At 32.6% G+C, this 63,890-nt stretch overlaps 1 protein-coding gene, 3 long non-coding RNA genes and 4 other non-coding genes across 25 annotated transcripts; 7 read left to right on the top strand and 1 right to left on the bottom strand.

Annotated features, from left to right (window-relative positions):
- The first annotated feature begins 7,736 nt into the window (after positions 1-7,736).
- On the top strand, positions 7,737-13,131 carry LOC139893290 (uncharacterized). 11 transcript variants are annotated; one of them, XM_071876445.1, is made up of 10 exons: positions 7,737-7,843; positions 8,156-8,395; positions 8,488-8,612; positions 9,142-9,239; positions 9,395-9,493; positions 10,088-10,179; positions 12,066-12,156; positions 12,245-12,386; positions 12,487-12,821; positions 12,901-13,131. In XM_071876445.1, exons 3-8 carry the CDS (start codon positions 8,593-8,595, stop codon positions 12,265-12,267), a joined length of 423 nt encoding a protein of 140 aa, XP_071732546.1. In that variant the 5' UTR covers positions 7,737-7,843; positions 8,156-8,395; positions 8,488-8,592; the 3' UTR covers positions 12,268-12,386; positions 12,487-12,821; positions 12,901-13,131. The 11 variants fall into 11 exon arrangements, 7 of the variants coding, with proteins under 7 accessions (XP_071732546.1, XP_071732547.1, XP_071732545.1 ...); XR_011774450.1 differs by lacking the exon at positions 8,156-8,395 and adding an exon at positions 9,802-9,948 and having other exon boundaries at positions 7,743-7,912; positions 9,431-9,493; XR_011774451.1 differs by lacking the exon at positions 8,156-8,395 and adding an exon at positions 9,802-9,948 and having other exon boundaries at positions 7,743-7,912.
- Positions 13,132-16,152: 3,021 nt separating this feature from the next.
- On the bottom strand, positions 16,153-19,493 carry LOC139893289 (uncharacterized). 7 transcript variants are annotated; one of them, XR_011774444.1, is made up of 6 exons: positions 18,682-18,845; positions 18,308-18,605; positions 18,123-18,207; positions 17,892-17,971; positions 17,049-17,522; positions 16,153-16,459 (listed from the first exon to the last, which is right to left on the bottom strand). It is a non-coding gene; the product is annotated as an uncharacterized lncRNA (long non-coding RNA). The 7 variants fall into 7 exon arrangements; XR_011774447.1 differs by adding an exon at positions 19,382-19,493 and having other exon boundaries at positions 17,049-18,207; positions 18,682-18,722; XR_011774443.1 differs by having other exon boundaries at positions 17,892-18,207.
- Positions 19,494-21,231: 1,738 nt separating this feature from the next.
- LOC139895486 (U6 spliceosomal RNA) lies at positions 21,232-21,334 on the top strand. The gene has a single exon (XR_011775926.1). It is a non-coding gene; the product is annotated as a U6 spliceosomal RNA (small nuclear RNA).
- Positions 21,335-26,739: 5,405 nt separating this feature from the next.
- LOC139895496 (U6 spliceosomal RNA) lies at positions 26,740-26,842 on the top strand. Its single transcript, XR_011775934.1, has one exon. It is a non-coding gene; the product is annotated as a U6 spliceosomal RNA (small nuclear RNA).
- Positions 26,843-31,164: 4,322 nt separating this feature from the next.
- Positions 31,165-31,267, top strand: LOC139895491 (U6 spliceosomal RNA). Its single transcript, XR_011775930.1, has one exon. It is a non-coding gene; the product is annotated as a U6 spliceosomal RNA (small nuclear RNA).
- A 761-nt stretch (positions 31,268-32,028) lies between these two features.
- Positions 32,029-32,690, top strand: LOC139893288 (uncharacterized). The gene is made up of 3 exons (XR_011774440.1): positions 32,029-32,124; positions 32,350-32,412; positions 32,618-32,690. It is a non-coding gene; the product is annotated as an uncharacterized lncRNA (long non-coding RNA).
- A 20,672-nt stretch (positions 32,691-53,362) lies between these two features.
- On the top strand, positions 53,363-53,465 carry LOC139895487 (U6 spliceosomal RNA). The gene has a single exon (XR_011775927.1). It is a non-coding gene; the product is annotated as a U6 spliceosomal RNA (small nuclear RNA).
- Positions 53,466-54,258: 793 nt separating this feature from the next.
- Positions 54,259-56,655, top strand: LOC139893287 (uncharacterized). 2 transcript variants are annotated; one of them, XR_011774439.1, is made up of 3 exons: positions 54,259-55,548; positions 55,716-55,883; positions 56,270-56,655. It is a non-coding gene; the product is annotated as an uncharacterized lncRNA (long non-coding RNA). The 2 variants fall into 2 exon arrangements; XR_011774438.1 differs by having other exon boundaries at positions 54,259-55,883.
- Positions 56,656-63,890: the final 7,235 nt, after the last annotated feature.

The following is a 63,890-nucleotide window of genomic DNA, read 5'->3' as shown; positions in this document are numbered from 1 at the left end:
ACATGCATAAAGCCACACATACAACCATACATACATAGAATAAACACCCAGTCCTACATAAACCTATTAGCAAAACATACATACATGAGTGAATATACCACACCTGCAGACAAGTAAAAAACAAGCATACATACATACCTACCTACAAATATACATACATAAAAAACAAACTCACATATAAAAACGTGTGTAACTGCATCACACCTTCATTACAAAACCTACCTGCATGCATACATACATACAAACATACAAGAACCTACGTGCATACGTACAAACCACCATGCAAGCATGCATACATCCAAAAACCAAAGATACCAAAAACATACTCATTTAATACTATTGGTAACAATACATAAAACTAATAAAAATGATAGTAATAGTAATACAAATAATAGTAATAATAATAGTTCATATAAATATTAATAGTAATAAATATTTGTAATACAAATACTAATACACTAATAATTAATAATAGTGATACAAAAAATAATAATAATAACAATAACAATACTAATAATTGTAATAGTAAGAATAATAACAGTAATAGCAGTAATAACAGTAATAACAGTAATAACAATAACAATAACAATAACAATAATAATATAACATTATTTACATGTTTTGGTAAAAATAATAACTTAAGTAAAAAGTAAAAAGTAAAATAGTAAAAAAAAAAGTAAAAAGTAAAAAGTAAAAAGTAAAAAAATAAAAAGTAAGAAAAGAATACTTACTAGTAGTAATTCTTCAAAGAGAGAAATGAGAGATTAATGTGCAAGTTTGAAATGAGAAATGTATGTGGTATTTATAGTTAAAAATGGTAGGTGAAAAAGAAAAAAAAATAATAAAAATTTCAAGAATGCCATATTTGACAAAAATGAAAAAAATGTGGAAAATGTTTTTGATAAGATTGTTTTTGAAAAAAAAAATAAAAAAAAATATTAGTCAAATTTCATGGGCTCATTATTTAATTTATAAAAAAATCTCTTTTTTTATAAGCTAAATATATATATATATATATATATATATATATATATATATATATATATATATATATATATATATATATATATATATATATAATGATTAAAATAACTTATCATTTAATTAATAATTATGTTACATATAGTTTTAAATATAATACGCATTAATATTAATATTAACTAAAGTTATTTTATATAATTAGTGTAAACTTTAGTTAACAAAAAGTGTCGACTAAAAATAAATATTTGATCAACGTCGAATTTAATTATATATTACGTATGGATTACAACCCTATAGTCAAATTAGTCAATTCAGGTATGGAAATATGAGGGTTGTTATAGTACCTACCCGTTAAAAGAAATTTCGTCCCGAAATTTAGTTGTTGCCATTAATCGGTGTTGTTCGTACATAGACGAGGATATTTACGTTTTATTTGGTTTTCACGTTCCCAGGTATGCTCGGGGCCTTGCGTGAATTCCAACGGATAGAATATTGTTCTGTTTCAAGAATTAAAATCATACATACCATAATTTCTACAAGTTCTTCTACGAAGTGCATTTTATTATTAATGCGGAGATCATTCAAAATGATGATGTTATACAAGTCATTTCAGTAAATTGGATATATAAAATGTGTTATGAATAATATCGAGCTCATTTAAACCTTGAGCGCTTATGCCACAATGTTAGGGTAGGCAAAACATAGAGTAGTTCATGAAAATTATAGTCATGAAGTTTGATAGAGATCATCATTGTTTACAACAAGAATATTGTAATGATGAATATAAGTTGAAGAATAAAGTTTTATCACTATTGAATAATATGGATAGAACGATTCGATTATAGAAAGAGTATAAACGAAGCTATCGTAAAAGAGTGAATGAGTAAATTAAATGTTCGCCTTAACTTTTGACGTAGTCATGATTGATTTCCGGAATTCAAGGGATTAAAGGAAATCTTCGTAATCTATAAGATTTGATTATCCGGTATTTACGGAATTTTGGGATTTCTTTGATTAAATGCGATGAATTACCTCGATTGCTGTGTTTGGAAATTTTGCTATAAATTAGCTTCTTCCGTTTCATTATCTTCACCACTTCTATACTTTCTTCCTAGATTCATACTTCCAAAAGATTTGTTAATATGCTCAATCCCATATTGATATTTGTTATTATATTGACCATATATGCAGTCATGCTTCTTTTTCTTTTACCACCAGAGGAATCTGTTTACTTCTACTATGCTCTTGGGGTTATAGTGTTTTTAATTCTCCCGTGTCTTTATGTTGCTATACGCATTGATATACACGATTTGTAATTTCCGTGTTGTTATCGGGCTTTGTATTTTCCCTTATATGTCGGAGCTCTTTACCTTTTTATTCTGCTCTCGACTCTAAGTTAAGCGAGTAATGGTCCAGAATTTGTAGGTATGAAGTTTCGAATGAACCTAATGTTCTAAGCGTAATATCACGATTTGATTTGGTAAATTACCATAATTACTGAGGATAGAACTATCAAGAATATATGTTCTTGATATGTTCAGAGATTAAGTAGAATGTAAGAGTCGTGTAACATGGCAAATAATGATTATAAAGTCTATGAATCATCATCTTCCATTAAAAATTTAGCATGACTTACTGTAATATAATCACGTTGGCCTGACGTCATTATATTATACTAACTCATGCTTCAATTCCCAACACTTCTTCAAAACATTTGTAATTTAAACTTGAATTTTAAAGAATATAAAAACTAATACAGTTTCCTTTATGATATAATAAAGATATCGCAAAGAGATAATTAATTGCGGACAAGAATCGTTATGTAGATATCTTCAGAAATATAGAGGATATTTATAACGAAGGATACAATGATATCTTAGAATTTTCTAAGATCAAAAGAATGAGGAAAATTCTTCTGTAAGGATTTAAGATAAGTAAGGAGCAAGGTATTCATTAAGGATTTCAGCAGATACTGAATCATCTGGATTCTTTGAATATAGGGTTTGGTCCTTGTATTTGTCCTTGGTCTCCTTCATGGTTAGCTCAATCAGTTTTTCAGTTCCAAATCTGAGCTTTTTCAATACGTCATTCTTTATCATCAAACTTTTGACCATTAAGACCATCTATAGCTTTTGCTGCTTCGTCAGCATTCTCAAGGTTAACGAATCTGAATCATTGATTATCAATCCGAGATGGTTTCAAGAAATTTCGTTTTTAGATGATTAAACGCTGATTATAATTGTCAACGGATCTAATGGTTGACGAATAGCCGTTGTTGATTTCAAAAGTAAGGAATGATAATTTCGATGGTTTGATGTGATAATTTATCATAGAATACGAATGAATATAATACATGAATGTAGTGATCTTTAGGAAGATAACACTTGCTAAAGCTTTAATTGGATTCTGATATGTCAAAATTAGAATATGTAATTGAATTTGTATGAAAATGGTTATTCTTTAGTGAACGGATACAAATATATGTGGATGTAAGTAGTATAGTTATTGATTATTGAATCAGATTTTGAAGAATGTACAATGTAACATATTAATGTGAGATATAAATATTTCTCGGGTTTTACCTACCCGCTAAAATATTTTCACAATTAACAGTTTGTACAAATAAATTTTAATTACAATCTTTATGAAGATATACGTTCATATATGTATTCTTCAGATGTAATATAGATTTAATGAGTTAATATAATATTAAACTCATTTGATTTATGATTGAAACGAGAATAAATAATCTCCAAAACCTTAGAGATTTCATTATTGTTGCGATATATTTCGCTAATGAAGTTATGAATCAATACTTCATCGTTCATTGTTATTGATATACCTCGGTATATGATGTTGGTGTTCGTGGAATCCTTGTGAAATTCACAAGACACGAATAATGTTTTCTAGAAAGTTTCGAGTATGTCGAAAATGAAAGTGTAAAACCAAACATGTAATTGAATAATACACTTCGTTTATTATGAAATGGAGTTTATTGTGTTGAAGCAGTGATTAACGATTGTTAAGTCATTAATAAAGGATGTACATCATAGCATATTAGTGATATGATTTAACCAAGTAGTACATACTAGTTAAGATTCACACGTAATAGCTTAGTACGAAAAGATTTATTATTGTTCCAAACCATATATATATAAAGTATACATATATAATTCTTCAGGAAGAATGAGTTAATACATCTTAACTCATTATTACTAATATTCCTTGGTATATATGGGGCGTATGATGTTGATATCCGAGGCACCGAGTGTGATGTTGAGGCGTGGGATGCGGATGTCGTTGTTGGTACTGGTGCTGTTGGTGGTGATGTTGATGGTGCTTACAGCGCTTGTGGTGTTAGTGATGTTGGTGGTACTGATGGTGGTGTTGGTTATGCTGGTGGTGCTGCTGATGCTCTTAGGTTTTGCACCATATTTTCTAAAGCCACTACTCGAGCGCGAAGCTCATTGACTTCTTCTATTATTCTGGGATGATTGGCGGTTCGGACGAGTGGATAAATAAGATCTGAAATTCTAGATATTATATATTCGTGACGGGATATCCTGGAAATGAGGGTGAAAATGGTGTTCTGAATTGGTTCGCCGGTAAGTGCTTCAGGTTCTTCGTCAATAGGGCAATTTGGTGGGTGAAAAGGATCACCTTCTTCACTTCTCCATTGATTAAGTCGACTACGAACCCATCCCCAATCCATCCAGAAAAGATGATGGCTAATAGGTTCGTTCGTTCCGGTTACGCTGTCCATGGAGCTCGAGGAATCAGATGAGAAATCCATATTATGTGTTTGGAATAGGGTTTGATATGAAATGAGTGTTGGATACTGAATGATATATTCGTCTCCTTAAATATGTATATATATTAAAAGATTTCCGTAATTTACGGAGGAAATTTAGGAAAAGTGTTAGACAAAGTTTATTAAGATAGATATGATAAGATATAATAAGATATGATGTGTCTATAATCCAATAATAGCAGTATGACGTGTCGAGATCATAAAATGATAAGTATGTAATCTGATAATCTTTCGATTAAAGACTTTCAATTCGTAATGGCCTATTCAGGTCTAGGGGCTTGAGCGGAAGCATTATTCAAAGTTTTACATCATAAGAGTACAGTAAATGGAAAATGTCTTAAACAAAATGATAAATATGAATGATGGACTCCATGCAAGCAGCAAAGCATACATCAATCATCTAGTAGCAAGTAGCAGCTAGCTCAATCATCACCTGAGACAAAACACGCTTAAAGTGTCAACCAAAAAGGTTGAGTGAAATTCATAGGTTTATAAATAATATCCAAAGTTTTAGACCACAAGATTTAGTTTAAAGTTGATTGATATAGAAATATCAATCTAAAAGTGTTGCTGCATTTTGTAATATCGCTACTAAATAAGTTTACCCTATGACACCTTGTACTGTCAATGTCGTGGAATCATTATTATGTAACCAAAAACCAACGATCGAATGGTTAGAGACGTTACTCTCAATAGGCCTACTCAAAATAATTAAGTTTGCATTTAAACGTAGCAATTAACGATATTACAGTAGGGATTTAGCATGAATCAAAGCATGACAGCATAGTTAACAATTTAGTACTTGTGTCTAAGCGTAAAACAGTTATAAAGCAAGCATGTGTCTCACTCCAAAAGTTATAAAACAGTTATGAAACAGTAAAAAGTGGGGCTATGAAGTTCACCTTAGTAGCACACGAAAGAATTGAACGGAAGGACGTGACCGAGATCTCAACCTAGAGATAAAACGTATGATCAGACATTGCCTAACAGACAATAGTATATAGTACTATATTGATAGTAATGGTTCACTAAAGAATTTCCATTTTCAGAAGGTTACTATTTATGGAAAGTTTTCACTTATAGTAATTTTCCAATTTTAGAAAGTTCGGGTTAATCTTTAGCAAGACGTTGTATAACTTTACTCAAACTTCGTTGCTATCAAATAAGTCAGGAATGACCAGATGTAACCGGAGGCCCAGGATTCTTGACCAGAATCTAAGTCATGGCATTCGAGATCCACAAGCTTACCCATAAATGGCAACATAGACATCATTCACTTACGACCGTGAGTAGCGATGAAGTTCACATGAATTATACATTATCTTTGATTAACCTTCACTTTAGGTGTATACACACAACGAATTATTAATGTACTTAATAATTATATATGTGATAATATAACCTAAGTTTTATTTAATATTTAGTTATTATACCTTAGTATGTATTATATATATTAAATATAATTACCTTTAAATAAATACCTAAATTACTTCAAAAATAATAGTGTTTTATTAATCGAACATTATTCAAAAATGTCTAAATAATAAATTAAATATCTAAAAATTACATACATAATTTTTATAGTCTTAGTTAATCATATAGATTAGTAGAAAAATTTAAGAAAAAGTTTTTATTATATTTTTGTATTTATTTTTGTTTTTACCCTTAATGTATTCACAAAAAAATTTTAATTCTACATAATTACTAAATAAACCCAAATAATTATTTTTATAATTTTTATAAGTTTCTATCAGTCTAATAACCTGTAGAAAAATATTTAAAAAAATATTTTTTTATTATTTTATATTTATTCTTAATTTACCTTCGAATTACATAATAATAGAGTTTAATTATATAATAAATACCAATTCGACCCAAGTAATTATTTTTATAATTTTTTCAGATCTATATAAGTTTTAAAAACTCAGAAAAAAATTATATATATTTTATTTTTGGCTAAAAGTATTTATTACGAATTTTACATTATTTTTACGTTTAAACACTACATAATTCGTATTTAATTATAAATAATATTCCATAAATTATCAAAATTATTTTTATGCATCATAACACTTATAATACTAATTATAACATATAAACATAATTAATTTCGAATTTTAAAAAGAATATACAATAAATATAAATATAAATGACAATATTGAAAAAAATTAATAAAAATAGAAAGTACCTCAAATTTTCTTCAAGGTTTTGAGAGAATAACTTAAGTTTTTGTGTTTGGCTAGAAAAAATGAATGAGGAGCCATGTATTTATAGGTAAAAAATGGTTGGTGAAAAAAAAAATAATAAAATAAAGGTGCCAATTTTGACAAAATAATAAAAACATGTTAAAAATGTTTTTAATAAGTTTTTGTTTTTGAAAATATTTAGTCAAAATTCATGGGCTCATTATTTAATTTATTAAAAAAAATCGTATTTCTTTTTATTTTTATTTTTTTATAAGCTAAAAATATATATAATGATTAAAATAACTTATCATTTAATTAATAATTATGTTACATATAGTTTTAAATATAATACGCATTAATATTAACTAAAGTTATTTTATATAATTAGTGTAAACTTTAGTTAACAGAACGTGTCAACTAAAAATAAATATTTGATCAACGTCGAATTTAATTATATATTACGTATGGATAACAACCCTATAGTCAAATTAGTCAATTCAGGTATGGAAATATGAGGGTTGTTATAGGTTTGAAACGACCAAATTGCATTTGGTGAAACTCTAAACAAATTTCGCTCGGTTTTTAAATAAAATGTTAAAACATAGTCCTTAACTATGGTAATCTAAATATGAAATATTACATTGGAGGCTGTTGGACACACTTGGCTTACTTATCTTTGGATATCACCTCTATTATGTCCATGTTTATGCAGCTTACTTATTGTTTGTAGTTTAATCAATGATTTATTGAACTCGCATGACTCATTAGGTGGGAACAACAGAACTGTTATGATAGGCAACATCAAAAAACATACCAATTTATAGGCTCACTTGGTGGGAACGACAGAATTGTGGATAGTTAATTGGTATGTAACTGTCATTTACACTTTGCACTACTGCTTACATATGACAACCGTACCAATATTTGTAAACAGGTACCTCACTTCTATGCATTGATTAAACTTCATCATAGGTTATATAAATTTGGATAGTCAGATTATAATTCTTGATAACTGATCAGTGCCCGTTTATGTTGGATTGACACACAAACACTTTGTTATTCATTTTTTAGATTATTTACAAGTGATTTGACTATGGGTGACATAACCTTTTGGACACATTCAATCCATTAAAAATTATGTACTAAACCTATGTCGGATTGCACACTGTTTTCTAAGGTAGCACAAAGCCTATGTAATCAGAGGAGTATCTATAGCAGATAACCCAAATAAGTGGAGACTGTACTCATAACTTTAAGTTGATGCCAAATTATAAATTAACAATTCACTTTAAGTTGATGCTGAATTATAAGTTAACAATTCATAAAGTCCAATCGGATGACTGGAATGAGCCAAATGGGTTTACGTTGGCCACTTAACAATTTTAATTCAGCGTGTTAGCCAAGGGTGTGACCACTGGTAAAAACTCAATAACTCTCATATTAATATAAAAATACTAAACTTAGTTTTCTGGTGTTCTAATGTAACTCCCTTTATCTTTTTAACTACAGATGTTATTGGTCGTGTAAATGGTTTTCGTGAACTTAAGCATTAGGGTACTTTAGCAACGGTGGCGATGAGCATGTTGGTTCTCTATCACATCTGTAACCTCATCAATGGAAGATCTAAACACGTGGTTCGATCAAACAGTCTTGCTGAAACATTTTCTTACTTTTATACTATAATTAATAATTAATATTGTATTATTAGTGTATATTAAACAACCACAAGATAGGGCTTTGAATTCCTTGCAAGAGGTCTCATGTTCGAATCCTGTCTAGAACGAATATTTGTGTTGTGTCTAATCTCTATGTTGTAGTTATGCAACAAAGTTTTTTGTTTAAAAAACATTTGTTGCTTTTAAATAATATCAGGTTTTATTATTTGTGCTATGTTTGTTATGACAAGCTATATTTGTATGTAAATGTTGATGCATGTCAGTTTGGGTTTTACTTCACACAGCACTTTGTAGTAAGATTGTTTAATTATTTTTTACATTTTTGGGTTACGTTTAATTATTATCCTTTTTTTTTTTATTTTCTATGTTCATGTTTTTATGTTTCGTCTTCGTTGTTGTGGTCATTTACTCATTTGTGTGACATATTAGCTGCTGCACTGTTGTAATTAATACAGTGTCTCATGTATATCATCGTTGCCAATTTCAGCTGCTGCTATTTCTGGGTTGGTTGTTGGAGTGACTACTTCCTCAGTTCCCAGCCAATTGCATCAGCATGCACTTTCTCTACCCCGTTAAACTCTTCAGGTTGTTGTTTCCATCACCTTCTAATTTACTGCATTCGTTTATTAGTAAATATAGTTGGGTTTTGATGTTCATAGATCATCTATGTTTTGTCAACAGTATCTCCTATTTTTGTTTCATTATTATTTTATGTTTACTTCATGACTTCTGTTTTATAGACTCCATGCGATATTGTTGTTTCGTGTTTATTGAAGGGTGGGAGATGTTGTGTCGAGAACAAAAGATAGTTTGGGTTGAAACGAGACATGGGTCTAATGGTCAGTATCAAACTTTTTGACTAAATTTAAATAATTTTGTCTTACATGTTGTTTATCTATAATTTTATTTAATTCGGTTATTTTTTAGTTAGAAAGATTACAACTTAAAAACTATAATTTTGAAAGATCACAAATTATCTCTTTATAATGTCAATATGCATGATAATTTGGTCCCTTTTCACGGCTCCCATTGTGGAGATGATATACTATGGTCTAATTATTTAGATCACAACTCATAGATCTGGTGACCCGTTCAAGTTTATTTTTTATTGTCTTACTATGTGAGGAACAAAACTATGTACATCCAGGATAAAACACAACCAAGATTGGCCCATTTATAAGTAAATGAGTCGAAATTGCCACATGTTCACTCTAGCATATGATTCATGTCTTGGAGGTTATGTTGCCTTTGCTTCTCAAGTAATTGATCCCCAAGTGACCTAACCGAGTTTAAGGCAAGGACATGCATTTCTTTTCTTTCTTATTTATTAGACATTCAAAACATTATGCTTTAGAGAACATTTTGTGTAATTAATTTGAGTATGAGTAGAAGTACAAATATGACTTAAAGGATACACTTCTTAAATCTCGTAGGCGTTCTCAAAGGGTTTGAAGTGTGTGTTGCAACTAATGTGCAGCTTTCTATCAGTACTCTATCTACCATTGTGAATTCTGATGGTGAAAATGTAAGTCACCTTCTTTTATTTATTTATTTATTTTTTTTCCCATTCATTGTTTCAACAATTTAATAATGTGAATGTTGGTGTGGTTCATTGTGTTAGCTTTCTTGTCTGTTGCCAATTTTGGTTAGGGAGAAACATGCTATAAGTAATACTGTGTTGGAGTTATGGTTATGAGAAGTAGTCATATTCCATGTTCTTGCTACGTTATAGTACTAAATCTTAGACTAACTGTTACAAGTTTGGTTCAGAAGTTTTAAAGACTGAAGGAAGCGTTGGACAATTTACAAATTTGAATATTTTTTTAATAATATACACATTTCTAACAATATATATTGATTTTTAATTCTTACAGGTAGACCAATTATGTGAAAGGATTTGTCGGAAATCCTTTCACAATTGATGACCACCTTAAAAGATTAATGACATTAACGAATTTGTGGAAAACTACACCGAAGAATTCTAAAAAACCTCAAAAGGTTACATTATCTCTTTATACATTTAAAGAGAGTCTTTAATATTTTAGGGTTAAGGGTTTAGGCTTTGGAGTTTAGGGTTTAGTTTTTAAAATTTATGGTATAGAGTTTAGGGTTTAGGGTTTTATGGTTTATGGTTTATGGTTTAGTGTTTAGGGTTATATGGTTTATGGTTTAGGGTGTAGTGTATAGGGTTTAGGTTTTTGAGTTAGGGTTTAGGGTTTATGGTATAGAGTTTATAGTTAGTGTGTAGGGTTCAGGGTTTAGGGTTGATTTAGGGTTTAGAGTTTAGTGTATAGGGTTTAGGGTGTAGTGATTAGGGTTTATGGTTTAGACTTTAAGGTTTAAGGTTTAAATTTTAGAATAGGGTTTAGGTTTTTGAGTTAGGGTTTAGGGTTTACATTTTAAAATTTATGGTTTAGGATTTATGGTATAGAGTTTAGTGTTTAGTGTGTAGGGTTAAGGGTTGGTGGTTCAGGGTTTAGGGTTGATTTAGGGGTTAGGGTTTAGAGTTTAGTGTATAGGGGTTTAGTGTTTAGGATTTATGGTTTAGACTTTAAGGTTTAAGGTTTAGATTTTTGAATTTATGGTTTAGGGTATAGGGTTTAGTTTTTACAATTATGGTTTAGAGTATAGATATAAGGTTTAGGGTTTAGGGTTTAATGTATAGGATTTAGGGTTTAGGGTTTAAAGTTTAGAGTTTATGGTTTAGTGTATAGGGTTTAGGGTATATGGTTTAGGGTTTATGGTTTAGGGTATAGGGTTTGGGGTTTAGGGTTTAGTGGGTATGGTAAAAGGTCGGTGGTTTGGGGTGAAGGGTTTAGAGTTTAGAGTTTAGTGTATAGGGTTTACGGTTTAGTGTTTATGGTTTACATGTTAAGGTTTAGGGTTTAGCTTTTAGAATTTATGATTTAGGGTTTAGGTTATAGGGTTTAGGTTTTAGGGTTTATGGTTTATTGTTTAGGGTTTAGTATGTTAAATGTTTATATGTAGGATTTAGGTTTAGGGTTTAGTGTTTAGCAAGCGAGATATGTTGATTGAATTACCGGTAGAAAATTAAGATCGGTAGGAGGAGTATTAGTACATATTATGTCGGAGGCCACAAATATATGCACAATATTTACTGTGGTAGAAGTTCTGAAAGGCCAAAAGCATTAATAATATGTTTTATTAACTTATAAAGTATGAGATTACAAAAATTGAATTAATTTATTCTAACTACATTTACATGAGTTGAAAATAAGTAATATGTTATTATTTTTTTAAATTGGCAGAAAGAAAAGAAAAAAGCAAAGAATAGAGAAGCAGTTATGAAACACCGCAAAAAAACATGTTCCAATTGTTAGATCAATAGTATTTGTTAATTTCAAACTGTTATAATTAACGTACAATTATATATATATATATATTTTGTAGACGTACTTCACTAAGATGGAAGAAAACGTTAAGATAAACAATGCGGGGACAAACAAAGGTTTTAGACCATCTTTACAATTCAATGATGAAGGTATATGCATATAGTTATATATTATCTTGTAATTAATATCATTTCTCAAGTCGGAATTTTTTTTTTTCTGTTTTTCATTTATGATTAGATTGTCTCAACAAATTTGGTTGAATCGATATTGTGCACTCGTGAAGAAATACACATCATGGGTAACCAGGTCAGAGGGGAGGTCATATTTTCAAAATGGATGGTGCTGATTCCGGTAGATCAAGCACCCCTTTGACTGCTGTGTAAGCTTTTCTTTACATTACACTCCGTATCTTATTTTGCAAGATTTGGACCGCCGTTTCAAGTTCAGTTTGAAGCTTATTAGTGTTTCTTCTGTTTTAGAATCCGTTGAAGATGGTTGCGTTGTTGGATCTTTATTTGTTTACCATAGGTACCGGGGTCAACAAAATGTGGTCTTAGACAACTTCAGTCTTCGCTATTTAAAGAATGCAATCAATCTAACGTTGAGTTCATACAGCCTCTCCATTCATTTAGAGGAACATCAAGTCATTAAATTTTTATGACTTTGATGCTTATATGCACGTGAAGGCATTTAATACATAATGTCCCATCAGCACATTTGCTTCTTTTTCATAATAACATTTTTTGGACTTTTTGATCAAGTTTTGATATGGTGCAATTGGATGTATTGAACACTAAATTTCAAGCTTACAAATGTAGGTGCATCATAACTGTACACAATTTTTTCTTTTAGTCTCTTTGAGTTAACATATTTTTGTAACTTTAATTTTCAAGAGAGAAAATTAAAATTCATGGTGGAGATTAAGAAAACAGATTGAGAATGGAGAAAGAGAATGCACGTGTTCATGGTTCTACATGTGAGGTACAATTGTTATTTTCTATTGTTCATTTGTAGCAAATTTAAGTTGGTGCTGACATATGAAAGTGACAGATATATCTTGCTTTATAAAGACATGTTATAACACTAATAAATGATAATCACAGATAATTCTGACAAGGATTTCAAGAAAAAAAAGTCAAGTGGGTAATATATTGCGTTAAGATTCTTATTATATGGTCTCAATATGGGTGGTTTTTTATTTATGTTTTTAAACATTTGAAATGTTATATTATTTATTTATGTTATCATTGAAAGTAATTTATTACAATATGTAGGGTTTTCGGTTTAGGGTCCGGGTTTAGGGTCTAGATTCTAGGATTTAGCGTTTATATTTTAGGGCTTAGGGTTTACAGTTTTTAAGGTGTAGGTTAGGGTTCATGTTTAGGGTTTAGATTTGGGTGTATGGTTTAGAGTTTAGGTTTAAGGTTTAGATTTAGTGTTTAGGGTTTAGGTTAGGGTTTATGGTTTAGATTTTAGGGTTTAGAGTTTAGGTTTAGGGTTTTGGGTTTAGATTTAGGGTTTAGGGTTTACATTCTAGGTTGTAGGGTTCTGGATTTAGATTTAGGGTTTAGGATTAAGGTTTAGAGTTTTTAGGAGTTAGGTTGGGGTTTAGGGTTTAGAGTTTAAGTTTAGGGTTTTGGGTTTAGATTTAGGGTTTAGGGTTTAGGGTTCAGGGTTCAGATTTAGGGTTTAGGGTTCAGATTTCAGGGTTTAGAGTTTAGGTTTAGGGATTTGCGTTGATGTATGCTCATCATTGTGTATGTGTATTTGCAAGAACAGGGACATCATCTCAAGAAGCCAGCAAATCTCCATTACATTTTAAGGTGAAAAAGAATCTGAAAATTAAATCAAAGAAAGCATTCAAGCGTATTACCCCTTGAACATGTATATATTCGTATAAGAGAGCGGGAAAACATGTCAACTTATCATAAGTTGCAGAAAGTGTATTTTTTAATGCCTTATCATGAAATTCGTAAATTATCATTGAAATGATAATAAAAAATTATTAGTCTTATTTGACATATGAATTAGTTATAAACATGTTAAAGATAGAATGTTTTAAATCATCCTAATATAACATATTTACTCAACCCACCCATTTTGTCATCTCTGTTAGCATTCTTCTCAGACAACTAATAGATTACAGTTCAAACGTATAACTACTACTTGAATAATAAAATAGAAGTGGAATATAGTACCGAGTAAAAAAATATGTGAGTGAGTGTATGAGTATTTGATCAAAAACTCTCCCCTTCAAACTGATTTGAGAGTCATTATTAATACTGCATCCTCACAATTATTACTCCGTAAATCTTGCCAACATAATCCGCCCATTTTTAAGTGTTTTAAAACATGTTTATATGTTTTAAATCATCCTAATTTTATATGTTTGTACGCTCATTATAGGCTGACGAATTATGACAGAAGACTTTATCAGAGATGCAAAAAGTACTAACAATAAGACAAAGTGTTATGGCATTATTTACAATTCATGATCATCTAACAAGAATAACTACATTGTCGAATATGTGGAAAAATACAACGAAGATCTGAGATAATCATCCACAATTCTTAATTCAATCGCCTAAAACTACATCACGATATCGGAGATGATTTATTTGATTTGAATAAAAAATTTATTTTTTTATTTATTCGTTAGTACATTTTGAAACTTTAAAAATCTGAATTCCCTATAAAACATTTAGTTTAATGTTCATCATAGACTTAATAATAGTTCGTTAGTACATTTTGAAACTTTAAAAATTTCAAGCCCCCCTAAAAAACATTTGGTTTAATGTTTATCTAGACATAATAATAGTTTTTTAATTTATATATTTAATTTTATTGCTTAAATGATTAGACCCTAAATCCTCTACACTAAACCCCAAACCCTATATCTATACTCTAATAATAAATTGTAAAAATTAAACCCTAAGCCCTAAACCCTAAACCCTAAACCCTAAATCTTAAATTCTAAAATCTAAACCTTAAACCTTAAAGTCTAAACCATAAACCATAAACCCTAAACACTAAACCCTAAACCATATATCTAAACCCTAAACCCTAAATCAACCCTAAACCCTAAACCATCAACCTTTAACCCTACACACCAAACCCTAAACCCTAAACCTTAAACCATAAATTCTAAAATCTAAACCCTAAGCCCTAACTCTAAAACCTAAACCCTATACATTAAACCCTAAATCCTGTATCTAAACCCTAAACACTAAACCCTAAACCATAAAACCCTAAACCCTAAATCTTAAACATTATACATAAATACTAAAAACTAAACCCTAAACTCTAAAGCCCAAACTCTAAACCCTAAACCTTTAACCCTAAACCATAAACCATAAACACTAAACCGTAAACCCTATACATTAAACCCTAAACCCTAAACCCTAAAATATAATTTCTAAAATATTAACACTAAACCCTAATAGAAACTATACAAAGATATGTTGTAAACACATTTAAATAATGAAGGTGTAACCAAATAACATACCGTCATAGTGAAAGTTGATCTATTTCTTCCATTCATTTGAGTTGTGAATATACAGAGATTATAAAATCAATAATTGGATTCATCGTTTGAACAACAATAGGATACGCAGATTATTATATTACAAACGTAAATCAAGTAAAGTATTAGCAAGTTGCCGCAAATATCAAATGTGTTTACCGATTAAATCTACAAATCGCTTAAATTAAATGTAAGGGCTAGTACCTGGGGCGCTAGATTTAGGGTTTCAATTGAACGTTTTCTAACCTGGAAGTCAAACTTGTATTCATGATACTACGTGGTTTTACTTTTATACAAGTTTCAAGCACGTTACACTACACTTTTTCCATGGTTCCCAGTTTACATACATCATCACTAATGTTCCTTTCTTCTAACAAAGGTCTACATTTTGATGTTTGATGTCAAACCTAGTGTCTTTAAACACAAAAGTCATATGCTTTGTTAGTAGTGGATGCAGAGCAAATTATTAATTTTTTAAAGTTCAGAACTACGTATCAAAATTTAAAGTCAAGATCAACCGTGTTGACACCTAAAGCCGATTATTAGTATCTTAAAGTAGGGCTATCTAAGAACATATGTTATTACTCTAATTCGAAATAATATAAATGTAAGTGATCTTACAAATTCCAAAGTAATATAACTTCGATATATATATGTGCGCAACTGGACCATGTGGTCAGCTCATTATTCACATGAAATAATGCAATTTCCGAAGTCATTTTTGAACCACCCGACCCACGAATAAGTCATATGTTTCAACCCGTTCTGACTTATTACCCACAAGTCACTTTTCTGCCTCTAATGGTGGTGCAAGTGCATACCCCTAAGCTTGCTAGTAAGAAGAAACTTGAAACCAGCAATGTTTTCGACTGCACGATTATTGAATAAGCCCACAAGCCCTTGAATGGTCAAATCAAAATCAGCATTATCTGTAATATAGAAATTTAAAAGGTTCAGTTTGCTAAAGTAGTAGATGCATCAAGTTATGTTTCGAGACATTGTTTTGTTAACAATGTAGATAGCATATCAAGTGCTCCTGCTAATAGTGTTACTGCCTGCAGTCATATAACATTAAATTAGCCTTGTCATTGCATCATTTTTGAGTATATTTGAGTTCAGGTTCTTAACATTCCCATTTCAGTCACATGTTCAAAGCATCTCCATTTTAGTAGATAATTAATCATAAGGTACAATTTTTATTACAAATAGAACTATTGTCATGTATAAAAAACACAGATTGTACACTTTACGCCACAAATGAACAAAAGAGTAACATAAATAACCTTGTGTAAAGCATTGTCAAAGTTGGTATGATATAGCCACACCCTTGACATATGACTACCTGTAGCCATGGGATTGGCATAGCAACAGCTCAAAGAAAACGCCAACGCTTAGAGCCAAGTTCAAGCCCAGCTCGGCTCAGCTCAACTTGTTCACACCAAAATTAATGCTTTCAAAAAGTATTGGGTTCATAACTAATATTTATTTATTAAGCAAAACAAAAAGTGAAATACTCACATAAGCAACAAGCAGCAATTGACTGAAGCAGACTTGGATCCAGGAAGGAGAAGTAATCAAGGCAAAAAAATAGAAAATTCCTGTATATCTCTTGCAAGGTTCATAAATGGTCTTTAAGAAACATCCCCTGCCAAAAATAAATTAAAAAATAAATATATAAAGATGACAAGCAACTAAAGTAAACATGCCTGAATTATGCTATTCTCATCCCTACTTAACATCATCATTAATAATCTTTAATCTTTGAGTTGTTCATCAGCAGTATTGTAAATAAAAGAAGATAACAATGGGTCTAGCTCTGCATACAAAGAAAAGAGAATAGTATGCATACCAAGGTTGTGCCATGCAACACAAACTTCAAACAAAAATTACAAGGAATACAACAACACTTCACTGAGCAGTACAGTAGTTTTATTGTGCAGCAATCAACAACTCATGGAAGGTTGCTGCAGGTGCTGTTAACCATTTCCAACTCTGTTCGAGGGAGATATAGCAAACGATCTAGGGTTAGTTAGAAACCAATGCCACTCGAGTAAACCTTTTTTTTATCCATTCATGATCCATTCAAACGGGGCAAACAATCTAAAAGTCGCCCAAAGCATATGCAGGTAATTAAATTCATATTAAGGAGCTATATTTCTATAATTCTATAGTAAATTCATCATGATCATGTTTAATACAAAAAATTTTTTATTTAAAAATGCTTAATACGTTGATGGGACAACCTAACCCAACCCAGGTTTTTTATACCCATCCCACAAAAATATACTACTTGTTTTACCCATAACCCAACCTTATGACCCATCCATTTTTCCACATCTACTGTTAGCACGTGTAGCTTACCCATAGCTAGAACAGGTTCTTTTTTCATCTTTAGAGCTTGTTTCCTCAAAGCATCCTTTCTTTATTGTACTATTTTTCCACTAATTCAATGTATTAATAAGCATGACATAACAAAATATTGAACACAATATCATAACATTGTCATCGTAATGTCAATTGTTAACAATTACCATGATGGTCAAGTAATAACATTTTTGTTATATAATACAATAGATAGATGGTATTACTTACAGTTGAATCTCTTTTTAGGTATCTGGCAATTGTTGAGCGTATAAAGAAAGTTTTTTACAGCGTCATCACTGAATCGAGCAGTATACTACAAGAAAACAATTTATTCATATTATAAATGAGAAATGACTGCAGGGTGGTTTGCCTTGTTAATAAAAGATACATCAAAAACTAAAAGATAAACACACCTGAACAACAACAATGTGAGTAGTATTTTGAATTTTGACGGTCATTAGAATCAGTAATATCAGCCGCAGCTTGAGTATTGACCTGAAAAGAGCAACAAGATCTAATAAAAAGCGTAGATAATACATAAGTGCAACTATTTTCTTTAGGTGACATAAGCGTAGATAAATACATAAGTCCATCTCCCAAAAGTGATTTCCTCCAACAACTGATCTTTATGTACACCTTCTATAGTAATCTTGTCGCCTACCATGCCCGATTATGTGTCCAAACTTCATGAATGATCTTCTTTATGTACACCTGTGACGTTATACATAGTGAATGATTGATGATAATAATTGCAGTAAGATAATATATCAGATTCATAGTGCTCAACCTTGTTGAGCAAAGTTCTCTTCTTGCGGTCATAAACAGGCTCTTCATTCTCGTCCAACACATTCAAACAAAAATCAACCCACAAATTCTTTGCTGCTCTTAGATAAATATTAAGGCCATAAACTTGCATGTAATCCAAGAAATGTTTGAAATTGCAAAAAAAAAAAAAAAAAAAAAAAAAAAAAAAAAAAAAAAAAAGGAAAAGTTTGGTTAAAAAATGTTGTATCCTATATATAAGTTAATCAATTTCCACAAACTAAGTTTTGTACCAACATACATGGATGATCATAATCATAACAACAATTAAAGCAATATCATTTTATCAAACCAACTCATGATAAACGGTTAAATTAGAATAACTAAGATTGCCAAATGAACCCATAAAGTCAATTACAAAGTTTTCTAGATTCAGGCACCAACTTTGTCACCATAAAATTCGATCATGCCTGCGACTTCTCATGTCAACACAAAAAAACACACGGACATGGACAACGAAAACGAAAGATAAATGCAAAAGTAAAAGTAATAAATATTGGGAAACAATTGATTAATCTATTAAATGTTATATATGATTATATGATCGACATCAGAGTAATCTTCCAATCATGTTCATCTGAAATAAAAACCCTAATTTTTTATATTCACAACAACAAAAATAGTTCAATTGATCATTAGATTTGACATAACAGACGTTTACTTACATATTTTGATTTATAGAATCAATCGATGAAGTATCGAATTGAATCTGATTATAAAACCTTCTAATCTCGCAAGCTTTGTTGTTTTATCATAATCATCTAACTTAATCTGATTATCAGTTAAGATTTGAGATAATGAAATAGTTTAGATTATCGCGTGTTTTTTTTAATTATTATAAAAGGGTACTTTAGGATGAGTATTTTAATAATTGATTTATTAGCTAATTTTTTTAGTGGATGATTAAGGATTGTCGGATAAGGAGTATTATAATGTAATTTTCTAATCTAATGGTAATTAAGGGGGTTTTGAAAATATTTATTAGCTAATCGAGACTCTCTTTTAATGTATAATAGTGAAGTGATATAGATTGTTTTTGAATTCATCTTATAAATTTATTACATTCTATGTATATGTACTTTTAAATACGGTTTCTTTTATATATGTGAAATTAACATGTTTACAAACGATGAGCTTGTGGTTCTGCACAGCTAATTGGAATGCGTGGGCCAATCGATATTGAAATGTCGGAGAACGGGCTAGAAATTGATTAGTATTTCACAAAAGATTTTGATTTTTATCACGTTAATGAGGTTTGTTTCTTGCATACTCTTTATTAAATTTAAATATTGCTATATAGTAGCATGTTTATTAGGATATTTGTGGTTTGAATTAATGCTTCAGTCTCATTAAAAAAGTTGTATCTTTCAAGTTGTAAAATGACCTGCGTTTAATGTTTTCGGCTTCTTGATGGATGCTGGATTATGTTCAGTTTATGGAGAAGAGAGTTTCGGAACTGTTAAGCTGGTTTGACATAAATCTAAAAGCCCTCTTATCGTCCATTCTCTTAATAATCGTTATGTCAATGAAGTTCAATTTCTTCATTTGACCTATATGGGATGCAACACAACCAGAATCGACGCACTTATGAGTAAATGGGTCTAAATTGCCCATAATACGATATACATATAAGAAGATAATACACATAACTTTTCATGGGTCCAACTATAATGAAACTTAGCTAACTGCATATGCAGATTTTGCTTTGAGGCTGGAGCTACATAATCAAGAGATTAAGAAAGAGTATGCAGATGCAAAATATTTGTGTGACAAGGTACATTTTTTGGGTCATTTGCAATTGTAAATAATGTCCTCGAACTTTTACTTATTTTATTATATGCTTTGTGGGTCCATCTTACCTGTTAATCATAATAAAATGTGTTCAAACTTCAAGGAACTTCTTAAGAAGGCATATGCATCGTTGAAAGGATCAACAAAAGGAGTGCAAAAAGATTTGAAGTTGGATAATGGTCCACGATCTACGCCTAAAATTTCTGAAACGACTAGTCACAAGACCTATAACTGAGATCCCAGAGGTAATGTGATATCAATCTGCCCTTTATGTACTTATAGGTGTGAATACGGGTGCGTTTGGTAACTGGTTGTGAGAAAGAATGGAACAACTCGTTCGTTTAAGAAACATCTATCTCATACTTGTTCTTAATCTCATTCATAAAGGTTGTGAAGAGTTTCATTTAAGGAACACTGTAATTAACAACTATTTACATATAATTTAGATGATTTATGAAACTAGAAGTACCTAATGTAATTACATACTAATAAATAGTTGATATTAATAATTACTATTAATAATAATAAACAAATTGCAATATAAAGAGTGTTTTTTTTTTTTAAATCAAAAAAAAAAAAAAAAAAAAAAAAAATACAATCCAAAAAAGTTACTCCGTAAAATTTACCAGAGATATAGTTTGGTTAGGCTACTGTAGCTAGTCCCACATCGACCAGAAGTTGCTTCGTCTGCAAGTTTATAGTACGCAGGCAAGCCTCAACTATCGTCCCTTCGGGGACATCCGATAAAATTGGAACGATACAGAGAAGATTAGCATGGCCCCTGCGCAAGGATGACACGCATAAATCGAGAAATGGTCCAAATTTTTTTCCGATCAAATTTCTCGATATTTGTTTGTATTTTGGTGATTTTTGCTCAAAATTTTCCATCTTTTTGCTCTGTCTTTCTGTAATTAGGGTTTGTCTTTTTGCCATTGATAGAGTTACTTCTGTATGATTTAGGGTTTTGGTCCAATTTATATGTTTAGATCTTAAGTTTGGGTTCAAAAGTCTAATTAGGGTTCCATTGCCATTGATAGATTTACTTCATTGTCAATTAGGACTTTTGTGCTCGTGATGGCTTAGATTATTAATTTATAAATGCTTCTTTCTGCCGTTGATAAATTTAGGACATAAATTAGGGTTTTGAATTTTACTTATTGACAGATCAGGTCATTTTGGGTTTTGTGTCACTTGTAGAATTTAGTTCATTATCAGTTGAGGCTTTTGTCTTTAAACTTGTAATCCGGTGATGATTAATAACTTGTGGCTTTTTATAAGTTTTATATGAAGTTGTTCTTCATTAGATTTTTAGACTCGAGTGTAAAGATTCACTTCATGGTTTTACAAATCTATATCATAATGTTGAATTTGAAACTGATTCGTTATTTCAATGCTGTAATACAGATTATAGTAGCAGTTCATATTTTGTTTGCATATGTACATATAACTTAGTGAGTTTATAACTATAATCACATTAGTAATCATACAAATTTAACTTTTGAAAATTAGGGAGGTTTAGTATATCTGGTAATACATTCACTTTTATACTCTTTTCTCAACGATTAAAAAAATTGAGATTATGCATAAATTCGTTATCATGTTTGGTTTGAACTTGGCCTTTGAAAGCAACTATTAGGGTAAGCATGTATAAGAAAGTAAGTGTTTCTTAGTGACCACATAAATCGTTAATTCATTAACATGTCTTGTTAAGTTGTATTTTCGCACCCTACTTCCCATCCGAAGAACCTCTTTGTCAAGCCTGAGATGACATAAGTGGTATATGAATTTAGTCATCTGGATATGTTTGTTAATGTAGTGATCTGTTAATGTTACGAAAAGAGGTATTTCGGGTTGGAAATAGGACACCGATGCGAACATAACCCATGTTTTATACGCACCATACAAACTAATGGGTCAAATATTTATATAATTACAACCAAGATGAGCAGATAAGCTATTAGATAGCAATCATAAACACCCCATCTATGTTTGGTTTTAAAGTCAGTTTAATGCTTCAAACCACTTTCAGGTATATACTATATAGCTTGGTTGTGGCCATGGGTCTGTGGAATATTTTCTTGCCTGCAGGTAATGGTTCTTGCTTCTTATATAACCATTTCATTTTTTGAATTCTTTCATAACAATAAGGTTTACATCAGTTCACCAACACCCTAAACTAGAATCTTGGTAATGATACGTTATGAATTCTACATTATACTAATTCCTTTATGTTGTTGAAGTAAATGTAGTTAGCATAAAGTTGAATTAGCCTCGAATGAACACTAACATGTTGACAGTTGGGAATAATCATTTGTACATACCCTCTCTGCTTATGAATCTGTTTCTGTTTTTGGTAGTATCATATTCTTAAACTAGTATTTTTTTTTTTTTTTTTTTTATTCCTATTATTTTTTACTTTTTTTTTTTTAAATTCACAGCAACACTTCCTTACTTTGAGTATGCATCACTGCATTTTGGTATGGTCAAATGTAAGCTTAGAGTTTATGCAATTTCATTTTTTAGCAGACTCACTTACTTTGAGTATGCACCATTGCATGTTTAAGATGTGCATTTTATGCTTATGAGCACAATTATGATGGAAATGATAACAGTACCTCATATCAATCACCATTTGTTAAAAAAAAAAGGTACCTTAATTACCACATTCAGTTAGAATGTGAGAATAAACAGATTTGGATCATGCCGCTACACATAAAGGAAGAAGTGAAGAGGTGGTTCTTGAATAATGAAGGTGATGGTAGTTGTTCGTAGTTCTCGGTTTCAAGGAGAGAAGATGAGAGAGAGAGAGAGAATAAATTGAGGTGGTTCACGGTTGTGGGGGTTTTTATTGGTGGAAGGAGGGTGATTGTAGGTTGAAGATGGTAATGGGTTTAACGTGGTTGTTGACAGTTCTTGACGAAGGTGGAAGTGATTGTAGTCGACAATGTCCATTTGGTTCGGTTTAGGATTTCACAAAACAATACAAGGTAACTGATGATCTAGTTAAATATCAAGGTGGTGATATGGGTAGCGGTTTAGATGGTTGATCGAAATGTTAGTGTAGGTGTGGTTATGGAATGGAGAAGAAAGTGAAGTGTTGGTGGTCTTGTGTGGTAGCAGCAGACACAATCGACTATAATGAAAAATGGTTTTCAGTAGTAAATAGATAGATGAGTTGGTAGGTGGTGAGGTGGTGGTTCTTGTTGTCTTCCTGAGTTGAACCGAATTAGAGACTAAACAGGGAGATAGTCGATTGCAGCCGGTTAAGGTGATAGTGGTTGTAGTTGAGTCACAAGTGGCGAATTGTGTGATCAAAGGTTTGATATGAATGTTAACAAGAATCATGTGCAGCGGTTTGATGATCTTATGGTGTATACATCAGCAACAAGAATTGATAACAGTTGAAATAATTAGCAGATGCAGCAGTAGCAGGATCGCATAAACATTTAAATGATGTTTGGTTCTGTGTAAAACAGAAAACAAACGTAGAAGATTGATGATATTGTTCATGGTGTTAGATTTAGGTGGTGGTGATTATTGTTTGTTCACGAGGAAGGATTTGAGATAAAGAGATTGGTTCAAATTCGAGTTTTTGGCAAAATAAATAGATGTACAGAGGTTTCAAGCTGTATTTTTACATTTTGTTGTTTTTAAACTCTTGAATTGCAGAGGATGGATTATGTATTGTAATTGAGTGATTGGTACTGTAGTATTAATTGATTGAAATTGTAATATTGTGATCCATGATCTCGATTGGTAACAGAAATAGACAAGAAGGAGAGAGTTGTTCAACCAAAAAGAAAAAGAAAGGAAAAATAAACAGATAAAGATCTGTAATCAGATTCGTACATATTTAAAGATCTTGATGTTCATTTACTTTGTTTTCATCTGAATAATAATTTAAGTATGAATATGTTAAAAAGTAAAATACTGATAGTGTCTAAAATAATAATAATAATAATAATAATAATAATAATAATAATAATAATAATAATAATAATAATAATAATAATAATAATAATAATAATAATAATAAAATTAATACTAATAATAATAATGGAATTAATAATGATATTAATATTATTATCAAAATAATACTAATAATAAGAAGTAATAATGATAATAATAATTTCAAATAAAATGATAGTTCTTAGTAATCATGTTAATAATGATAAGAATAATACTAGTAATGGTAAAGATAATAAAAATAATATTTTTTATGAATAATAATGATAATTATAAAGATAATAATCATAATACTAATTCAATTTTACTATTAAATATAATAACAATGTTATTAGTAATGCTAACAATATTATTAATAACCTTCATATCTATATAATATATATTGAAAATAATAATTTAAACAAGTAGTGATATTAAAAATAATAATGGAAGTAATAATAACATTAGTATAACAATTATATTTTAAACTTGTAATTAATTTGATGTAATATTTAATAGGTATGTAATATATTTATTACATAATATCTTTTATCAAATAATGAATATATATATATATATATATATATATATATATATATATATATATATATTCATAGCAACTTAATTATTCTGTTTGCATGTTTAATTTCAATTGATTAAATTGTATTTTATTATTTCCAATTATTATATATACTTTTATTTATATTTATATAAATAGATATATACTTATATATACATATATATATACACACTTATTTATATATATCTATATATATTTATTTGTAACTAATTGTTCGTGAATCGTCGGTAATGGTCGAATGTTAAAATAAATACATGAACAAAGTTCAACATTTTGAGATTCAACTATACAGACTTTGCTTATCGTGTCGAAATCATATAGAGATTAGGTTTAAATTTGGTCAGAAATTTCCGGGTCGTCACACTCTATGTACCATAATATTTGGGTCTTACAGTAGGGTTCAAATTCCATTGAGAGGATTTACCAGGATTCTGTTGTGGTGACAAGGTGCATGTCGTAAGCCACTCGGTTTAATCCAAAGCACACAGGATACGTATTGTGCGATGGTGTGTGAGGAGTTTCTTCAACGTGTGTGTGGGTGGCATATGATTGCGAAGGTGGTTAAATCCTCTCTGGGTGATGTTGATACTGCCGTTCAAAAATAATATATGAGATAACAAATGTCTACGAATATTTTAAAAACTTAAATGAAATTAGAAGCACACCCAATGTAATTAAACGGGCGAAAGAGTCATCGCGTGTTGCTGCGAAAAATCGTTTGCAATAAATTTCTGCATATAGGTTAAACATTTATTTTAATAGTTACAATTAATATATATATATATATATATATATATATATATATATATATATATATATATATATATATATATATATATATATATATATATATATATCAACGATTGTCACAAAGATATATGTTTTCACTTGGACCATTTTACTCATAGTGAACTTAAATTGAAAGCAATCCAAATTAACAGTTACTATATACAAATTGATGTTACACGAAAAATAAAAAAATAAAAAAAAATTAATCGTCATAAATAGTTAACACATAATCTGTAACTAAAAATGGTAGTGAGAAAAAAATATTTGGTAACTAAATGTAAAAAGGAAAAAGGAATAAATAGTAGTTTAATTTAAAAAGGAAAAAAATTTAAAAGGTTAAAGTTGACAAAAAAATTTTAAGATAATAATAAGAAGGTTATTTGGACTAATAAGATCGATTGGATCTTTTCGTCATCGATCGAGATTGGGTTAGTGTTGCTAATGAAAGGTCTGAGGCGTCCCCCTAAGACCGGGATTTCTAAGATGAAAAATGTTATGACTAATTTCTTATGGGATTCCAATGGTGAGACGGTTTTTAGGGGGATCTGGTCGAAAGATCGGCCGGTGCCCACCCGACTAGAGGGCGGCGTTCTTGAATGAAGTCTATCCGAACCAAATTAGCACTTCTCAGATCAGGTGAGGCCTCTCCAGCGGAGCTGGGCGCCGGGGCTGTATAGTATTTAATATTAAGAGTATTAATACTCGGTAAATAATAAATAAATATATAAATAAAACCTAATAAGTTAGATTAAATATTTTAGTTACATACAACATACGTATTATAGAGTATAAAATAAGAATAATTCAAAAAACTAAGATCTACGGTATGTAGTTTGATTAGACTACTGTTGCTGGTCCCACATCTACCAAAAATTGATTCGTCTGTAAGTTATAGAATCCAAGCAAGCCCTAACTATTGTTCTTTCGGGGACATCCGATAAAATTGGAACGATTCAGAATAGATTAACATGTCCCTTGTGCAAGAATGACATGGACAAATCGAGAAATGGTCCAAATTTGTGTGGTCCAGATCTTCAATTTGGGCTCAGAACTATAATTAGGGTTTCGTTGCCATTGATAGATGTACTTTATGAATTAGGCTTTTTATGCTACTAATGATTTTGATTATCAATGAGGTTTTTTTTTTCTTTCAATAAGTGGGATTTTTATTCAAGAGAAAATTTATAAAAATACATTAAATTTTCATCAAATTTCTATTATATATATTCAACTTTCAGATTTTTTAATGTATGCATTCAACTTTTTAAATTATTCTATTATATGTATTTAACCTGTTATAACAGGTAAATTTCAAGTCACCCTCATTTCAAAATTATATTATTGGTCCCTCATGTTTATCACATATTACATCACTTATTTTTTCTACACAAAATTACATTATTAGTCTCTCACATATATCTTTATTTTTGTAACTGATGCACACAATATTTACTCAAATTAACATAACACATTACACTAAATTGAACAAACCTTTCAACCAAATCAGATCAGAATTACTTTCTGATTTTACGAAAGTATTCAACTAGACACATCTTCTTTTACATTCAAATTTCAGCTTTTTTGTTGTGTTAACAACCGTATTATCCAACGCATGGTATACCATCCAACGCATATTACTCATTACATTAAAAAAAAATCTCAATTCACATGAGAGAATTGAAGCGCACAATCACCGTCGTACACCACCACCATCAGAATTGAAGAACGAAAGACACTAAGTCGGAAATGAAGGCATCTGCTCGATTTTGAAAATGGGTCTTGATTATAAAGGTCGAGATCGAAAACCTGCAAATGCTCGATTTTGAAAATGATACAATAGGAATTGGTGAAAGTTCAATGTTTTTTCAAACAAATTTTCTTTTTTTCAATTAGGGTTTAGATTTATAATTTAGTGTCTTTGTGCCGTTGATAGATTTAGAACATAAATAGGTTTTTAAATTTTACTTTTTGATATATCTGATCCTCATTTTGGGTTTTGTGTCACTGGTAAATTTCAGTTCATTATCTATTACGGTTTTTGTCTTAAACTTGTAATCGGGTGATGATCAATTAATAACTTGTGGCTTCTCATAAGTTTTAGATTTTGGAATGATTATGTTCTGTTTATGTTGTAGTTCAAGCTTAAATGGTTGTTGTAAGCTAAAATCATAAAATAAGTTAGTTGCAGTGATGATGCACGATAAATATGTATATGTATTCCTATTATTTAGTAGCTCTATGGTTGAAACTTGAAACTTTGGATGAATGCCTTTGATATTTTTGGTCCATATAATCCGCAAGGATTTTTGTGTTCAATAGGAGCTGGGTGAAAACTGATCAACCTTTAGGTTTTCATTAGAATTTTTATACTTTTGAGTGCCAAAATTTCACGTTACGGTTTTACAAATCTATATCATAAGCCTATAAATATATAAAATTTGAAACTGATTCGTTATTTCGATAATGTAATACAAATTACAGTAGCAGTTCATCTTCTAAAAGCATGCTAAATGTGTTTTTGCATCTGTTCTTTTTGTTATGGCGCGTTGTTTTGGCAGTCCAAGTCAAGTCCAACTAGAAAGAGTAGTTTGGACCATTTAGATATTGCAGCCCAAGTGGGAGTTAAATGAAAAAATAGAGTGTACGTGATTGAAGGATTAAAGAAGTCAAACTCCTTGGTGGCTCCGTCCACAATTTTAGGCAAATGCATGGATTTAAAACGTGTACGTGAGACAGGGTACCGATTCTTTAGTATTGTGAGTAGTTATCCACGTACACATAATATTAGATAGTTAATTAGATAATAGTTAGTGGGTTGTTAAATATTGATTATTGTACGTTTGTATCTTGGCTATTATAAAGTCTTTGTTAGTTAGTTTATGAAAGGTAGTAGCGAGCTATTAGAAATGTAGTCCGTGGAGTTTTTGGTGTTCTTTTACTATTTTATTTATTTTATATCTGAGTATTAGAGCATGAAGGAAAATGTATATTCCAACAATTGGTATCTAGAGCAGGTAGTAGATCTTGGTTCGCAATAAGATAGACTAAAGGCAGTAGGAGAAAAGTAGGGATGATCACCATTGATCATCAAAAACGTAGCAGTAGATGTAACAACAGGTTGTAAGAAGGCAGATTTGCAGACAGTAGAAAGATCGTATGAAAGATTAGTAGAATAACAGAAAGTGCGGCAGAGGTTGCGAAAGCAAAAGCGCGCATAAGGCAGGAAAGCACGCAGTAGGAAAGCGTGCATCAGTAACTACCGGTTGTAAAAGCACGAAACAACGGCTGTAAATAGCTATTAAAAAGCATTAAATTGCAAAAATTCAGCAGCAGTTAAGAAGTTGATTTATAGATTAAAATTAGCAAGAAAGATGCTGTAAAAGGCAGTTGATTACAGCAGCAGAAAAAGCACAACAACATGAAAAGCGCCAGCAGTAAAGCTGATAAAAAGTAGTAGTTTGATCAGTGGTAGTAAGCATCAGATTAGCAGGAAGAAGCAACGACATAGCAATAAAAAAGCATAAAATTACAGCCGTATATAGAAGAAAAATAGCAGGTTTGATCATAATTTTATTGTTTGATCATAATTTTATTTTTTGATCAAGAAAAAAATAAAGCAGTAGTAGGCGGCGACAAGATCTAGAAAGAAATTCAAGATTAGGGGAATAATTGTTAGGGTAAACTTGAAAGTCTAAGTATGGCCCATTGTTTTGGCAATTGAAGTCAAGTTCAACCAGAAAGAATAGTGTGACCCATTTAGATATTGCAGCCCAAGTAGGAGTTAAATGAATTCAAACTCCTTGGTGCACAATTGTAACAAATGCATGGATTCAAAAGGTGTACGTGAGATAGGGTACCGATTTTTTAGTATTGTGAGTAGTGATCCACGTACACATAATATTAGATAGTTAAATAGATAGTGGTTAGTAGGTAGTTAAATATTGATTATTGTATGTTTATATCTTGACTATTATAAAGCCTTTGTTAGCTTATGAAAGGTAGCAAAGAGTTATTAGAAATGTAGTCCATGGAGTTTTTGATGTTCTTTTACTCTTTTATTCATTTTATATTTTAGTATTAGAGCATGAGGGAAAATTTTAGCTCTAACACTTATAATAATGTAGGTTCCAACATTTTTGTAATGCCATTTTTTTTGTTCAAATTCATATTTGTATTAACAAATTGTAGAATGAAAATTTGTTCGAACATGGACAAAATTGTTCGAATTCATCTAGTTTTGTTCGAAATTGGATAAGTTTGTTTGAATTGAGTTTTTTTTTTTTTTTTCTCCTTCTAAATTTAGCACGATTTAGAGTTTAGGGTAAACGCTAAACTATAAACTGTCCGTGTTAAAACACAATATAAACCTTAATTCTAACCCCTTAACCTAAATATATATATAGGAGCAAGATGCATGGATAAGTTTTAAAAGGGGTACAAACCGGCTAAGCAGAATTTCATTTTTTTTTTTCAAAAAAGAAATCATCTTTTAGGGTCTCTTAATATGCAAATAGAAGAAAACACAAAAAATACAATTTTTTTTAACAAAATCGTTAAAAAAAATTGGTGATGAATAATAATAATCGTGATGATTGATTAAATTAATCATTCATCAAATGAGTGATGAATGATTATTTTATCATCCATCACTCGTTTTTGATGAATGATTATAGTTAATCATTCATCACGATTATTATAATTTATCACCGATTTTTAAACGATCACGATTATTATAGTTAATCATTCATCACGATTATTATAATCATTCATCGAATGTTTTTGTCTTATAAAAATATAGATTAGGAGAACATTTTGATATTGATTTATGAATCTTAAAACGAAAAAAATTAAAAGTAAGAAAAAGTGATTTTACTTATCGAGTTTGTACCCCTAATATTATTTATCCGTGATTTCGTATGACTATCTAGTATTCTTAATTTGTAACTAAATTTGTACATTCATTCATATATATTTATTGTTAATCTATATCAAATTAAGCTTGCAAATTTACGAGTTATAAACTAGTATTACATAAACTAAATTTTAATGCCTCTAAAATAAAGTTTCGTATTGTTATAATCAACATATTACATAAGCTATATTTTACTTAATAATTGATGAAACTAGAAGCACCCAAATGTTATTAGGAAAAATAATACTAACAATAATAAAAAAAAAAATTGGCTTTTAAGAAAGTTTTTATTAAATAAAAAAAAATTGAGAATAGTTAAAATGTAAGGAACGTAACTACGTATTTTGTGTTAAACTACTGTAGCTAGTCCCACATCGACCAGAAATAGCTTCGTCTGTAAGTTTATAGTACGCAGGCAAGCTTTAACAATCGTCCCTTCGGGAACATCCGATAAAATTGGAACGATACAGAGAAGATTAGCATGGCCCCTGCGCAAGGATGACACGCACAAATCGAGAAATGGTCCAAATTTTTTTTCGACCAAAATTCTCTATCTTTTTGCTCTATCTTCACGTAATTAGGGTTTTTTTTGCCATTGATAGAGTTACTTATGTGTGATTTAGGGTTTTGGTCCAGTTGTTATGTGTGTTTAGTTGTTATGTGTGATTAATCACTTGTGGCTTTTTATAAGTTTTTAGACTGTGGAATGCTGATTTTCATGAATTTATTGTACTCTAGTTGTATATGAAGTTGTTCTTCTAATGTTATGGTTGTAAGCTAAAATCTTATAATATGTTAGTTGCACTGATCATGCAATGATAGTATGTATTCCTTGTATTTAGTAGCTTTAATGTTTAAAGTTGGAACTTAGGATGAATGCCATTGATATGTTTAGTTCATACATATTCCACCGGGATTTTGTCTTCAACCGTAGCAGGGTGAAAATCGATTAATCTTTCACATTAGTAATCATACAATTCTACACTTATGAAAATTAGGGAGGTTTAGCACAAAAAGGGGCATATTAAGGCTAGTTAGTAGTTGGCATCAAGGCTAGCTTAATCCTCATATGATCCATGAACAATTAGTCAATGTTATATGCACAACAAGACTGTGAATCATAATTAGTGATGATTTAGTTATGCAGTTGTATTGTTTGTGCAGATGGAGTTCTTTAGATGATTCTGATGAATTAGTGGTTCAGTAACCTGTATGGTATTTTAAATGATGATGAAAGCAATTTAGACCACCGGGATTAACGTTAAACTTTGATTTTGTTTGGATTTGGGTCGTAGTGGATCATGGTCTTAGGACAAAAGTGCTTCAGTGAAATGAAACCGATATCGAACCTGATCTAAATGAAGATCCCGTAGATCGATGGGACAATATCAGTAATGTATGTTTCTTTCTCTTCTTCTTTAAATTTAAAAAGATGATAAAGGTAACAAATTTGATAACTGCTAGGGGAATTTTAGTAGTAATTTGATTAATTATTAAGTACTTATGTTAAACTAAAATGAATCTTGCCTAAAAGACAAAACCTTTGTGTTTGAAACTAATATTATGTTTCTTCAATGGATTTCAATTTATTAACCAAAATTTGTATTCGGGTATAGGATGATTTTGTGTACGGAGTGTATGATAGACACCACACTTCCAATGAAGGAGATGACAAAAATGTAAGAAAAATTTGTTTCAACTCTGAACTATTGGTCTTTCGTCCATTTGTGTTGATCATTTAATATTTTCGTTTAGCAAGTATTTTCTTAATAGTTTGAGAACTATCTAATATTAAACCGACCCAAAACATAGAAACATATAAACACAGAAAGATGAATATGATATATTCGTTGGTTGGTCTAATGATCCAAATTTTCATTTCAGCAATATTTTTTGGATCGATAGAAGATTATGCAGCAATTGATCACCTCACTGGTTTTTAAGGTACATCTTCCTGCATCTGATATGTGATAACTAGATCTTATTATCGTTTAAGATATTATCGTATTTGATAATATTATGACATGGCTATTTCTTCCCTCTGCGGGCCCCGGGATGTACCACAATGTTCCGGTAAAATTACCTCCTAACTTTTTTTAATGCATGTAGAAAACAGAAGTATCTATATCGCTTTAAGTTCATATAAAGGTGACAGATTTGGTCACGTTTCATACTATTATTTGGCATGAAGAACGTTAGTGTCAATGGTCGATCAGTATTAGAAACGGGTTACATAGCCCCTGAGTATTTACATGATCGCGTGGTAACGACTAAAATGGATGTTTTCGCTTTTGGAGTTGTTTTGCTTGAGCTTATTTTTGGTTTAGGAAGGTATTGATGAAGATGGGAAGGTTTTTTGGGTACAAGTGTGTGATATTTATAATGGGAATGAATAGAAACAGACATAAGCTAAAAGGGTTCATCGTTGATTTTCTTGTTAGGGTATCATGTTCGATTGATAATGTTATAAACGTTATGTCAATCTCGATTGCTTGTTTACATGTTGAGAGTGAAGATTAATAGAGTATACAAGGAAAGTTTTATTATTCGCGATTCCAGCAAAATTGCATTGTGCAGAGTGAAGAGCTTGTCGATAGCAACAAACATCTTTGCTTGTTTTGACTCAAAAACTTCCTGTCAAACATAAAAAACGTCTATTTAATTTATTATACATGCAATTTATTCGATATGAAAGATGCTAAATCAAAAAGGTCAACCTGGGCAGCTAATATAGTTTTTGAGTTGTCAGCTAGATGATCATGAACGTGTTCAAGTTGTTCTTGCCTCTGTATAATTTCCTGTTGTTGACTCGGTCAAACTCGGCCAAAACTCGAGATTACTCGAAAAATCGGCCAAAATCTGTCAAAGTTAAACTTGGTTGACATCCGAGTATTCCCCAACTTCCTAAAAAGTCCCGCGACCAAGTACCTCCCCGAGTAGCAATTTTTGAAACCTTTTGACAGATTCTTCTCAGATTATAGAACATGGGCCACTAAAGGTAGATCATTATGAAAGGATACTATCATGAAAATAGATCCTAGCCCACATGGCAACTAGAGGTAGAAATTTCAACCCAGACTTCAGAATGGGTCAATTATGGTTATCTTTCTAATGCTAAAATAAAGAAATTGGATAATAAGGAAAACGGTCAAAGAGACTCTATGGGTCAAATGTCAAAAGTCACAAATTTACTATAAAGCATTTCAAAATTGGATCATTATTGATACGCAAGTTGCCAACAAGAATTCGATAACGCAGCCTTTCGTTTTGCCTTTGCAATCATTGCCACTCCCTTTGTGCTATTTAAGGATTCCATTGAGAATTCAGCAACGAATAACGATATTGCCGGAATATTCGGATGGTTTTTCAATAGAATCAAGCTTTTCACTCGAGAACAACCAATTAAATGATTCGATGCTGTGTGAAAGCCACACGAGAACCCATAAGATACTGAGAATAATATGCTTATGAGTTATGATGACCCATTGGATCCAATTAGCAACAATATTAACCTTGTTTAAATATAAATACATTTAGAGGTGGGGACAGTTTATAAGAAGATGGTGCAAAACTACTTCTTATATGATGGGTACTCTTGGTTTTGGGATGAAATGGAGACGTTGGATTATTTCTTGTTTGAAGTCGGCCAGAGTGTCTGTTTTAGTGAACGGTAGTCCTTCGTCGGAATTTGACATTAAGAAAGGTCTTCCTTAAGGTGACCCGCTTAGTCCGTTTTTGTTTCTTCTAGTTATGAAAAGTCTTCATTTAGCGCTTAAGGATTCAGTTGCTTCGGGCCTCATTAGTGGGATCAAACTTCGTGATTCGGGTCGTCTGTTATCTCACCCGTTTTATGCGGATGATGTTGTGTTTTCTGAGTGGAGTTCCCAATAGATGTTACTCATTATAGAGGTGTTTAATTCCTTTTATTCATGTTCTGGTCTCATACTGAATATTGATAAATCGAATATTTTTGGTATTAATGTTGTTGAGGAAGAATTGCAGGGCCTTGCTACGATTAGAGGTTGTTCACCAGGTGTAAGACCCGTGTATCCCTTGTATATATGTAAATATAAATGATTCGGAAGTTGGAGTTTTGTTTTACAATTTAAAAAGGGGAAACTGTTACTGTCCAGGTACCTGCGCGCCGCGCAGATGAGGCGCGCGCCGCGCATAATCGAGCTGCCAGATTCCTTGTTCTATTTAATTTAAAGCGAGGGCAAATTGGTAAATTCACCTATAACCCGAATTTATTACCTAGATCAGTTGGTTGGGAACTCATTTACTTCCACTACACCAACCTTATCTTCTCCCATTCACTCTAGAGAGAGAGTTGATTGTTGAGAGAGGAAGCTCATTTTGAAGGAGAAGGAGTTCGTTTCGGGTTTAATCGCAAGCTTTAAAGTTGTTCATCTCGTCATTTGCTACATTTTGATAGTTGTGGTATGCCTTAACTTCCATTTCTTGTTTTAATTTTGTGTATGGGTTAGGGTTTGTGTTGAAGATGAACACTAAGACCCATTTCTAGGTAAATTGGGTGTTTTGGGTAAATTGGGTCATGTAGACTCAATAATGGGTTAGCTAGGGTTTTAAAAGTGTTAATTGATGTTAAGAAACCCTAATTGGCTAATAATTGGTTAGAACACTTGCTTGATGTATAATTGGGTGCTATTTGGGTATAGATGACCCAAAATGAGTGTATTGACTTTTATTAGGTCAAATGGGTCAAAATGGACCAATGTTGGTTAATGTTAGTGTTTTGTGTTAAAACCTAGCGATTTAATGGGTATGAAGGCCTTGAGTGCCAAGTGTTAGGGTTTTTGGTGAAAATGACCCAAATTAGGGTTAAGTGTCCAAATGGGTCAAGATGAACTAGGATGGTGTGTAATGTGAGATTGGACCAAGTTGATTGATTGATTATATGCTTGTGAAATAGGTACGTTACCTCGGAATTCAAGCTTGGTTTAATAATCACCGACGGCATAAGGTGAGTGGAATAATTATGCGTATGTGTATATAATGTATTTATTTGTGTTGCGTGAATGTGGCATTGTCGCGGTGTTCAAGACACCACATTCTAGGTAACGAGTAGTATTGTCGCGGTGTTTAAGACACTACTCATTGTTTAATTGACATGTGGTATTGTCGCGGTGTTTAAGACACCACATTGTCATGGGAGTGGAATTGTCGCGGTGTTTAAGACACCACTCATTGTATTGAATGAAGTGTGGATTCGTCGCGGTGTTTAAGACGCCACATTGTCGTAAGGGTGAGTTAGTCGCGGTGTTCAAGACATCACCCGGGGGATTAGTGATTACGCGGTGTGTAAGTAACACTAGTGGATGTTATGAACTCCAACGGTCTTGTAAGTACCGTTTCCTTTGTTCGAATTGGTTAACCAAGGTTGCGTGAATTATGTATTGAAAGTATTTAATTATGAATCGTATGATATTGTATTACTAGCTACTTGCGGAATTGCGGTTATTGGTATATGCATATTAATGTTGCATGATTTGTCGAATTGTTGACCCCGCGTATGATGTTGTGTAAGTGATGCATGTAAGCAGATTATATATGAATATGTATAATTATTGTGCTCACTAAGCTTTGCTTACCCTCTCGTTGTTTACCTTTTTATAGGTTCGTGTGTGGATAAGGGTAAGGGCATTACCTTGGATTGAGTTTTCCGCTTTGATGATTAGGAAGCGCTTTTGGTTTATGGCTTGGAGTTTGACCGAGGCTTGGGTAGTTTAACCCCAAACACCATGCTCATTGTGTCGTTTGGCAATTAAACTTTTTGTGGTCGAAACTCTTATTTGTATTTTACACTTAGTGGTATTTTGGGCACGTGTGGGCCCCACTTTGTAAAACTCGTTCATACCTTAGTTATGTGCTAGTTTTACATAAATTAATGTACGGTTAAAAGCGTTTTGGCTAAATGTGTCGGGAAGTATCTCATCTTTTTCACATTAAAGTGCACCGGGGACAGCCCGTATTTGCGCGGCGCGCAAGGGTGTCCGCGCGGCGCGCAGATGGTCAGCCAGCAAATTTTTTTTTTGTGTAACAAATTTACACTGGTTTTTGTCGCGTATTGGTTTGGGATGTTACAAGTGGTATCAGAGCATGATCTAAGGGATTTAGGTGACTTGAGATAGGCGCCTAGACTTAGACTTTTGTGTGTGCATTGTGCGGGACTTGTAGGACTTTGGGTCGGACCGGGACTTGGTTAGTACATAGGTTCATGTGAACTAATCATGTGTTATTTGTTCATGTTGTGTAGCAATCATCAAGCGAGATGGACGTTGTACTAGCAAGATAATGCGACGTGCTCGCGTAGTAATGACTAGCTACCATTACTACGGGTGCAAATCGTGTCAAACAAGCAATGTACGGCGATTGTTGAGCAAGATGGGGTAGTGTGGTATATGTATATGTATATACATACGTGTTATGTCTTTTCGTTCCATTGGTTAACCTATTTCATTTCTTAAGAATGAAGACGGAAGATGAATACGGAACGGAAGGGCCTACTAATGAAAGGAAGAACGAATTAGCGGTAATGGTTGAAGCCGCGATTGGACAACGTGTCTCGGGTTTCGCCAACGGAGTTGGCCAAGTGGTCAAAGAGTCAATCGAAGGACGAGTAACCGAAATGGTCCGAGACCAAGTGACTAAGGTTGTAAGGGAAGAGTTTGAGAAGAGGTTTTCTAAACCTCGAGGTGGTGGCGATGAGAATGTACTTGCAAGGTTGGAGTCACGTGCTCCTGGTAAGAGGACAAGAAGTGCGCCTGAAGGCGTCGGAAACGTGAAGAAGAAGTGTAAGGGAGGCCATGCACCTACGTGTTATAATTTTGCTGAAAAGGGTCACTTGTCGCGTGATTGCACGAATGCGCCTCCTAAAAACGACATATGTTTCAAGTGTCGAAGGAAGGGACACCGAAGGTCGGAGTGTCCCGAGTTGTTTATTAATCAAAGTAGAAGTGTAATTGAGGCGGCTAGTAGCATGAAGAAGGGAGCGTCAGGCCCCGGTGGGCTAAAGTGTTACAAATGTGGGCAATGGGGACATAAGGCTCGCGAGTGCCCGTTGGGCAAGAAGGTATGTTTTTACTGTTGGAAGGAAGGGCACCAAAAGTCAAAATGTCCTAAATTGATTGCAAAAAGGGATTGTAAGTTGGGGAATTTCGCGCCTACGAGTTATGATCATCTACAACGAGGTTATATGACACGCGATTGTGCAAATATGGCTTCGAGCACGATCAAGTGTTTTATTTGCCAAAAGGAGGGACACCGAAAGTCGGAATGCTCTGAATCGTTTGCTGAGCGGGTTAAGAGGTTGGAGCGCGAGTACTCGATGGATGGTGAAGCACAGAAGTCCAATAATGCTACTTCAGGTACTCATTCTCGATACAAATGTGCTTTATTATTACTTGTGGTGCGCCGATGGATCCGATTGTGAATTTAGAGATTTAAATTTCGTTTCGAGGCCTAAATTTGTCTCGAGTGAGCATATATCCCATTTGTATCCTTATGGGTGCGGGGTTAGGAATTTCTATGATGGTACACTAGGTCGGCGCCCGAGTCGTCGACTCACAAGGGTGCAACCTAGGGGCGAATGCATTAGTGTAAATACATGGTATTGTTACGGGTAGCGTTCCTAATGGAATTACCCTACGTTGGAGTTGGGATTGTCGACTGCAGGGTGTAAGACTTGGTGCAACCAAGCATTCCTTACTGTTTGGGAAATGTTTTCTACCAAGCCATGGGGACGGGCTTTGGTTTTGGATGTTAGAGCGTGCTCGTTTTCGTGTGGAAATTGATGAGCCATGAGGTTCGTCGGGTGGATTGAACCATTAAGACCAAGTGTTTGATCTAGATAAATGTTGGTAATGGAGTCTTCGGGACGCGACGTTAGGTGCCTCTTCCATACGTACTAGCGTGGTGTCCGACTCCGATGGTGTGCGGTCACATTGTACTTAGGGTACCGGGGAGAAACCCTTAAGTACATGAGTGACCAGGTGGAAATTTGATGAGCTATAGCAATGGGATTTTTGCAAGTGCAAGGTTGTGTAAATCGTGGTAAACTCTTCGTTTAAAGTGTTTAAGTTTAGGTTAGATTCCTTCGTATGCTCAGGGTTGGAGCAAGGTTTTGGTGACGTGCGTATTAAGAGATGCAAGACAGGTGAACCTTGTCTCTCTTATAGGAATTTCGATAATGCGTTCTGGCGAATTAGTTGTTAGGTTAGTGGTCACTCTTTCTGTGAAAGTGGGTATGTGTTTATCGTCGGGATTTATTGTTGAGGACCAATTCGCGAGAATTCAAGGACTATGACCAATGAGGACATCGATTGTGTATGTGGATAAGTGGACCTCCCACGGGATGCTATTATTCAACTATGTGGTTACGGAACGGAGTCTTAAGTGGGGGAGTTGTACCCTCGCACGAAGGTGCTCTATTGTATTGTTACTTTGGATGATGCTCGTATGGATACGAAGCTAGTGTTGAGACCTACATTGGTCGACGGTGGTAAAAGTACAATTTGGAATAAGTTGTGCTTATGGTTTTGGGTTTAAATTATCACCAAGGTGGTAATGTGGTAAATCTCATTGGGAGATAATTGACGTATTCGACAAGTAAGGTAAGGTCCCTCGGTTAAGGGATGTGCGTACCGGATTCTCTTCTAGGGGATTATTGTTGTGCCTATGCGCAATATGGGTGGTTCTTGGCTCGATTGTGTTAGCCGTTTGGTTACCTTTGGGAATAGCATGATGGGACTTTGAGAAAGGGCACGATGCCTCATTCTCGTATACTTTGAGTGATAGTTACACAATGGCCATTATTGTGTACTACAAGGTGGTTACATGTAGGTTTATGATGTTAATTGCCCGTGTAAATTGTACACTTAGCCGTTTTGTGCATGTGGTGGTAAGTAATAGTAGTTTTCGACATTAACGGTTTTTGGTCGCTTGCTTACGATCTTACGATAGCTGTGTACTAGTCGTGGTTGCGCGCTACTAAGAATGTTGAGTAATAAGTGTTATCCGTAAGGATTTTCTTTTGTCCGGTCTTCATCGTTTGGGTCGTTGACCTTGGGTTGAGAATTTTGGTTGTTTTTAGCATTGTACTAGGTAAGAGTACGCTAAGGGGTACGTGACGGTTGAGTTCGGTTGTTTTTGGCATTGGTATCTCTGTACGAGGTCGGTTGAGTTTTTCCTGAAGAAAGGGATTTTGACAAATCGCGAGTGACGAATCAATTTTGGTGATGACTCTTAGGGGAGGATTGCATAGAAGAGTGGAAAGGGTACGTGGCGTTCTCGCGTATCCTGAGTTCTCGTTATAGACTTCGGGTGTGGTGTGTATTGCACGTTACGGAATGCGTGCAAATGTGTATTTAGTTCTTGGGTCAATCTTTGGGTTAATGCGTGTTGTGATGGAAATCGGATCGTAACGTTTGTTGAGTACCATAGAGCGTGGTTCCGGGAGGTTAAGTGACGTGGATCACGGGGACGTGATCGATTCTAAGTGGGGGAGAGTTGTAAGACCCGTGTATCCCTTGTATATATGTAAATATAAATGATTCGGAAGTTGGGGTTTTGTTTTACAATTTAAAAAGGGGAAACTGTTACTGTCCAGGTACCTGCACGCCGCGCAGATGAGGCGCGCGCCGCGCATAATCGAGCTGCCAGATTCCTTGTTCTATTTAATTTAAAGCGAGGGCAAATTGGTAAATTCACCTATAACCCGAATTTATTACCTAGATCAGTTGGTTGGGAACTCATTTACTTCCACTACACCAACCTTATCTTCTCCCATTCACTCTAGAGAGAGAGTTGATTGTTGAGAGAGGAAGCTCATTTTGAAGGAGAAGGAGTTCGTTTCGGGTTTAATCGCAAGCTTTAAAGTTGTTCATCTCGTCATTTGCTACATTTTGATAGTTGTGGTATGCCTTAACTTCCATTTCTTGTTTTGATTTTGTGTATGGGTTAGGGTTTGTGTTGAAGATGAACACTAAGACCCATTTCTAGGTAAATTGGGTGTTTTGGGTAAATTGGGTCATGTAGACTCAATAATGGGTTAGCTAGGGTTTTAAAAGTGTTAATTGATGTTAAGAAACCCTAATTGGCTAATAATTGGTTAGAACACTTGCTTGATGTATAATTGGGTGCTATTTGGGTATAGATGACCCAAAATGAGTGTATTGACTTTTATTAGGTCAAATGGGTCAAAATGGACCAATGTTGGTTAATGTTAGTGTTTTGTGTTAAAACCTAGCGATTTAATGGGTATGAAGGCCTTGAGTGCCAAGTGTTAGGGTTTTTGGTGAAAATGACCCAAATTAGGGTTAAGTGTCCAAATGGGTCAAGATGAACTAGGATGGTGTGTAATGTGAGATTGGACCAAGTTGATTGATTGATTATATGCTTGTGAAATAGGTACGTTACCTCGGAATTCAAGCTTGGTTTAATAATCACCGACGGCATAAGGTGAGTGGAATAATTATGCGTATGTGTATATAATGTATTTATTTGTGTTGCGTGAATGTGGCATTGTCGCGGTGTTCAAGACACCACATTCTAGGTAACGAGTAGTATTGTCGCGGTGTTTAAGACACTACTCATTGTTTAATTGACATGTGGTATTGTCGCGGTGTTTAAGACACCACATTGTCATGGGAGTGGAATTGTCGCGGTGTTTAAGACACCACTCATTGTATTGAATGAAGTGTGGATTCGTCGCGGTGTTTAAGACGCCACATTGTCGTAAGGGTGAGTTAGTCGCGGTGTTCAAGATATCACCCGGGGGATTAGTGATTACGCGGTGTGTAAGTAACACTAGTGGATGTTATGAACTCCAACGGTCTTGTAAGTACCGTTTCCTTTGTTCGAATTGGTTAACCAAGGTTGCGTGAATTATGTATTGAAAGTATTTAATTATGAATCGTATGATATTGTATTACTAGCTACTTGCGGAATTGCGGTTATTGGTATATGCATATTAATGTTGCATGATTTGTCGAATTGTTGACCCCGCGTATGATGTTGTGTAAGTGATGCATGTAAGCAGATTATATATGAATATGTATAATTATTGTGCTCACTAAGCTTTGCTTACCCTCTCGTTGTTTACCTTTTTATAGGTTCGTGTGTGGATAAGGGTAAGGGCATTACCTTGGATTGAGTTTTCCGCTTTGATGATTAGGAAGCGCTTTTGGTTTATGGCTTGGAGTTTGACCGAGGCTTGGGTAGTTTAACCCCAAACACCATGCTCATTGTGTCGTTTGGCAATTAAACCTTTTGTGGTCGAAACTCTTATTTGTATTTTACACTTAGTGGTATTTTGGGCACGTGTGGGCCCCACTTTGTAAAACTCGTTCATACCTTAGTTATGTGCTAGTTTTACATAAATTAATGTAAGGTTAAAAGCGTTTTGGCTAAATGTGTCGGGAAGTATCTCATCTTTTTCGCATTAAAGTGCACCGGGGACAGCCCGTATTTGCGCGGCGCGCAAGGGTGTCCGCGCGGCGCGCAGATGGTCAGCCAGCAAATTTTTTTTTTGTGTAACAAATTTACACTGGTTTTTGTCGCGTATTGGTTTGGGATGTTACACCAGGGGCTTTTCTTTCAAATATTTAGGATTCCCTTCGGGTGTTAATATGAGCAGAATGGTGTTAATATGCGCAGAATCAAAAATTGGAATGATGTTGTGGAAAGATTTTCTAAGTGTTTATCGGGTTGGAATGCTTCTCTTTTATTGATAGGGGGTCGTCTAACTTTGATTAAATCTGTCGTTGGGAGTATCGGAGTTTAATTTTATGTCTCTTTTTAAATGTCCGAAACAGTGTTGAATCGGCTAGAAAGTATCAGTTCCTCATTTTTTTTTGGGTGGTCCTCGAGTAAAAAGAAGATGGCATGGGTGTCATGGGATCAAGTCATGGCAGCCAAGGAGAAAGGTGATTTGGGAATAGGAAGTCTTAAGGCTTTCAATCTTGTGTTACTTCAAAAATGGAGATGGCGTTAAGGCTATTTCTTCCCTCTGCGGCTCTCGGTATGTACTTCAATGTTCTGTTAAAATTACCTCCCAACTTTTTTTTCTCTAATACATGTAGAAAACGGAAGTATTTATATCGCTTTAAGTTCATATAAAGGTGACAGATTTAGACACGTTTCATAGTATTTTTTGGCATGAACAACAATAGTGTCAATGGTAAATCACTCTATACACATTGAAAGAGAGTTTTTATTAACTAATAAATATTTCTAAAACCCCTTTCAATACCCTTAGATCAAAAAATTAACTCCTAATACCCTTTGATCCAATGGCTAAAAATCATCCTATAACACTATTAGTTCATAAATACATTCTTAACATTAATCTCCCTAAATTAACCATTCATCACCGACCGTAATCCCATCTGCTCTCAAAAATCAAAATTAACCCTAACACCCACTTTTTCACCCATTCTTCATCCAACCCTAACATTATTTCTCTGTCTTTCTTTCTTCTTTTCTATACCTACTTACTCTTCCTGGAGGTCGCGATTGTGGTGCGTTGCTGGAGGTCAGAAACGATCTGAAGCACCACCGCCATCTTCCTCAAAATAAAGATATGAAACACCACCACCATCTTCCTCCCTTCATCCACCGCCCTCTTCATCAATGATTTACCGGCAGCTGTTGAGGAGAAAACAGGAAGCTAAACCACCACCGTCATGTTCATCGGTTCACCCTCAGTGTTCGACTCTTTCCAGCCTCATGTACTCAAAAATTATTTATTGGTGTAAAAGTTTACTATTGATTGGTGTTTGATTTTGTTTGTTCTTTCTATTAGGTTATAAACAAAAATTGCTTGATGTTTTCCTGAACAACAGATGGTTGTTCATCTTCCAGTACCTAGAAATTAAATTTATTTACTTATTTAGTTTAACATAAAGGTTATCATCTCTTTTGTTCCTTCTTTTTTGCTCAGAAAAACACTCAGGTAAGATTCTCCTCTGATGTTTTGTTTATACACCTTTTAACTTCTTTCTAGAAGGCTGCAGTTGCAATTTTGGTTTTAAATTAGGGTTCTTATTTGTTGTAGGTTGCTTTCGATAAACTGAGTTTACCTCATTATAGGTAATAGTTCTCATTTATTGTTTATGTATGTTATTGTTCGCTTTTTGTGTATTTTGTCGTTAGCATATGTTGACAGTTTGCTATAGTCCCATCATACTATGTGTTTTCTTATGTGTGTTACTGATGCTCCTTTTAGAATTATGTTGCACCATTGTTTTATTAGCAGATGTCGTGTTTGCAGCTTCTTATCTGTTTCTAATTTGCTATTATACGATATGCACATATTTAATATTGTTAACTGTATCCTTCTTTATTGCCTCACATTGTTGGACTATAAGTTAAATGTATGTGAGCCAGATGTTTTACGCTCTAATAGTCTAATAGCAACTAGAAAACGCCAAAGGGGATCAGGCTGACAAACTAATATTTCCCTTTGAGCCTGTTAACGAACATGAAGATACTGCTGGTGTGCCCTCCGTATCTTCGATGCAACTGAGTGTTTCTGAAATTAGTCTACGTAGTTTATATCACTTCCTGCTATCTTACTTTTCCTGTCAACTGTTTCAGTCTCTAATAACATGGCTGGAATAACAGCGATTGCCGATCTCAGGCCTAACGATACACTGAAAATCATCGAAGTCAACCTATATCACTAATCAATCGTAAAAAACCCGCCTGATAGAACTCCACTCAGTGTTTGCTGTATGTTACTCTAATAAATGGTAACTTTAAAAATATACATGCTGTAGTTTTCAAGCATTACGTGTAGAGTAATACATTTAATACTTATCTATATCAAACATATAGCTGACATTTGTTACACATAACTATACTAATAGGTGACGCAATTCAAGAAAATATGAGCGCATACGATATACAATATCTCAACTTGGTATTCGATTCGGGTGCTGCATACATCATACAAAATCACAAGTTTCATATGCGAACCAACAAGGCCCCAACAACGTCCAATAGAGTGTCCAACAACTTTAAGATTTGGCCGATTTAAAATATTTAAATCTATCCCTGCATTTGGATTCCCGACAAATTACGTCAGATTCATTTCATATGGAGATACAACCATCTACAAGAGCACCAGACGATCAACTATTTACAAGAGCACTAAACTACGAACTACCATACACAAGAAAAGAAATTCCGATTCTCACAGGTAAACACACTTAATAACCACCTTTTATTCTTTATTTTTCATTTTTCATTTTTACAGCTACTAATTGTATTACCTAACAAAAGTCAGATTATATTGGGTCGATTCACTACGTCGGCGACATAAGCCCATACGGAGATGCAAACACTACACAAAAACGATGTCGGAAAATTGATATCAGCAATCTCAGGTAACAAAAACAACATATTTATTTCATTACAATGTCATACATAGAGCAAAGTGTTTGTTACTAACACCATACAACGCCTTAAACATATACAGTAAGGACATCACCAAGTTGACGTTATGGAACGAACAAGCCACGAGCTTCGACATACAGCTATATGAATCATTGCAAAAGCCAGTCCTCATAGCTGTTAGTTCCTGCTGGGTCAAAAACGAAGAGGTAATTAGTAACCTGACACTATATAAAAGCAGTCATGTAAATAACCTCTGTCCAACAAAATATACTAAAAATGTTCATGTAATTTATAATGCACGAAAAGTGCAACTTACAGATGTATCTGAAATCCACGAATCAATCAATGCGTAAGTCTGTACAAATAACTATCACCCATCAATCATATATCATATATATATAAATGAAATCAGCTGACCCGTTTACTATAAGCAGCTACAGGGAGAAATATTCAGCGAAATCAACACTACACTTGAACAGAAGCGAACAGAGAAACGCTAGCATACTTGCTAGGACAGGACCTCAAACTTTACCCTGCAAGTACATTTCCAGAGCTGATAGCTATAATGTTTTACAGAATGACCTCTTTACCTGCGAACGAACCATTCTCAAAGTAGAGGAACGCCATGCGTGGTGTGACCTTTTGCGAGCTCGGATCTTTGGTGAGAATTAAATATGTTGAATCTGATCTCAAGAAAATCAAGAGTGTAGACCTTTAAACATTAAATAATTTTTGTAATTTTATCTTTATTTTGTGGACCAAAACTTCGCTTCCTGTAATTAATTTAGTTAGGCACAAATGCAGTATAAGCTGCTTTCCTCCAGATCATTTATTTTCTTGATTCTTTTATGCTATACAGATAACTATAAAGAATAATGTTTTTTGTTGTAGGCACTCCAAATGAAATAGTGGTACCATGTAAAGCAACTCTCGGAGCTGTGGTTGCTTGACATAAACTGTTAGCCTGAGGTATGACACTTCTTCTATAAAATGAGCGTTTCTCTACGAATTTGGGTTTTGTTGGGCTAGCATGAGCAGAATATATAAAATGAGCGTTTCTCTACGAATTTGTGTTTTGTTGGGCTAGCATGAGCAGTATATATATATATATATATATATATATATATATATATATATATATATATATATATATATATATATATATATATGGGGAAGTAACCAATCGGAGGGAAGCGGGGTGAAGCAAATTTTTTTTTCCTTCTTTTTTTTGGATTTTTTTTTTCAGGCATCAAGATCACACGAAAATATGAACATTTAGAAAAGACACTTCGTGATGAATGTTATTATTTAGGCGGGAAAATGATCGACAAAAATAACATTCAAGATAATATTGATCGTGAAGAATGTTAACGTTTTTTTTCTTCATGTTTTGTGAAGCAAAATTTAGCCCGATTTAGAGTTTAGAGTTTAGGGTTTGGTGTTTTTGGTTTAGTCCCTAAACCCCAAGCCCCAAACCCTAAACCCTAAACCCTAAACTCTAAACCGTTCGTGTTAAAAACTCAATCTAAATCCTAAATCTAAACCCTAAACCCTAATTTTCTAAACCCTATTATCTAAACCCTATAAACCCTAATATCTAAACCCTAATATCTAAAACCTCAACATACGCTCGAAAAACACGATAATTGTTATATATTACTCCTTCGAGCGTTTTCCCGCCAAAATAAAAACATATATCACAAAGTTTCTTTATTAAATGTTCATATTTTCATCCAATCTATAATGTTCGTGAACAAAGTTTTTTCAAAAAACGAAGAAAAAAAAGTTTTGCTTCCCCCCGCTTCCCCGCGATTGGTTACTTCCCCCTTATCTTACCACTATATATATATATATATATATATATATATATATATATATATATATATATATATATATATATATATATATATATAGGGTCATAAACAAGAGGGAAACAGTAATAAACGATAAACCCTAATTATCAACAAAATCGATTATTATCGTATAAATCAGGACCGATCAATGGATGGTTGTTGCAAAATCTTATGTTGATTTAAGATTTAATCGCGTCTTTTTCCTCCAGTGATCTTTTCAACTTCTTCTTGTCAATCCAAGTATTCATATTCACCGAATCTTAAATCAGATATTTTGAATCAAACGATTTTCAATTCTTCCAAAAATTAAAACTATTACGAACCCAATTATCAAAACGGTCTTTAGGATTTATACATTGAAATGGTAAAATTTGATTTTTTTTGTTAATCTGACTAAATGTGTGTTTTCAGTAACCGTCACATTTGTGGGATTTGATAACATCAAATGGGTTAGGTTCCATCATCATCACTTCGGACCTTCGGAATCTGGTGATTATTTTTGGGGTAATGTTTTAATCTTATTAATACAGGACAATCATTTTGAGGTAATGTTTCGTTTTAATTTATATTAGTGGTTACTTTGTTTATCGTGTTATTTTTCCTGTCGGATTTTTTGTTTGAGTACATTGAATCAGCATTTGTTGTTTGGCGTTTTTGATTTGTTACTACCATGAATTTGATTTGTTCATCATGAATATCAAGTGGGGGATCTGCAGCTCATACAATGGTAAGAAGGGTTATATATTGTGTTATGTATTTTTGATTTGGTGAATCATGTTGGTTATTGTTCTTGCAGAGCTGACCCTATTACTTAATAAGAATCCTATTGCTTCAGGTAGATGGGCAGTTCTCATGGAAATAGAGATTGTTGAGCAAACCATTAACCATGGTAAGGTAAAAAACAGTCGTTGATAGTTATGACAATTTTTTGGTCTATAATGTGTTTTGATCACAACCTCCAAGAGCTATGTGAGACAAGCATTCACTTGAGATTTTGTTCAAAATTTCATCTTGACTTGTGGGATTTGTTTGTTCTGCATTAAAAAAACTAACTGGGAGAATTCGATTTCTATCGGCCACTACGGGGAAAAGTTACAACTCAATTATTGTAAGTTGATTTTTATTACAATCAAATTTTATTGTTTTCTAATTGCTTTTGAATTCATCTTATAAATTTATTACATTCTATGTATATGTACTTTTAGATACGGTTTCTTTTATATATTTGAAATTAACATGTTTACAAACGATGAACTTGTGGTTCTGCACAGCTAATTGGAATGCGTGGGCCAATCGATATTGAAATGTCGGAGAACGGGCTAGAAATTGATAAGTATTTCACAAAAGATTTTGATTTTTATCACGTTAATGAGGTTTGTTTCTTGCATACTCTTTATTAAATATTTCTATATAGTAGCATGTTTATTAGGATATTTGTGGTTTGAATTAATGCTTCAGTCTCATTAAAAAAGTTGTATCTTTCAAGTTGTAAAATGACCTGCATTTAATGTTTTCGGCTTCTTGATGGATGCCGGATTATGTTCAGTTTGTGGAGAAGAGAGTTTCGGAACTGTTAAGCTGGTTTGACATAAATCTAAAAGCCCTCTTATCGTCCATTCTCTTAATAATCGTTATGTCAATGAAGCTCAATTTCTTCATTTGACCTATATGGGATGCAACACAACCAGAATCGACGCAATTATGAGTAAATGGGTCTAAATTGCCCATAATACGATATACATATAAGAAGATAATACACATATAACTTTTCATGGGTCCAACTATAATGAATCTTAGCTAACTGCATATGCAGATTTTGCTTTGAGGCTGGAGCTACATAATCAAGAGATTAAGAAAGAGTATGCAGATGCAAAATATTTGTGTGACAAGGTACATTTTTTGGGTCATTTGCAATTGTAAATAATGTCCTCGAACTTTTACTTATTTTATTATATGCTTTGTGGGTCCATCTTACCTGTTAATCATAATAAAATGTGTTCAAACTTCAAGGAACTTCTTAAGAAGGCATCTGCATCGTTGAAAGGATCAACAAAAGGAGTGCAAAAAGATTTGAAGTTGGATAATGGTCCACGATCTACGCTTAAAATTTCTGAAACGACTAGTCACAAGACCTATAACTGAGATCCCAGAGGTAATGTGATATCAATCTGACCTTTATGTACTTATAGGTGTGAATACGGGTGCGTTTGGTAACTGGTTGTGAGAAAGAATGGAACAACTCGTTCGTTGTTTACAAATCAAACCCCCGAGACGATTGCTATGTGGCTTTCTAACACATTCATAATTCGATGCTTGCTGTGCTATTTGATTAAAACTTCCATAGTACTGTCATAATGCAAAAACATTTATATTAGGATGTGCCGATACTTTAATGGAATAATCTAGAGTGTTTAATTTAACTCTTAACCCTAAAGGAACTTTTCTCTTTGCATCCCAAATAATTAATAATTGCATATAATTTGAGATATATGATACACGTTATTAACGAATGTTTGAGATAGTCAACTTTTCAAATACTACCACTCTACTTATTCCTCACACCGTTTAGACTCTTACATCATCTCAGACCAATCACAAAAAAGCTCTAAAAAAATCAGTACAACAGATTGCTGCAGCTTCTGTTTCGACTGCTGATGCTGCAAAAAACATTGTCCCTCCAACTTTAGCTTATCAGTTTCAGGCTTCAAGGCAAGGATTATCTGGCGATCAAACGCTGTAGGCTTGTTTGCTATAAGTATAGATATGATTTCAATCTTTTTACCCTATAAAAAACAGTGTTGCAAAACTCGGAATTACTCGGCTAATACTCAATTAAACTTGGTCAAACTCGGTCATAAGTCGACCAAATCTCGGGATTACTCAGAAAATCGGTGAAAATTGGTCAAAAATCCGTCAAAGTTGGCCAAAGTCAAACTTGGTTAACATCCGAGTACTCTCGAGTATTCCCTAAAAAGTCCCGACCGAATACTCCTCGAGTAGCTATTTTCTTGCTTTTTACTTGTCCTTTTGATGATAATATTCATTGATTTTTGCTTTGTTTTTTCATTTCCAACTAGGTCACGAAATCCCGTCGCATTACCACATGTCTTTAAAAATGCATTGTCAGCACCACTCTCAATGGATATTGTAATGGGCATTATCACCAATTTATGGTAAGTAAAAGTTGTACCTAATTTATTAATCATGGCTCACATGTTAGCTGAACACAACTAAAATCTTATTGTTTTGGTACTTGGACAGTGAAAAAGCTGAACATAACTAAAATCTTATACGTCGAACCTATTAATAGTAGATACGAACCGTTGATTAGTACTACTTTGGAATTTAATTCCGTTACTTTATTTTGAATATTTTATATATTTTTACACATCTGAACTTTTAGAATGTTATATTGTTTATTTGCGTTATTATGGTTGTAGAATGTCTTAAAATATGTCATTTCATATAACCCGCGGTCGCGGGTCTTTAACTAGTTTGTATTAGAAACTGGTGACATAGCCCCTGAGTATTTACATGATCGCCTGGTAACGACTAAAATGGATGTTTTCGCTTTTGGAGTTGTTTTGCTAGAGCTTATTTCTGGTAAGGAAGGTATTGATAAAGATGGGAAGGGTTTTTGGGTAGAAGTGTGTGATAAGTTAGTGTTGGTAATGGGTCTGTTTTATCTGGGGGGTCCAATTTCAGCCTCTACTGTTATTTCGAAGGGTGCTGGCCAGGTTACATCAAATGAGCATGATGTTGTTTCTAATCTTGATTCATAACCAAATGATGATAACATAACTTTTGTGGAAAGATTGGTTCATTTGAAGAAGGGGAAGAAAAGAAAGAACGCTGGCAAAACAAAAGAAAAAAACGAACGAAGATAGGCCATTACCGAATGCGAATGAGCCTTCCACTTCGGGTACGTATAAGCTTAAAGATAACGTTTATGACTTGGATTACGGGGACACAATTCAAAATTTGTTTATGGGTTTTCATGATGGAAGAGAAGGCGGTTCACGGGAAAACGGGAAAAGTTATATGACCGTGAAGGCTTTCGCGGCATTCGATGTAATGATGACACTATTGGCCGAGGAGAGCGATCCGGGTGATGGATCCCGAATGTATTATCTTACAAGATAGAGAATCGGTTCGGGCATAATACTTTGAAAGAGACGGTTAACGATAAGTTGAAAAGGGCGGGACCTAGAGGTTGGTAGGTTGGGTTTGTCGTGTTTTTTCGTTCTCTTTTTTTCGTACGTTGATTTCACTTTGTTCGTTTAGTTTGGTTCAGTATTTGTAAGGTTTTTCAGGTTGTTAGGAGAGACTCGTTTTATAGATAGTTTTTGTTAAGACGTGTGTTTTCTAGGTGCGAGCTTCTTCGTTTACCCCGTTCTTTTGTAATCTTTCTTGATGGCGTTTTCCTTTGAAAAAACAACCTCGTTTCTATATGAGTTTTAGTTATTTTCGCTGAAAAAAAGTGTGATATTTATTATAATGTGAATGAAGAGAAACAGAAACATAAGCTAAAAGGGTTCGATGATTTTCTTGTTAGGGAATCATGTTCGATTGATATTGTTATGAACGTTATGTCAATCTCGATTGCTTGTTTACATAAGGATCTTTCACGAAGACCTAGTATGGTGGTCATTGTGTATGCGCTCTGTAAAATTCTTAATGCTAAAACTGTAAGAGCATACTACAAAGTGAAGCATATTGGCTCGATTTCAGAAATTGTATACTGTATAAAATAAGATGACCCAATTATTATATAATTAATATTAATAAAGAGAAAAAAAGTGGTAAGATAATGCTAAAACTATGCGTAAAATTTATCGCTATTGTTCCAACTTGCAAGATATTAAAGTTATCGCTATTGTTCCATTTGCAAGTTCTAAATATCATAAGCTACTTTTTTAAACAATCGGTGATATATAAATATGACTAGTGTATGACCATGTTTAGAAAAAAGTTATATGTAGTTTAATTGATTGAAATCTTCTCTTAGTATAAACTATGTACAAAGTCAACGAGTGATTTAGACATCTCAAGCTTCAATTCCACCATATTAAAGAAAATATGTAAACGATATTAGCTCTAAGTCATGCATTGAAATATCAAACATATTTTGAATGCATTGAAATAGTATCATTATCAGTGAACATTAGTGAGGATATAGTTTTCTTAATCATTAGAACCCGTGCAATGTCCGAACGTTGAAAAAAAATATACATCAACAATCTACACACATTTTGTTGTAGTGTTCGTCAAAAAGTTTATTGTAACTACTAGCTTCTTGCTAGTTTTATTTTTATTAATAAAATTGTTGTCTTAAAAAAAAGCAATATACACTAATTGCATACAACTTTATTATACATTTATAATATACAAATACCTTAAATAATGAGTTCTCAAACAAAAGTGACTATGTTATATAATATAATAACTTGTAGTAAATAGTAAATGTAATAAAGCATATTTAATTGACATATTAATTTTGAAATTGACTATTCTATAATTGAGGGGTATTATAATTTATGTGTATTATTTTATTTAATTGACATTCCTTAATTATAAATGTTGGAGGGAGTGTATAAATTTAATATGGTGGTGACATGTGACAGATATACACAAGACTTATAAAAATGTATAGATTCTTCTGACAATTGGTGAAAGAACCCGAAAACCATACAACAAGGGCCCTCGCAACAAAAACCAAGACAACATAAGCCTAGAAGCAGGGATGCAAAATTTACAAGACAAAAAACAACTAAACAAATAAAATTACGCGAACGAAACAAATTAGGAATCCGAGAATAACAAGAACCATACAAATAAGAGAAACTAAACAAACACCTTAGCCAAACAAAAAAAAAGCAGCATGTTCACGGCGAGATACCACTCAAATCACAAGAATGATACAAAAAACACGAAGAAGAGAAATCGAGTTGTCCTAAGGTCATTACAATCAAAACTATTTACTTTTTTTTTCAGGAATATCTATCTCATACTTGTTCTTAATCTCATTCATAAAGGTTGTGAAGAGTTTCATTTAAGGAACACTGTAATTAACAACTATTTACATATAATTTAGATGATTTATGAAACTAGAAGTACCTAATGTAATTACATAATAAATAATTGATATTAATAATTACTATTAATAATAATAAACAAATTGCAATATAAAGAGTGTTTTTTTTTTTTTTTTTTAAATCAAAAGAAAATACAATCCAAAAAAGTTACTCCGTAAAATTTACCAGAGATATAGTTTGGTTAGGCTACTGTAGCTAGTCCCACATCGACCAGAAGTTGCTTCGTCTGCAAGTTTATAGTACGCAGGCAAGCCCTAACTATTGTCCCTTCGGGGACATCCGATAAAATTGGAACGATACAGAGAAGATTAGCATGGCCCCTGCGCAAGGATGACACGCACAAATCGAGAAATGGTTCAAATTTTTTTCCGATCAAATTTCTCGATATTTGTTTAGTATTTTGGTGATTTTTGCTCAAAATTTTCCATCTTTTTGCTCTGTCTTTCTGTAATTAAGGTTTGTCTTTTTTGCCATTGATAGAGTTACTTCTGTATGATTTAGGGTTTTGGTCCAATTTATATGTTTAGATCTTAAGTTTGGGTTCAAAAGTCTAATTAGGGTTCCATTGCCATTGATAGATTTACTTCATTGTCAATTAGGGCTTGTGTGCTCGTGATGGTTATAGATTATTAATTTATAAATGCTTCTTTCTGCCGTTGATAAATTTAGGACATAAATTAGGGTTTTGAATTTTACTTGTTGACAGATCAGGTCATTTTGGGTTTTGTGTCACTTGTAGAATTTAGTTCATTATCAATTGAGGCTTTTGTCTTTAAACTTGTAATCCGGTGATGATTAATAAGTTGTGGCTTTTTATAAGTTTTATATGAAGTTGTTCTTCATTAGATTTTTAGATTCTTGAGTGTAAAGATTCACTTCATGGTTTTACAAATCTATATCATAATGTTGAATTTGAAACTGATTCGTTATTTCAATGCTGTAATACAGATTATAGTAGCAGTTCATATTTGTTTGCATCTGTACATATAACTTAGAGAGTTTATAACTATAATCACATTAGTAATCATACAAATTAAACTTTTGAAAATTAGGGAGGTTTAGTATATCTGGTAATACATTCACTTTTATACTCTTTTCTCAACGATTAAAAAAATTGAGATTATGCATAAATTCGTTATCATGTTTGGTTTGAACTTGGCCTTTGAAAGCAACTATTAGGGTAAGCATGTATAAGAAAGTAAGTGTTTCTTAGTGACCACATAAATCGTTAATTCATTAACATGTCTTGTTAAGTTGTATTTTCGCACCCTACTTCCCATCCGAAGAACCTCTTTGTCAAGCCTGAGATGACATAAGTGGTATATGAATTTAGTCATCTGGATATGTTTGTTAATGTAGTGATCTGTTAATGTTACGAAAAGAGGTATTTCGGGTTGGAAATAGGACACCGATGCGAACATAACCCATGTTTTATACGCACCATATAAACTAATGGGTCAAATGTTTAAGCAATTACAACCAAGATGAGCAGATAAGCTATTAGATAACAATCATAAACACCCCATCTATGTTTGGTTTTAGAGTCACTATATAGCTTGGTTGTGGCCATGGGTTTGTGAAATATTTTCTTGCCTGCAGGTAATGGTTTTTTCTTTTAATATTTGTTATTTTTGTTACCGAAGGTACATTATGATTTCATATAACCATTTCATTTTTTTTGAATTTTTTCATAACAATAAGGTTTACATCTGTTCACCGACACCCTAGTCCCTAGACAAGAATCTTGGTAATGGTCTGTTATGAATCTACATTATACTAATTCCTTTATATTGTTGAAGTAAATGTAGTTAGCATAAAGTTGAATTAGCACTTGAATGAACACGAACATGTTGACAGTTGGGAATAATTATGAATCTGTTTCATTTTATTTTTTTATTTTTTTTTTAGTTTTATTAGTATCATATTCTTAAACTGATATATTTTTATTTTATTACTATTATTTTTTACTTTTTTTAAATTCACAGCAACACTCCCTTACTTTGAGTATGCATCATTGCATTTTGGTATAGTCAAATGTAAGCTTAGAGTTTATGGAATTTCATTTTTAGCAGATTCATTTACTTTGAGTATGCACCATTGCGTGTTTAAGATGTGCATTTTATGCTTATGAGCACAATTCTGATTGAAATGATAACAATACCCTTATCAATCACCATTTGTTAAAAAAAAAAAAAAAAAGGTTCCTTAATTACCAGTTTACCACATTCAGTTCAAATGTGAGGATAAACTGATTTGGATCATGCCGCTACACATAAACGAATATCATGGACTCATAGCGTTGCTTCAAAGCTACAATCGCAGGTGGTAACACCACAGCTTTCAACTTTGTCCTTAAGTTTGAGTATTTTTAGCCCGGTTATTCACCATGCATCGTAGGTGTGAAAACCGAATATTCTTGACGTTGATCAGGTGGTCTCTAGGTAAGTAGGTATGTGTATCTAACTTTTTAGAGTCAGGTTTGAGTGTTTGCTGTTCAATCTCCTTTGTTATTTTAAAACTCTGTGTTCCGCTTCATGTTTTGTAAGGTCTGTTTATATTGCATTTGCATTTAATTTTGAATGTGTATAACAGGGCAGGGAATCTTAATTATTGTAGGTAGTTGTTTCACAGTTAGAGTGGAAAAATGTCCGTGGAGGCTTTCACGGCATTCGTTATAATGATGACACGTTTGGCTGAGCGAACCGGGTGATGGATCCATCAATGTGTTAGCTTACATGATAGAGAATCGATCCGGGAAGAACACTTTGAAAGAGATGGTTAACGGTAAGTTGAAAAGTGCTGGACCTAGAGGTTGATTGATTGGGTTCGTCTCGTGTTCTTTCGTATATATTTTTTCATATTTTTAATTTCACTTAGTTCGTTTGGTTTGGTTCCTATTATTATCGTGTAGTATTCGGTTTAGTATTAGTTAGTTTGTTTTAAGTTTTTTTGGGTTGTTGGGGGAGGCTCGTTTATATATAGTTTTCTTGGTTGCTTTCTAGATGCGAGCTTCCCCGTTTTCCCCCGTTTATTTGTATTCTCGGTTGAGGGCGTTTTCCTCGAGAAAACGACCTCGTTTCTATATGAGTTATCGTTTTTTGCCAAAAAAAGAAAAGAAAAAAGAGTTAGAGTTGTGACAATTTAGTTACACATTTGTATTGTTTGTGCAGATGGAGAGTACTTTACATGATTCAGATGAATCAGTGGTTCATTTGACGAATTTAGACCAAACAATGGGCACGTTTCATAGCATCATTATTATAATAAGCACACTATATGTCGATTAGTTTTAGAAACGGGCCACCTTGATCAAATAAGTTATTTCGCGTACCGAGTACAATGGACAAACAGAGGAACGGTTTAAGGGTGAATACGGTGGCCATATTATGAGAAGATAGATAACTGTATCGTCGTCTTATTCGATTGTGAGGTTCTTATAAAGAATCTCACCTCATGTATATGGGAAATCTTTTGGATTTGAGGTGGTCACAAAAACTGTATTCATCTGTTACATGTAAATAAGATGCACAAGGTATGTTAACTATTGCTTCTGATATTCTCTTATGTATTCTTTTTAGCATGCATTCCTTGTGGTTTTATCATAGCATTTATATATTAATTTATGTTACTATAGTATTAGGTTTTTTTTTTTTTTTTTTTTTTTTTTTTTTTTTTTTTTTTTTCCCCGGAAAAAATAGAAATTAAAATTAAAATATATCAAAATGGTCTAATAGTGTTACAATATTGACCGATAATCTAATTGATAGATTCTAGAAAAAATTACGCCGTTGGTACCTATGGTTTGTACACTTTTGCACCGTTACACCTAAACTTTTATTTTTGCGTAGTTGGTACATGAGTTTGGTTGACCATCACCATTAGTACCCCAATGCTAATGTCTGTTTATTGTTAACTGTTAACCCCTCACATGTGCAACGCATGTGAGGGTATTTTCATCCCTTCCACTATTTGTTTCCCTATTAAAAACACCATAATGTACAATACCACCATTCAGTTTATTCTCAAATCGACATAAACCCTAATTCGCACAGAACAAGAAACGCAAAATTATGACGATGAAGTTCGGAAGATGGATGCATTAATTTAATGATTAATAGTATTTAATAACTAAAATGTTCAAGTTTTTTAGTACAACAGTAGTAAATTTTTTTGGATATAGAAGAATTGTTATTTAACGTGTTATTTAGTACAAGAGTAGTAAATTTTTACAGTATGGCGTTTTTAATAGGGAAACAAATAGTGGAAGACACGAAAATACCCTCACATGCGTTGCACATGAGGGGTTAACGGTTAACATTAAGCATACGTTAGCATGGGGTGCCAATGGTGATAGTTAACCAAAACTCAGGTACTAACCACGCAAAAATAAAAGTTTAGGTGTAACGGTGCAAAAGTGTACAAACAACAGGTATTAACGGCGTAATTTTTTCTAGATTATTCCATGATCTATTTGACACATTTATCAAATACAGAAGCCAATTACTAGGTACAACCTAACATATTGCACAAATACATTTTAATTAACTGAAAATTACTATGGACTGTCTTGAGTATAAGAAAGCTAGAGGTATACAGTACTATTTTTTTATTTTATTTTTATTTTTTCCTCAATAAATATATTTCTATAAACTTAAAAGTTTTTGCGAATACATTTCAAAAGTGGAGCATGATGCCATAGTCATCAAATTGAATTTGTGATCATTTTTTATTTGCTCTCCAAAATTCCAAGTCAATAGTCAAAGAAAGTAATGATTTAAGAATTTTTATCAGGATTTTAAGACGGTAACTATTGAAAAGCAAGAAGCTAATCGTCAAAAATCTAAATAATGTTATAAAATATCTAGATTGTGTTATAAAATATCTAGATTGGATTTTAATTTTATTATTATTATATTTCTTACATAGTAATATTTTATACTATAAATAGACATGTATGGTAACCATTTAAGGTGCACCATTTCTCTTGAAATATCAATATCAATATTTCTTCTCTCCTTCTTCTCTCTTTTTCTCTCTTTGTTCTTATAACCATTAAAGGTAGTTATAAGCCTACTGAATTATAACACGTTATCAGCACGAAGAGCTTAGTGTAATCAAAGGATATCTCAAACGATCACAAGTCAGTGATCAAGGTATGAAATTATTAATAATTTTCAGACTCGAATATATCAAACTTCTACTAACATTTTGAACTACTAATTTTTATTAAGTTCTTAGTGCATTTGTATTGTTCTTATTATATGGTTGGCTCTGCCACCTAAATTATATATGGTCGACACTGTCGCCTAACTATCATTTATGTTTACTAACTCTTATTAACTTCACTAACATTTATATTTATGTTATTTAAGTTATATATGGTCGGTTATACCACCTGAATTATATTTCTGTAATCTAACTTTTACTAACTTCACTAACATTTATATTTATGTTATTTAAGTTATATATGGTCGGTTATACCACCTGAATTATATTTCTGTAATCTAACTTTTACTAACTTCACTAACATTTATATTTATGTTATTTAAGTTATATATGGTCGGTTATACCACCTGAATTATATTTCTGTAATCTAACTTTTACTAACTTCACTAACATTTATATTTATGTTATTTAAGTTATATATGGTCGGTTATACCACCTGAATTATAACACGTTATCAGCACGATCATTATTGATTCTTGTGGACTAGAACGCTATAAAAGACTAACAACTATCTTCACCAACAACTATATATGAAGATAATGCAGCTTGCATAATACAAATGAAAGAAGAGTATCAAAAGTGACTGAACAAAATATAAATACTGACGAGGCGCCAAAGCCATAGACAGTCTTAACGGTCATAAGTTTGATGGAAAAGAATGGTATGTTGGTAAGGCTCAGAAAAGACTACAAGGGAATATGAATTGAAACAAGGGTTTGAGCAAACCATGAAGGAGATTGTAGACAAATCACAGGGGCTAAACTTCTACATAAAAGATTTAGATGATACAGTTTCAGATGAAAACCTCAGATTCTTCTCATATACTCAAGATCTCGTAAAAGACAACCAGATTAAAATGAGATACGTTCAATCAACAACTCTGCTGATCTTTATACCAAAGCACTGCCAACTGCTATTTTCAGAACACACGTTCATAATATTGGCATGAGGCATGTTCAGAAGATGTAACAACTCAGGCGTTGCCTACTTGAGGGGGAGTCAACTCTATACTGCACTCTTTTTCCCTTAGCTAAAGTTTTATCCCAATGGGTTTTCTTTAGCAAGGTTTTTAACGAGGCAGTACTAGTTATTCTCTAATAAAATTGTCATCCAAGGGGGAGTGTTATAAAATATCTAGATTGGATGTTAATTTTATTATTATTATATTTCTTGCATAGTAATATTTTATACTATAAATAGACATGTATGGTAGCCATTTAAGGTGTACCATTTCTCTTGAAATATCAATATCAATATTTCTTCTCTCTTTCTTCTCTCTTTTTCTCTCCTTGTTCTTATAACCATTAAAGGTAGTTATAAGCTTACTGAATTATAACACGTTATCAGCACGAAGAGCTTAGTGTAATCAAAGGATATCTCAAACGATCACGAGTCACTAATCAAGGTATGAAATTATTAATAATTTTCAGACTCGGACATATCAAATTTTGGACTACTAACATTTTGAACTACTAATTTTTATTAAGTTCTTAGTGCATTTGTATTGTTCTTATTATATGGTTGGCTCTGCCACCTAAATTATATATGGTCGACACTGTCGCCTAACTATCATTTATGTTTACTAACTTTTATTAACTTCACTAACATTTATATTTATGTTATTTAAGTTATATATAGTCGGTTATACCACCTGAATTATATTTATGTAATCTAACTTTTATTAACTTCACTAACATTTATATTTATGTTATTTAAGTTATATATGGTCGGTTATACCACCTGAATTATATTTCTGTAATCTAACTATTATTAACTTCACTAACATTTATATTTATGTTATATATGGTCGGTTATACCGTCTGAATTATATATTCTGTAATCTAACTCTTATTAACTTCACTAACATTTATATTTATGTTAATAAGACCTCATGATTGTACGCAACACGTCATTTGACAACACGGTACTTTATGTACGCAACACGTCATTTGACAACACGGTACCATGGGTCGAGATTAATTCCGATCAATACGAATACGATGGGGTCTTTTTATGTTATCTAACATTTATGATTACTTATGCAATTAATCATTATTTATTTCATGCATACTAATGTTTATTCTTAAATTTATAATCTTAAAAGTAAAAAAAAAAAAAAGGTAGTTTGTATTTTTATTAAAAGTAAATCTTAAAAGTTAAAATAAGAAAAAGTAGTTTGTACTTTTATTAAAAGTAAATCTTAAAGGTTAAAATACAAAAAGTAGTTTGTATTTTTATTAAAAGTAAATCTTAAAAGTTAAAATAAAAAAAGTAGTTTGTATTTTTATTAAAAGTAAATCTTAAAAGTTAAAAAAAGAGATACAAAACACACATACACAAAATGCTATTTTTCTTTCTCATTTTCAAGTAACCAAAATACTTGAAATCTATAATTGGGTTCGGTTTTGGTGGAAATAAGGAAGAAGAAAAGATCCGTTAAGTAGAAGGTATAGATCGAAGCAAGGTTGGAACTTTGGGTGTCTACCGTTTAGAGGAACTCTTCTTTGAGTTTTCAAATTCGATTTTCAAAAGGCTACAAAGGTTGTATTCTAATCTTCTCTCGTTCGATTTCGTTAATTTGTTTTGTTTATTAAAGTTTTGTACAATGATCCGTGAAAGAGTATGATTTTATAAAGTTTTAAAAAATGCTTCCGCTCGCTTTGAATTAGTATCATACTCCAATAGGTATTTGGTTCAATATCTAAACAAATTTGATTTACATAATCCATTTTCTTAAAAGAATTCACACTATTTATTTTATGATGAGAGATTATATGTGTTAATTAAGATGAAAGAGAAGTATAAAGAAAAGAAACACTGCATATATACTTATAAACAAACTAAATAAAAAGGGTACACAAACAAAGCATAGTAATGTAAAACTATTTTCTAATGCCTAATTGTCTAATAATAAAAGGGACACTAACTTGTCTAATAAAAGGGACTCTGATTTGGCGGTACAGAGCCAAACCTTCTAACCTTGAAGATAATGTTCAAATCTTAGAAATGAGACGAAGATTGTTTCAAAGAATGAGAAAGATTGCTCGGTGTAATTGTCTTTCAAAAATAGAAAAAATAAGTAAGGAAATGAAAATGGACATAAATTATTTATGTGTATACAAAGAGCCATAAGCATTATATTAGACTGTTTCTAACCGTGACGGTGACATCAAAGGCAAGTGATGTACTTTTTGGTGATGTGGCAAGGTCAAGAGACGAAGTTAAATAAATGGAGAGTTAAAAAAAATAGTCAAATTGTTTCAACGAACAAGGGTTCAATTGGATGTCTCTTAAAAAAAAAAAAATCCAAATTTCCAGTTATTTGATTTAAAAAAATAAAATCCACGGGTAAGGGTGATGGATCCAATGGATCCGCATCCACGACCCGCGGGTGCTATCCCTAATTGTGACAAGTACGAATCAACTAAAAGTCTAAAAGATAAATGCTCTTATAGGGACCAAATGTTCACAATAATTGCCTAAGCTAGATATGAAACAAATAGTTCATCAAGAAAAAAAATATGCATCTAAAGCTTCTACTGAAAATTAATGTGCAAGGTACAACATATAACTATATGGTCAAATTCATTTGAGCCTTCGGAGTCACAAGTATATGATGTATATATATTACTCAATTAACAAAATAGTAAAACGAAATTAATTAATTTACTATTCACATAAAAAGCGCATATTATAAAAGCGCATATGATGAAAAACGCATATGATGAAAAGCGCAGCGCATATGATAAAAAGCGAATATGATGAAAAGCACATCGCATATGATGAAAAGCGCATATGATTAAAAGCGCATATGGTGAAAAACACAGCGCATATGATTAAAAGCGCATATGGTGAAAAACACAGTGCATATGATTAAAAGCGTATATGGTGAAAAGGATATATGATGAAAAAACACATATGGTGATTTATAAAAAAAAAAAAAACACATATGGTGATTAATGGAAAACACATATGGTGATTAATGAAAAGTATATTGTGAAAAAGAATTACAAATATTTCTTGAAAGAATTCAAGGTAAGATATATGAACCAATTCATCCATCATGTGAACCATTTTGATATTTCATGGTTCTAATAGACGCATCTAGCGGATGGTCTCATATTTGTATGTTATCAAGCCGTAATATGGCATTTGCAAAGTTTCTTGCACAAATTATTAAATTGAGAACACATTATTCTGATTACACCATTAAAAGGATGAGACTTGATAATACCGGTGAGTTAACATCTCAAGCATTTAATGATCATTATATATCTACAGGGATTGTTGTTGAACATCCAGTTGCTCATGTGCATACACAAAATTGGTTTAGCTGAATCAATAGATAAACGCTTGCAGCTAATAACTAGACAATTGATAATGAGTACAAAACTATCAATATTTATATGTGGACATGTAAATTTACATGCTGCGATATTAATTCGCATTATACCATGTGGAAGTCATAAATATTTTCACTTACTACTTGATTTTGGCCAAGAGCCAAATATTTTCCACCGTAGAACATTGGTTGTGCAGTGTATGTTCCAATTGTATCACCACAACACAATAAAATGTTTTTTCAAAGAAAGATGGTAATATATTTTGGATATAAAACATCTTCAATCATAAGATATACTGAACCCATGATGGGTGATGTTTTTACAGCACGTTTTGCTGATTGTCATTTTAATAAAACATTGTTCCCTAGATTAGGGGGGTGAAGTAAAAAAAAAATATAATAAAATGATGCTTCATGATGTGAACATCAATTAAGGTATATTGAACTCGCACAAAAGAATGTGAAACGAAAGTTCAAAAAATAATGCATATGCAAGAACTTGCAAATTAATTACTTTATGCATTTACAGATATAAAAAAAAAAGGTGACTAAATCATATATACCAGCGATAAATGCTTCAGCTCGAACTGAAATTCCAAAAGCTGGCAATAATGTCACTGTTGAGTCTTTGCCACACATCAAACGTGGAAGATCAATTGGTTCCGAAGATAAAAATCCTCGAAAAAGAAAATCAGCTGATAATGAGGTAAAAGAAAGTGTTCAAGAAGAACCACAAATCAATATTCCTTCTGCAGAGGATATTGATAAATGTAAATACTAAAATTGCGATAAATTATGCAATATTATGGAACCGAAATGAAATTAAAATCTCTATGAGATATTTTCATATAATGTTACAATGACATCATGAATAAAGATGATGATCTGGAACTAAAATCTGTCATTGAATATACAAAATGGACATGATTGAGCTCAATGGAAAGGAACAATACGAGCTGAATTAGAATCGCTCGATAAAAGAAAAGTTTTCGGATCAATCGTTATCACTTTTAAAGATATGAAACGTATGGAATACAAATGAATTTTTATCCGAAAAGAAATGTGCAAATGAAGTTACAAGGCAAAACTAGACTTGTAACTCAAGATTTCCCACAAAGACCATAAATGAATTAGGAGGAAAACTTATCCTCCTGTAATGGATACAATTACTTATTAGATACTTAATCAACCTGGTAGTTATTTAAATGCATCTCATACATGTT

The sequence above is a fragment of the Rutidosis leptorrhynchoides genome, chromosome 2 (assembly GCF_046630445.1).
Source record: "Rutidosis leptorrhynchoides isolate AG116_Rl617_1_P2 chromosome 2, CSIRO_AGI_Rlap_v1, whole genome shotgun sequence".
NCBI classification, from domain to species: Eukaryota; Viridiplantae; Streptophyta; class Magnoliopsida; order Asterales; family Asteraceae; genus Rutidosis; species Rutidosis leptorrhynchoides.
The sequence above is the reverse complement of the archived record's forward strand: the minus strand, read 5'-3'. Positions and strand labels throughout refer to the sequence as shown.

Coding starts and splice junctions, on each gene's coding strand:
- LOC139893290 (XM_071876446.1), top strand. CDS start 8,593: ATGGAAGATCTAAACACGTG. Junction 8,613..9,141: donor ATGGAAGATCTAAACACGTG/GTTCGATCAAAC, acceptor TGCCAATTTCAG/CTGCTGCTATTTCTGGGTTG. Junction 12,157..12,244: donor TTTACAATTCAATGATGAAG/GTATATGCATAT, acceptor ATTTATGATTAG/ATTGTCTCAACAAATTTGGT.